Here is a 72,089-nt window from a genome sequence, read left to right on the forward strand (position 1 = left end):
TTGAAAACCTCTCGTTCAATGTTTGTACATCAAAGTGTTTACATTTAATCAAACAAGCTACAAATAGCACTAGGAGTACTCTCTCGATCTCCCTCTTGAGGTTGCATATAAGACATTATAAAGATCTTCATTGGGATAGAAATAAACTCACAAATGGGCCTTTTACCCCCCCTCTCTCCTCCTTAAAACAAGGAAAAGAGGAGAGAAGAATAGTAAAATAATCCTCCTCTCTCTCCACTTTTGCAATCTCGTTTTGCCTTTTTTATATTATCTACAAAGATATACTTAGATTCCTTCTCTCTCCTAATTCAAGAAGTATTTTTCAACCAAATTTTATATTCAAAAAGGAGTTAGTTACGGGAGTGTGATGCTTCGTTTTCAATGCAAAATGATTAGTAGATACGAGGTAATTGATTTTTTAATTGAGAACAAGGAAAATGAAATTTCGAAAGTTCCTTTTAAGATATTTTGGGGATTTTTTATATTCTAGCTTTTGGTCAAAAAATAAACCAACTGGTCAAATTTTGTGTTTTTTGGATATGTTTTTGGAGGCAAAATAGAAATATCTAAAATACAAAAAGTCTTGGACATCCCTACCCTTTGAGCTATCTCCCCCCATATCTATATTCTCTCATGGCTCTATTGTGACCTCTTCTCTGTGTTTATGCAACCTTTAATAACAAAGTGAATTACTTACACCCTCCTTTTCCTTAGCACCTTTGTGTGCCTCTCTGTGCATCTCCACTCTACCTCTTGTGACAACCAAGTAGGCTCCCTGTTTCTATCAATAGTAAAATGAATACATGAAAGAAGGAGCTGCATATTGAGGTAGAGATTGAATATGCCCCATTATTCAAAAGAACCCAGTGTACCAGTGTCAACCCTTAGGTTTTGCAGAGTTACATGCAAATGGGATTGAAACATTTGGATTTGTGGGTTGATGGGGAAATCTACCCAGTTCACCCCTCAAAAATAGACCTCTAACTTTCTCAGGAATCGCAAATTTTCTGAGGTATGTGTGTAAGGGTGAAAATGGGTTACTCAGTTATACTAGGCGGCTCAATGATCAGGCATTCAAAGTATTTACAACTTGCCAAGAAACCATAAAAAATTGCCATGATGTGATCGCTGCATATCAACTTCATATACAACAGCTCATAGGACAAGTGGTACAACTGAATGACACTATAATTCAACCAAAAAATCAAATTATTTCAATGCAGAACATTATCCATGACATTGGTATCTCATATGAGGAGGCAAAGGCACAATTGGAACTTGAGAAAGATCAACAGCAAGCTAACATAGAAGCCCAAACGAAAGAAGAAGCCAATCAATGAGTTAATTGTAAATAGCGGCCAGTGAAAGCGACATGTCAAAGCATGTAAGGTAGCTCAAAAAGAGAACCTAGGTGAGAGTGAGGTTGGATTGTGTATTAGTAGATTGCTGAAGGCAAGTACATTGGAAAATGCTTTGAGAAATCCTAAGTTTAAGGCTGTGAAGGAAAAGGTGATTGAGTGTACATTAAAATATGTGTCAAATGAGTTCTCAGCTGTGGATGAACAATCTATTTGTGATAGGGCCAGTATTAGCACAACGACTTACTCAAAGATATTCAAAGGTGTGAAGGCTAGGTTTGGTCATGTGCTGAAGAGAAATAGAATCGTGCATCTTCCTCAATCTTCAAAGTTAATAGAGGCCCGATGTAATGTCTCTTCCCCCCGCCCCCTCGGTGACCCCCGTGCTCCCCCCATAGGACTAGTTCCCCCCCTAATTTTTTTTAAAAAAATTCTTATCTCTCCCTCTCTCTCCCCCTGCTGTGGCATGGTAGGGAGAGAGAGAGAGAGAGAGAGAGGAGGTGACATGTGGGGAGCTAGGGGACATGCAGGTCGTAGGTGGCAGCGCCCCCTATAAAACCTCCCTCTCCTCCCTCGCATAGGGTAGCGTGACCACTCTCCCCCCCTTCGTTACTGAATGCACCCTCCTTTAGCGTTCACAGGCAGCGCTCTTCCCCCCCCAGCGTCAGAAATTTCTTCCCCCCACCTGGTCTTCAATAGGCGCCTTGGAAACACCCCCCCTCGTGTGCTCAGCAAGAGAGAGAAGAGGGAGAAGAAGAAGAGAAGGAGAGAAAGGTAGAGAAGAAGAGAAGGAGAGAGAGAAGAGAGAGGGAGAAGAAGAGATAGAGGAGAAGAGAAGAAGAGGAGAGAGAGAAGAGAGAGAAGAGGAAGAAGGGAGAGAGGGAAGAGAAGAAGAAGAGATAGAGGAGAGGAGAAGAAAAGGAGAACAGAGAGGGAGAAGAAGAAGAGATAGAGGAGAGGAGAAGAAGAGAAGGAGAAGAAGGGGGAAGAAGGAGAAGGAGAGAAAGGGAGAGAAGAAGAGAAGGAGAGAGAGAAGAGAGAGGGAGAAGAAGAAGAGATAGAGGAGAGGAGAAGAAGAGAAGGGGAAGAAGAGAGAGAGTGAGGAAGAAGGAGAAGAAGGAGGAGAAGAGGGAAGGGAGAGAAGAGAGAGAAAGAGGAGGAGAAAAGGGAAGAGAGAGAAGAGGGAGAGAAGAGAGAGAAGGAGAAGAAAAGAAGAAGAGGGAAGAGAGAGAAGAGGGAGAGAAGAAGAGCACAAGAATAAGAAGAAGAGGAGAACAGGTAGAGAAGGAGGAGAGGAGAAGAAGAAGGGAAAGGTGAGAGCGCAGTTTTGAGCTCGGGATGTGCCTAAAATTTGCCAAAAAATCCGGAATTTAGGGAAAAAATATTTAACATCGAAGGCGGCGGCTACAGCTAGAATGATTTTAAGCACCAAGTGAAAGACGGCTTTTAAAAGACATCCGAGTGACACTTGTGGATTTTTGATAATTTTTTTGACTATTGTATGGGATGACAGGAGCTGCTAGTCAGTGTGGGATGACGGGACGGACGCGCATGATTTTTCAGAGCTCGAATCGGAGTTCGAACGAGGAAAATACTACAAAATGGCTAAGATACAAAAAGGTGGACAACTTTGAGAACCAAAGGGGGGGTGCCCTTTGGGAATTAAAACCCCCCCCTCTAATGTTTTTGATGGAGAAGCATGAAAAAACCTGGATATGGTGGCCTGCAGTAGCGCGCGCATTTTTCGCCCTCTCCTCATGATGCATGATTGTCAGGCTATGAAGAAGCTATGCAACCGACATTGGGGCTAATCTTCTCCCTCTTGGCTGATGATATTGGCAGTGTTCACATGAGGAATGGCTGTCCGGATGAAGAGAACAGATTCTAGTCTTTCTCTCTCCTCCCTCTCTCTCTTTCCTATGTGATGTTCATGTGTTCCATCTTGAAGGAGGAACCGGGGAAGGAGAATGAAGAAAATGGTAATGGAGATTGATGGAGATGCTGAAGATTGAAGTATAACATTGGATTGAGAGCAATGGAGGCTCTGTTTGCTGGTTATGCAATCATTCAAGGCATCTCCGGTTACATAAAAACACAGTATGACCATTTTTATGAAGAAAATGAAGGATCTTTTATCGTTTATGATGATAATTATGTTCTTATCGGATGAAAGTATGTGTGAGTGCTGTTTGCATTATGAGTAATTGCTGTGTATCAAAAAATTCTGATTTTGCAATGATTTACATGCTTTTTTTAATTCTCGAAAACCTGAAATGCGGTTTTTAAGTGGCAAAATGGTAGTTTCTCCGTTTCGGGTGGGTAAAATATGTTCCCATGGGGGGAATATGGAAGATAAATTGAATGTTAGTATGCTGAAGTGATTGGAACAAGAAAAACTAGAAAATAGTATATTTTATTTCCAAATAAATTAAGAAAATAGGAAAAATCAGGAGAGAAAATAGAAATACATCTTGGAAAAATAAGAAAAAATATAATGATTGTTTGTGGATGTGTGGTAGTGGTAGAGCATGAGGTTTAGCCTCAGTTTGCCCTATCTCTTTCTCAAAGTTTGTGATTTATCACTTTTTATATATCAAAATATGACAAAATGAACCTCTACACCTACGCAACGAAAGCAATACCTAAACGTAGGGGGTTGAGATGTTTGAATGGTGTGATTTGCGTGCTTATTGTTACTGATTTTCTGATGCACATCATGGCATAGAGTCCGTAGTATGTTAATTAAGAGGATAGTAGCATGAGTGTTATCTTGGTGCTATCCTTGCATCGCTGCAATACATTAGGGAATAAGCATTTGAAAAGCCTGGTTGTGCACAGCACGTTGCGGATTTAAAATTATGTTTGAGCACTTTAGAATCATTCACTTTTGCATGTGCAAGTCGATCATGGTGTCAAAATAAGAAAGCCTGGATGCATAGCACATTTTTTCAATGATAATGACCCACGCTGAGTGTGAAAAGGCATCCTAAGCCGTAGGATAGACGTTCGGTTCTTGTGGGATTATTTAGTAAGGACACATGGTATCTCTTGGATTTGAAATGAAAGAGTGGAGTTTGTTCGTTTGTTTTATATGTTGAGCAACGCATCAAGGGGCCAATCCCTGGGATGTAAGAGAGCTACACTGGGGCCACAGTGTTTCCACCGAAAGGTTGCCTCCCATGTATGTGATTATCGTGGTATTTATGGCCAATGTGTATGGGTTCTCCCTCTGTGGAGTTTATAGAAAGGGAAACGTTCGACTACAAAACTATAAAACTATAAACGCATAGATTAGGCTTTAGGGCAGTTTGTCCTTTAGCAGAAGATAGATGCTCCTGGTCCGCGAGGCCATGAGGGTGTGTTTGTCTGTTATGAGCGTGAGGTCCGACTAGTGCCATAGCCAGTGCCAGCCCATTTGAGGTCCCATCAGTGGTGCATGTTAGATTTCATGGATACAGGAAAGAGAGCAACACGGAGTGAAGCAACATGCTTCCTCTCTCTATTCTTCTCATTATTTTTTCAGCACACTCTTAGTGCATATACAACCTAAGGTCATAAATACCATTCACACTAGAAGTAGAAACAACTTATTTAATGTACCTAACTGATCTAGCCAGACTAGGTGTGTCCAGCTCATGTCGGTCAAACACACATGAACGAGCTTGATATTCTAACACTCCCCCTCAAGCTCAAGACAACATATGTACTCCAAGCAGCTGTCTAAAACCACAGAACTTATCTTTACCTAAGGACTTGGTAAAGATATCCGCTACCTGTTCATTAGTCTTCACATGCATAAGATCAACTCGTCCTGCAAGAACCATCTCTCTGATGAAATGGTAGTGTACCTCTATGTGTTTCATCCTGGCATGATAGACTGGATTCATAGCCAGGAGTACACTACTCAGATTATCACATAGTAACTTCACTGGAGCATCTACCTGTATGTCCAAATCAGCCATAAGCTTGAGCAGCCATGAAATCTCGCATGCTGCCAATGCAGCACCCCTGTACTCTGCCTCAGTACTACTCGACAAAGCAACCGTAGGCTGCTTCTTACTACTCCAGCTAATCATGCCGCTACCAAATCCAAATGCATATCCACTTATAGATCTACGATCATATGAGCAACCTGCCCAATCTGCATCCGTGTATCCAGTCAATATCAAGGGCTTATCTCTGACATAGAACAACCCATACTCTATAGTGGACTTAACATATTTTATAATGTGTCTAACTGCATCCAAGTGCGGCTTTCTAGGCTTCTGCATAAACTGGCTTATGAGCCCTACAGCATAGCTCAAGTCAGGCCTAGTGATGGTCAAGTAAATCAAGCTGCCAACCATCTGCCTGTACATAGTCACATCCTCTAGTTCAGCCCCAGTGTTCATGTCTAGCTTGACATTCTGATCAAGAGGTGTATCGAGCGATTTACAGTCAACCATGCCATACTTCTTCAGCATCTCTATGGCATAGTGCTTCTGCATCAGCCATAACCCATTGTCAGCTGGAATTACCTCAATGCCTAAGAAATACTTCAGTTCTCCCAGGTCTTTCATGTCAAATTCAGATTTCAGCATCTTCATTACATGCTATATACCCAAGTCATCATCACCACTAATTATCAAATCATCAACATATATGACCAGCACTACTAAACCATTGTTAGTCTTCTTTGTAAATAGGCTGTGATCAGCCCTGCCAATAGCAAAACCCAATCTCTGCAAGTAGTTACTGATCCTAGCATGCCAAGCTCTCGGAGCTTGTTTCAGCCCCTACAATGCCTTTTTCAGCCTGCATACATAATGCTGAAAATCAGGGTGAACATTCCCTTCCAGCTAAATCATATAGACATCCTCTGCTAGGTCACCGTTAAGAAATGCATTCTTAACATCCATCTGCTGCAATTTCCAGCCTTTAGCAGTAGTCAAGGCAATCACAGTGCGTATGGTTTCCATCTTGGCAATAGGGCTGAATGTTTCCTCATAATCAAGTCTATACTATTGGGCATACCCCTTTGCGACCAGCCTGGCTTTGTATCTCTCCACACTGCCATTTGACTTGCATTTGATTTTGTAGACCCATTTGCAACCAATGGTCTTTTTCCCTTCAGGCAGTGGTACTAAATCCCATGTTTTATTTTCAGCCAAGGCATTCATTTCTTCATCCATGGCTACACACCAATTCTCATCTTTCACTGCTTCAGCATATGTACTTGGTTCTTTGACCTCCATCACTTTTGTCATGTACGCATAATGCTTTGCAGAGTAGCCACTGTATGTCAACCTGTCAACAGGGTATCTGACCCTCTCCGAGCGTCTAAGCTGTGGTGTACTACTCGATTCCCCTCTCTCATGAGGCGGAATATACCTGCTCTGCCTTGTGCCAGGCGTATAGACAGTCGGTATACCAAGTTTGTTGTCTAGAGTATCACCAGACTCACTAAGTGCAATGGACGTGTACTCTGTCGTACATGCCTAACAAATGGCAATCGTAATTGCTTACCGAACTGGCAAGCCTCGCATATATGACCAATATCTGAATATTGGAACTTCGGTAAACTTGTAACCAGCTGTTTCTTTTGCATAATTTGCAGCCTTTGCACATTGACATGCCCCACTCTCTTGTGCCATATTTCCAAATCCCTAACAGTGCCAGAACCATGGGCAAACATAGCTGAATTCAGCTCTGGCAAAGAAGCATCAAGAGTAAACATTTTGCCATTCCTGTGACCACGAGCTATCAACTTGCAGCCATTGCCAAACTCTTCAATAAAGCAGCCATGCTTATTGAATCTAACCTGCAAGTTCTGCTCCCTCATCTGACCAATAGATAACAAGTTCTTCGTAATTGAAGGGACATGCAATACATCATGCAAATTTTTCTTTTTGCCATTATGGCACTTTGCCTTTATGCTCAATGCTATGCTGCGTGTCATCACCTATGCATACATAGCCATGCTTTTCAGCCACCATATCCGTGAACCAATCACCGTGAGGGGTCATGTGATTTGACGCCCCCGAGTCAATGTACCACACTGCATCATCATATGATTTTTTAGCAGCCTTATCTTTGACATACTACATTGCAAACAATCTATTACCAGAGTCATTTGCCTGAGTGGATGTAGCATAATGTCCATGCTGCTTGCCCTTCTGGTTTCCCTGCTTCTTCCAGCAGTCCTTTGCAATATGCCCATACTTTCCGCAGTAGTGACAATCCTTATCTTTATTTGGATTATCTGACTGACGCTGCTGCTGCCATGAGCCTTTGCCATGGGAGTTAGATCTCCCCCTGCCTCAAAAGTTTCCACCACCTCTTGCATTTGATGACTGCTGATTGCTATTACTATAGGATGCATTCTGCTGGCCTCCTCTGCCAGATCCATAGCCTCTACCACGGTTACCACGACCACGCTGATTCGAGTAAAAAACTGCATCCTTATTCTTTGAACTGCTTGACCCTGTAGCTAAGCCAAGCTTCACCTCTTCATGAATCAATAATGCAACCAGCTCATTAAAGTCAGGCATCTCAGCCCGTACAGACACTGAAGTGTCAAAAGACTTGTACTCAGGACTCAAGCCATTTAAGGTCACTGCAACCATATCCTCATCTTCAATCTGTGAACCAAAAATGGCCAGCTGATCTGCTATGGTCTTAACCTCTGTGACATAATCTTGTATGGATCTGTTCTTCCTCTCCATGTTATTGAATTCCTGCTTCAGTTGTATCTTCCTTGCACTTGTAGTTGTGCCATAGTATTTGACCAAAATATTCCATGCATCTACTGGGGATTTACAGTTCATGATCTGCATCACCATAGCATCCGAGATACATAATGACAACCAATGTAAAACCCTACGAGCCCTTTCCGTCCAAGCTCGATGCGCTCGTCTTTGATCAGCTGTAGGATTCCTTTCTAGAACTTCAAGTTCAGCCTCAACACCTCTCACTAAGTCCCAATATCCTTTGCCTATCAGAAAGTTCTCCATGTGGAACTTCCATATTGCATAATTGTTGCTATCAAGCTTTTCTCCCACAATTTGGGTTACATTATCAGTTCTATCAGCATTTGCCATGTTGTAGACCTTGCCTGACTACCTGCAAACCAAGATCTTCTTAACAGTTCAACTTCAGCCCAGAACTGTTTATGACAATTTTCTGCAATTAATTGCAGTAAAAAACCAGGGTATTTCAGCCCACTGACAGTCCAAAGCAGCTCACACCAAGTGGCTTAACCTGTGAGTAAAGCAGTCAATGCAAATACTATGCATTCACTTTGGTTTGAACTCCTGCAACCTCACTGCCAAGGTACATATATGCAGTCTGAAAACTGTAATTCTGTGAGTGACGAGCAGTGATTTCAAGCCCCAAACTGAGTGATGTACATGTCATACATGTCTCAAACCTTCATAGACATCTGCTAGTACATGTAGCAATCCCAGCATAACCAATGGGACACAAGTCAGTGCATAGATAGTAGGTATAAGTATCAAGCCTTCTGCTTACAAATTGCAATTAGCAATTTCTCAGTAAACCAAAGTCAATCCAGCTCCAAAACAGCCTCAAATCATGTCAGACATTCACTTTGAAGTGTTAAGTTCAATACATGAGCATTCGGGTAACTATAGGCATCCTGTCTTCATGAATCCAATTCATAGATTGCATTTACTGCTTGCAACCACTAAGACAATGTCACTGCAGTAATCACTAGCCTTAGACTTCAACTTCCATGATCCCTTGATGCTCAACCCAATCCATAAACCTCTAGCATACATATCCCATGTCATACATATGATAAATCCCAGCCAAGTGTTATGTAATGCTTCAATGGAAGCTAATGCTTGCTACCCACAATTTTGAGACTGGTTTTGAGCCTGTTTACACTTCCAGATTTGAGTACTTCCTTCAACAAATTTCAGCTCAAAGGCATGAGAACTGATACATATGTCTTCCAGAGTGCTCCTTGGCTCTAATGATGTCCATAAATCATATCAGAGAGCTTCAAGCTCCAACCAAGTTCAGATACAAGCTGCCCTCTCACTGTTTATAGCTGAACTGCTATTATTTCAGATCTGTAGATCAGATCTGTAGCTCATAACTGAGCATACATCCAAGTGATAGCATGCCAAAACCTTCAACCACCTTCCAAGTGTATAGGCAAGTTGTAGATTACTTGAGGAGCTGCAAATGCCTTGTGTTGCAGGTGAATATGCCTTCAGGCACAGCAGACGCAAACACACAAACTGGCTTGATCTTTGCTACTGCATATTTTTCTTATTATTATAATGATAATGCACTCACTGATGCTCAATCAGTCCTTGGAAGACTCCTCAGCAAGCCACAGCTCCTGCTTCAAGCAATGAGAGTCCAATGCTCCACAATACATACCTCTGTGAGACCATTGATGAAAAATGACTCTCAGTCCTCTTCCTTTCCCAGTTCTTCAGGTCACTCTTCAAGTCTTCTTCTTGAGTACATTCCACCAATGAGCCCATTCATGGCTCTGATACCATGTTAGATATCATGGATGCAGGAAAGAGAGCAACACGGAGTGAAGCAACATGCTTCCTCTCTCTATTCTTCTCATTATTTTTTCAGCACACTCTTAGTGCATATACAACCTAAGGTCATAAAGACCATTCACACTAGAAGTAGAACTGACTTATTTAATGTACCTAACTGATCTAGCCAGACTAGGTGTGTCCAGCTCATGTCAGTCAAACACACATGAACGAGCTTGATATTCTAACAGTGCATCTGCCGGGAGTTGCCAACAAGTGGTGGTTCTCAAATCTAGGGTTTTTAGGGACCAAAAAGTTGGTTTATGTCCTCTAACAAGGACTATCAAGCCGAAATACAAAAAGCAGAACGTGTTGAGAGGGCTAGATGGCGGTTGGAGATTGTAAGTCGCTATTTCCTCAAAGGAGTAGCCCGATACGCATAAGAGGCAGTGGTCTTAGTAACCCAACTGCTACACATAGTCCTTTAGGTGCAGGAGGAAGCATAAGTTCTTCCTCTCTTCTACCAAGTCAACCCACTTCAAGTGGGGGTGTGATCTCGTTAGTCCAAACTCCTATTGTCAATCCGATTGTCGTTATGGCATAACCCATTGAAATTCCTGTAGGGACGTCGGATTTACTAGCTTTAGGAGTGTCTTTGTCCATTTTTAATGGGTTAGCTGAAGAAGATGCCTAATTTCACATTTGTGAACTCCAAAGATCAATGTTTAACTACTGCATCCAAGATGAGGGACATCTTAATATGTTCTTTAACATGACATTAAAAGGAAGGGCTACAATATGGTATCATAGCATAGAGACTGGAAGCATCACCACAATCGACCAATTTTATGTAGCTTTCTGAGGAGAATATGCCCCTGAAAGAGGTGGCCAATACTGGTTGTGTGTGTTGAATGTAACACGCCAAGACCCCCATGAGAATGTGAAAGCCTATGCCAAGAAGCTTAAGAAAGTGTTTTGTAAGTTACAAACTTACATTCCTATTCCACCGGCTGCCCAATTGCAATACTTCTTGCAGAGATTGGATTTCAATATTCAGGTACAATTGAGCAGTGTGGCTTTGGCTGATTTAGACACCGCCATCACGTGGGTAGAAGGAGTAGAGTCACGATTACAAACGGTCTACTCCTCTTGAATAAATCTTAATGCAGGTCTAGTACCTGGAGGCAATTTACCATTGATAAATGGAAGTCAAGGGATGCCTATGAATAACCCTAATGGGAGAGGAAGCATGGTTCAAAATATACATTTGCTGCCAGCTCCTCCCAATGTGACTATGCCTATGGCTAGTCAGTTGGTTCCACCAAATGTTGGAGGCCAAGTTTCGAACCCTAATGTTGTTCATGTGAGTCAACAACCAATGCCCAATCAAATTGTTAGGCTAATGGAACGATGGATAGATGATCAAGGCTATGAGTCGAGTGCCTCTAATGTTCTTGGCGAAGTTAAGGATATGATGAAGCACTACACTGACATGATTTCTGAACAATATCGGCAAATAGCTGTGGACTTAATTTCCTGAAGAAGTAGTAGAATCTGATAGGGAGTCGATGCCCTGAAGAGGGTGGACCCTCAAGATTTAGTTGTAAGTGGTGTGGGGGACAACATTTCCCTAGAAATTGTCCAAATGTTAAATGTGATATTTGTGGGAAGTTGGGCCACTTAGCCGCTACCTGTTGGAGTAAGATTAGTTCTCTCCAACAAGGGAGTAAACAGCCAGGTCCAGTTAATCATAGAGCGCAAGGTAATAACCTGCAGCAAAATGATGGACCCAGACAAATACTGCAAAGGGGAAAGAACACTATAGAAGAGTTGCCACAAGGTAATGGAGTCAGCCTTATTGAGGCTATACGCGTCAATGCCGCTAAAACCTCTAATCTACGAGCCGTGACAAGAGGCCAAAAGACTAAAGAGGGTGATAGAGATAATGCAAAACCGGTCGAGGAAAACCCTAAGCAAGCGGATAAGGGGACGCAAGTCCTGAATCCTGGTGTGGAAGGTGGACCTCTAAGGCCGGTTGACAAAAAATTCGATCCTAAGAAGGATGAGCAAGTGCCAAGAAAGAAGGCAAGAGCTAAAAGAGAAGCGCCAAAGTCGGTCCTGAGACCAAAAGAAAGAATGGTCCCCCTTCTATGCTAGGATTCGAGACTTGCGTCCCCTTATCCCCTTATTTAGGATTTGCCTCAATCGTTTTTTCCTTATCTTTGTCAACCTCTTTAGCCTTTTGGCCTCTTGTCACGACTCTTAAGTTAGAGGTTTCAGCATCATGGACTCATACAACCTCAATAAGGCTGACTCCATTGCCTTGTGGCATCTCTTTTATAGTTGTTTTTCCCCTCTGTAATATTTGCCTTGGTGCATCATTCTGCTGCAAGTTATTTCCTTGTACTCTATGATTCACTGGGCCCGGTTGTTTACTCCCTTGTTGGAGAGAACTAATCTTACTCCAACAGGTAGCAGCTAAATGGCCCGACTTCCCACAAATGTCACATTTCACATTTGGACAATTTTTGGGGAAGTGCTGTCCACCACACATTTACAACTGAATCTAGAGGGTCCACCCTCTTCAGGCCGTCGACTCCCTATCAAATTTTGTTGCTTCTTCAAGAAATTAACATCGACAGCTATTTTTCGATATTGTTCAGAAATCATATCGGTATAATGCTTCATCATGTCCTTAACTTTGCCAAGGACATTAGATGCACTCAACTCGTAGCCTTGATCGTCGACCTGTCATTCCATTGGCCTAACAATTTGATTTGGCATTGGCTGTTGACCCATAGGAACAACGTTAGAATTCAAAACTTGGCCTCCAACATTTGATGGAGCCAACTGACTTGCCATAGGCATAGTCACACTGGGAGGAGCCGGTAGTAAAGGTATATTTGAAACCATACTCCCTCTCCCAATAGGGTTAGTCATAGGCATCCCTTGACTTCCATTCGTCAATGATGGATTGTTGCTAGCTACTAAACCCCCATTAACATTCATTCGAGAGGAGTAGGCCGTTTGTAATCGTGCTTTCACTCCCTCTACCCACGTAATAGCGGTGTCTATATCTGCTAAGGCCACACTGCTCAATTGTATTTGGATATTAAAGTCCAACCCATGCAAAAAATATTGCAGTTGGGCAGCCGGCGGAATGGGAATATAAGTTTGTAACTTACGGAATACCTCCTTCAACTTCTTAGCATATGCTTTCACATTCTCGTAAGGATCTTGACGTGTTACATTCAAGACACGCAACCAATATTGGCCACCTCTTTCAGGGGCATACTCTGCTCGAAAAGCTGCATAGAATTAATCAATGGTGGTTATGGTTCCAGACTCTATGTTGTGATACCATACCGCAACCCTTCCTTTTAACGTCATATTGAAGAACATAATGAGATGTCCCTCGTATTGGATGAGATAATTGAACATCAATCTCTGAAATTCACAAATGTGAAATTCTGCATCCTCTTCCGCTAACCCATTAAAAATGGGCAAGGGAACCCCTAGGGCTGGTAAATCCAGCGTCCCTACAGGAATCGCAATCGGCTGTGCCATGGTGACAATCGGATTAGCAATAGGAGCTTGAACGGGTGAATTCACCCCCCCACTTGAAGTGGCTAGACTTGGTGGAGGAGAGAAAGAACTTATGCTTCCTCCTGCACCTAATGGAGTATATAGAGCAGTTGGGTTACTAAGACCACTGCTTCGTATACGTACTGGGCTACTCCTTTGAGGAGAATAACAGCTTACGATCTCTAACCGTCGCCTAGCCCTCTCAGCACATTCTGCTTTCTGGATTTTGGCTTGACGGTCCTTATCAGAGGACATAAACCAATTTCTTTTGGTCCCTAGAAACCCTAGATCCGAAAACCACCACTTATAAGTGGCTCCCGATAGACGCACCACTGATGGGACCTAAAATGGGCCGACACTGGCTATAGCACTAGTCGGACCTCATGCTCATGACACACAAACACCCTCACGGCCTCGCAGACCAAGAGCGTCAATCTAATGCTAAAGGACAAACTGTCCTAAAGCTTAATTCATGCGCTTATAGTTTATAGTCAAACATTTCCCTTAAACTCCTCAGAGGGAGATCCCAAAGTACTTAGGCTCCACCGACTAATAGTCGGAGCCCCACTGCAGCTCTCCTACATCTCAGGGATTGGCCCTTTGATGCGCTGCTAGACATATACCACAAACGAACACAAACTCCTCTCTTTTATATTTCTCGTATTTCCAGGAGATATACCATGCTTCCTCACTTCACAATCCCTTAGGAAACCGACCCTCTACCCTACGGCAAGGGATAACCTCACACTCTCAAACATGGGTCAAAGTCTTAAGAAAACAATTGCTATGCAGTCCATGAGATTTTTCCTTCGATACCATGAACCATGCATAGTGATTCATGTGAATGGTTTAGTGCACAAACAATAGAAAATCAGCATTGTGTATCGTGCCAAACCAATCTTTTCATGATTTCCATGCTAACGTTTATGTATTAAAACGAGAAGAGACACCGAGCCTTACACTCATGCTGCCTTTTCCTTTATTTTAAAACAACGTCCTATCGCCATGATGAAACATATAAATCAGGTTTAAGATTGTACTTTGACGCTCAAACTCCCCTCTCACCCTACCGTTTAATGTTTTGCAATCGTTGATAGGTGTCAGAGTCATTTTATGTGTATTTCTTTGTAGAGAAAGCAATAAATACAGACAAAAACATAGAAATGAGGGTAAACCGAGTCTAACCTCGTGCTCTACTTTCATTATACATTGTACAAACACTTATGTGATTTTCTGGAATTTTCCTTTTATCGTTTCTTAATTTTCTCCCATTTAAAACCCATTTTTCGCCATTTTTTGGTATTTTTTCTCTATTTTCTTCAATAAAACTGACTAGAAATTAAGATTAATTATGGGCTGTGGCCCTTAGGTTTCTTGACAGCAAAATTTTAGGTTTTATTGATGTTATATCTCATGTTTCCCCTTTATTTTGCAAAAAACCCCCATTTTGTCTCTTAAACGCGTGTTTTACGGGTTTTATACCATTAATTTCAGTCATAACACTTATGATTTTCTGATTTTCTGAGCATAAACTAATCAAAATCATAGCAAACAAGAACATAATGCATAATCAGCCCATGGGAACAAATATTCATGAAGCAAATTGCATAAAACATCAACCTTTGTAAAAAAAATAATATTACCGTTCTTTGCGGGTTGCGGGTTTGTATTTGCCATGTTTCGGGACTGATTTCCATCAGCCATTAATGTCCATGACAATCCAGAATCAGCAATCTACCCTCCTCTTGCATCACGGAGCAATCCCATCTCGGTTGGACAAGCATCTGTCGATCCTTCTTCTTCCCACATGAATATACCTCTAAAGGAGAGAGAGGGAGGAGAGAGAAAGACTGATTTCTATTCTCTCTCTACAGCCCGCCATTGGACGCACGATCTAGAGCGATTCGAATGCCTTGCCATCGGGATTCATCAGCCATCTTCTCCTCTTGGGTATTTGCAACAACCACACTATGCCATTTGGAGGGGGGGAGGGGGCGTCAGTTTTGCGCCACGCTGATCAGCGCGACGCCATGCCCCCCTACCTCATTAAAAAATTTAGAGGGGGGGTCCCAAAAGGCACCCCCTTTGGCCCCCCTCCTTGGCCACCCCTTCGTTTCTGGCCCTTTTCCTGGCCTTTCTCGCGTTCGATGTCCAAATCGCATTCCGAAAAATCCTGGGCATCCGCCTTGATGTCCCGCACTGGCCGGCAGCTCCACTGGCTTGCACAGGTGCACAAAAAAAATACTAAAATTTTGAAAGTGTCGCACGGGTGTCTTTGGAGCACTTGACACTTAAAATCATCCTAGGTCGAGCCGCCGCCTTCGACGTTGAATATTTTTCCCTTGATATTCGTAATTTTTAGCTATTTTTAAGCACTTCTCGGCATCAAAAATCCACTCTCATTGGCGACCACGGGATAGGGCAACTCAGCCCGTCGAATCCCACCATAGATATGCACAAAACAACCAAAGGAAGCATCAAGCTGATACAAAATAGATACATATTAAACACAACACAACACTCACCCTACCGCCTGACAAAACCAAGGCATGACATCCACAAGAAGTAGGCCTAGCATAATCTGATAGAAGGTCTGAAGCTAGTCACTAACCAACTGCTTCAACACGACCAAACTAAAAGAACTATCAAAGAGGTTGCCCTAAGTGGTGGTCTTAACTACCTACCTAACTAAGGACAACACAACCAGGAGCTCCTACTAGGCGAGGACTCCTATAGCTTGATCAAGAAGTATTTTCTTTCAGCACATTTCTTCTTTTAGGGTTTTATTTTTCCATACTTGGGTATGTAAAAAGGAGGGAGCTAAGCGTAGTGACCCAAGGAGAACAGGACACCGGCCTCAGGACCTGTCTCGGTACCCAAGAACCTACCAAGCCCTCGCTAGGCGACACTTAATCATTTTCGAACGCTCACTTTTATTTTCGCTCCAACCTTCCTTGATAGGTTAGAACCCCTTTTTACACACCTTCCTTATAGATTTTCCTTTCTTTTCGGTATAATGCTTCATCATATCCTTAACATTTTGTATCACTCTTAACCCACGGAAGTGTGTCTTTGGAGTGCCTTATGGGCTATTGCTAGGCCATGTGGTCAGTTTAGTAGGAATAGCAACTGATCTTGAAAAGATCAAGGTCATAGTTGCTATGAGTCCACCATGCACTCCGAAAGAAGTTCATAGCTTTCTGTCATCGATAGGGTACTATCGGAGGTTTATAAATGCCTTGGCAGAAAGAACGTTGCCATTAACAAATTTATTATCCTTTAGCTGTTCATTTGAGTGGAGCGACCCTTGTAAGGTAGCTTTTGAGGATGTGAAGCAGGAGCTAGTAAAAGCAGCTGTTTTAAAAGCACCTAAAAGGGGCGAGGTGTTCTACATATTTTTAGCAGCCACTATGTATAGTATAAGCTATTATTTAGCCCAAATTTGGGAGGAAAAGTGGTATCATCCGATAGCTTTCGCTAGTCGGAAATTGGGCATTTCAGAGATCAATTATACCTACATGGAGAAGTTGTGTCTTGCGATGGTCTTTGGTTCTAAGAAATTGAGGCACTACATCCTCTATGAAAAGGTAGTGTTTTATACGAAGGCGGAAGGACTTAGATTGCTTATGAACAAGCTGCAACCGCTGATCAATTGGCAAAGTGGTTAATCACTTTGCAGGAGTTCGATTATGAGATTAAGAGTAAGCCACTGAGGTTGCAGGGTATTGTGGAATGCCTTGTGGATTTCGGGGAGCCGAAAGAGACTTTAGCTAAAGGAAGTGATATTGAGGAAATGTTTAAAATTGATACAGCTTCTATTCCATCTTGGTATGCTGCTATTACACACTATCTATCAACAGGAGAAACGGGAGCTGGTTTGTCAAAGTCAGAAAAGAGAAAAATCAAATAGCAGGCATTGAAGTTTTCCGTGATCATAGGGACACTATATCGACAGGGTCTTGATGATATCTACCGCCGATGTGTGATGCCTGACGAGGTTCCTTTCATCTTGGAGGAGTGTCATGACTCTGCATGTGGAGGGCACTTCGCTGGATGGTTAATGGCACAGAAAGCGTTACGAGCTGGATATTGGTGGCCGTCCATCTTCCAAGATTCCTTTGAGTATGTAAAGAGATGTGATACCTGTCAAAGGCATGACAGTAGAGAGAATAGGAAACGTCTACTTACGCCCATCATAGCTATCCTTCCATTTGAGAAGTGCGACATTGATTTCGTGGGTCCTATCACCCCATTGTCTACTACCCAGAAGAGGTATATTATACCCACTGATTATTTTACAAAATGGTCAGAAGCACAGGTGACGAGGCACGACAATGCAAAAGAGACTGCAAGTTTCCTTTTAGAGCAGATTATTTGCCTCTTTGGTCCATCGAGGAATTAGTGTCGGACCGTGGAACTCATTTCCTAAATAAAGTGATCAAAAGCTTGACAGAAGCGTGGCAAATCAAGCATAATAAAACGACTCCTTATAATCTGCAAGCGAATGGGCAGGTGGAAAGTACTAATAAACAACTTGTGGGTATCTTGTCTAAGATAGTCTCTGAGAAGAAACGAGACTGGGACAGGAAGCTGTATGTGGCAGTATGGGCGTATAATACCACGTTCAAGCGAGCTACCGGCCATTCTCCATTTAAATTGGTTTATGGGAAAGAGTGTGTGTTACCCCTCGAGATTGAGTTGCCAACCATACGGTTTGCAATTAACCATTCTTTGGGAGATAAGGATTCCCTTTTTGAGCGTTTCACGACCTTAGCCCACCTGGATGAGCTGAAGTTGCAGAGCTTGTTACACCAGGAGGTAGCTAAGTGTCGGATGAAGTAGTTGCATGACCTTAGGGCGAAGAAATATACCTTTAAAAAAGGGCAATTAGTCCTCTATTACGATGTGTGTAGGGAGCTATTTCCAGGGAAGCTGGAACCTAAATGGGATGGGCCCTACAAGATTGTCAGGTTAGGGAAGAATAGGTCTACGACTCTATTAGCTGATCTACAGGGAGTAGAGTTTAAAAATAAGGTTAATCTTAATAAGATTAAATCTTATTATTTCTAAGTATGCTAATATAGAGAAATGCATTGCAGGTCCATGCTACGAATGATTTGAGACCTGAAAAATAGCTTAAAAGCTGGTTGATGGGTCGGTTAATTCCCTATTTGGAGCACCCATATCTGGAGCAAAGATATCATCAAGGAAAACTTATCTGGTGGAGCAAAGGATACAAAGTGATTGAGCAAGAAAACGAAACCTTTGTGTGGGAGATCAGAGTCTTCTGCCATCACTGCTTACGACTCTTGACAAGTATCCCTGTTGAGTTCAATGAAGAAGGTGGGATGGAGCCGTCAGTTCATCCTCTCAACATGCTAAACTTTGATTATCATAATTACGAATAGAGGAGTTTGCGATGGCAGGTTGTGTAAACCCATTGTGGACGTATATATTATATTTTGACGGAGCGTCCAGGGGCCCTTATAAAAAAGGGAATGTTGGAGTAGTAATCCGAGATCCCCGATGTAGAGTTACGATGAAGTTAGCTGCTTATCTCGGGGTAGGATTCACTAACAATATGGCAAAGTATAAAGCCTTGATTATGGGACTGCATATTGCCAAACAAGGTGGTATTCGTCGGTTGTTAGTAAAAGGGGATTCCTAGTTGATCATGAATCAACTAGATGGGACATACACAATGTAGAATCCCATTCTTTATATGTATCATCGGACTGCTATGACCCTACTTGAAGAGTTCGAGAGAGTGTCTTTTTAGCTGACTCCACGTTATTTGAATCAGTTTGCGGATTCACTAGCAGATCTTGCTTATGAGGAAGACCTCTTCTTTAATTATGGTCCTAGTTTGGATATTATGATCAATGATGAAACAGGACCCGGTTTCTTGTGGGGAATGTTATCAGAGCATGCAATATATGATAGATGTTGGTTGATATGGGTGATGCAAAGAGTAGTCGAGACCAATCTACCGTTGTTATCCTGGACCCATAGGTTAATTAGACAACATGTTATGCGTATGCCTCTTGCTATCTATGCAGGAGGGATGGGTCATAACCTTATGCATTTAGTTTAGGTCTACGAGCCCTGTGTTTTCCTCCTTGGAGAGGAGCTTATTATTGTATATATGTACAATTTCAGGGAGGGATGTGTAGGTTCTATTCTGTTTGATTTCATTAGGCCAAGAGGGCCGATTAAGTTTCGTAGTGAAGTGCTTTCTTTCATTAGGCCAAGAGGGCCAGTTTTCTGTTTAGTGCGGGTACGGTTAATGGTTTCTTGTTTTAGTTTTGTGCTAGACAGGTTCGTAAGAAGAGCTTGGAAGGAGCCTTTTGTTGCGCGGAAGCTTCTCGTGGCCCTATCCAGGTGATATTCCTCCTTTATGAGTACCGTGTTTTATGCTATATGTGTCTGTGTAAGTGTGGGGGTTTTTCAGTTCTTGTTGGGGATCGGCGTCCAAGGCATGAAGTCCCAGGTTTAGGTTCAGTATGTTTGAGGGAGGTCTGAGTAGTCGTTGCCTCCTGTAAAGACATTTTCCGACACCGAAAGACCTGTTTTAGAAGGGAGTCCTAGTGACCCTGTTATGCTAGCCTGCTAGGCAACCGTTCTAGGAGTTCTTGTTAGTTGTAAGGCAGTTAGAGAAGCCTCTCGAAGGAAAAATAATAATAAAGACAATAAAGAAAAAGAAACCCTGAATATCTTAAAAAACCAATAAATAAATACAAAGGTGTGTAAAAAGGGGTTCTAACCCCTTAAAAAAATAGAAAAGAAAAGAAAGGAAAATCTATAAGTAGTTGATCATTGCCTAGCAATGATCAAGGCCTGGTAGGTTCGTGGGGACGAGTCAGACTCGGGGCCGATGCCTATCAACTACTTATAGATTTTCCTTTCTTTTCTTTTCTATTTTTTTAAGGGGTTAGAACCCCTTTTTACACACCTTTGTATTTATTTATTGGTTTTTTAAGATATTCAGGGTTTCTTTTTCTTTATTGTCTTTATTATTATTTTTCCTTCGAGAGGCTTCTCTAACTGCCTTACAACTAACAAGAACTCCTAGAACGGTTGCCTAGCAGGCTAGCATAACAGGGTCACTAGGACTCCCTTCTAAAACAGGTCTTTCGGTGTCGGAAAATGTCTTTACAGGAGGCAACGACTACTCAGACCTCCCTCAAACATACTGAACCTAAACCTGGGACTTCATGCCTTGGACGCCGATCCCCAACAAGAACTGAAAAACCCCCACACTTACACAGACACATATAGCATAAAACACGGTACTCATAAAGGAGGAATATCACCTGGATAGGGCCACGAGAAGCTTCCGCGCAACAAAAGGCTCCTTCCAAGCTCTTCTTACGAACCTGTCTAGCACAAAACTAAAACAAGAAACCATTAACCGTACCCGCACTAAACAGAAAACTGGCCCTCTTGGCCTAATGAAAGAAAGCACTTCACTACGAAACTTAATCGGCCCTCTTGGCCTAATGAAATCAAACAGAATAGAACCTACACATCCCTCCCTGAAATTGTACATATATACAATAATAAGCTCCTCTCCAAGGAGGAAAACACAGGGCTCGTAGACCTAAACTAAATGCATAAGGTTATGACCCATCCCTCCTGCATAGATAGCAAGAGGCATACGCATAACATGTTGTCTAATTAACCTATGGGTCCAGGATAACAACGGTAGATTGGTCTCGACTACTCTTTGCATCACCCATATCAACCAACATCTATCATATATTGCATGCTCTGATAACATTCCCCACAAGAAACCGGGTCCTGTTTCATCATTGATCATAATATCCAAACTAGGACCATAATTAAAGAAGAGGTCTTCCTCATAAGCAAGATCTGCTAGTGAATCCGCAAACTGATTCAAATAACGTGGAGTCAGCTAAAAAGACACTCTCTCGAACTCTTCAAGTAGGGTCATAGCAGTCCGATGATACATATAAAGAATGGGATTCTACATTGTGTATGTCCCATCTAGTTGATTCATGATCAACTAGGAATCCCCTTTTACTAACAACCGACGAATACCACCTTGTTTGGCAATATGCAGTCCCATAATCAAGGCTTTATACTTTGCCATATTGTTAGTGAATCCTACCCCGAGATAAGCAGCTAACTTCATCGTAACTCTACATCGGGGATCTCGGATTACTACTCCAACATTCCCTTTTTTATAAGGGCCCCTGGACGCTCCGTCAAAATATAATATATACGTCCACAATGGGTTTACACAACCTGCCATCGCAAACTCCTCTATTCGTAATTATGATAATCAAAGTTTAGCATGTTGAGAGGATGAACTGACGGCTCCATCCCACCTTCTTCATTGAACTCAACAGGGATACTTGTCAAGAGTCGTAAGCAGTGATGGCAGAAGACTCTGATCTCCCACACAAAGGTTTCGTTTTCTTGCTCAATCACTTTGTATCCTTTGCTCCACCAGATAAGTTTTCCTTGATGATATCTTTGCTCCAGATATGGGTGCTCCAAATAGGGAATTAACCGACCCATCAACCAGCTTTTAAGCTATTTTTCAGGTCTCAAATCATTCGTAGCATGGACCTGCAATGCATTTCTCTATATTAGCATACTTAGAAATAATAAGATTTAATCTTATTAAGATTAACCTTATTTTTAAACTCTACTCCCTGTAGATCAGCTAATAGAGTCGTAGACCTATTCTTCCCTAACCTGACAATCTTGTAGGGCCCATCCCATTTAGGTTCCAGCTTCCCTGGAAATAGCTCCCTACACACATCGTAATAGAGGACTAATTGCCCTTTTTTAAAGGTATATTTCTTCGCCCTAAGGTCATGCAACTACTTCATCCGACACTTAGCTACCTCCTGGTGTAACAAGCTCTGCAACTTCAGCTCATCCAGGTGGGCTAAGGTCGTGAAACGCTCAAAAAGGGAATCCTTATCTCCCAAAGAATGGTTAATTGCAAACCGTATGGTTGGCAACTCAATCTCGAGGGGTAACACACACTCTTTCCCATAAACCAATTTAAATGGAGAATGGCCGGTAGCTCGCTTGAACGTGGTATTATACGCCCATACTGCCACATACAGCTTCCTGTCCCAGTCTCGTTTCTTCTCAGAGACTATCTTAGACAAGATACCCACAAGTTCTTTATTAGTACTTTCCACCTGCCCATTCGCTTGCAGATTATAAGGAGTCGTTTTATTATGCTTGATTTGCCACGCTTCTGTCAAGCTTTTGATCACTTTATTTAGGAAATGAGTTCCACGGTCCGACACTAATTCCTCGATGGACCAAAGAGGCAAATAATCTGCTCTAAAAGGAAACTTGCAGTCTCTTTTGCATTGTCGTGCCTCGTCACCTGTGCTTCTGACCATTTTGTAAAATAATCAGTGGGTATAATATACCTCTTCTGGGTAGTAGACAATGGGGTGATAGGACCCACGAAATCAATGTCGCACTTCTCAAATGGAAGGATAGCTATGATGGGCGTAAGTAGACGTTTCCTATTCTCTCTACTGTCATGCCTTTGACAGGTATCACATCTCTTTACATACTCAAAGGAATCTTGGAAGATGGACGGCCACCAATATCCAGCTCGTAACGCTTTCTGTGCCATTAACCATCCAGCGAAGTGCCCTCCACATGCAGAGTCATGACACTCCTCCAAGATGAAAGGAACCTCGTCAGGCATCACACATCGGCGGTAGATATCATCAAGACCCTGTCGATATAGTGTCCCTATGATCACGGAAAACTTCAATGCCTGCTATTTGATTTTTCTCTTTTCTGACTTTGACAAACCAGCTCCCGTTTCTCCTGTTGATAGATAGTGTGTAATAGCAGCATACCAAGATGGAATAGAAGCTGTATCAATTTTAAACATTTCCTCAATATCACTTCCTTTAGCTAAAGTCTCTTTCGGCTCCCCGAAATCCACAAGGCATTCCACAATACCCTGCAACCTCAGTGGCTTACTCTTAATCTCATAATCGAACTCCTGCAAAGTGATTAACCACTTTGCCAATTGATCAGCGGTTGCAGCTTGTTCATAAGCAATCTAAGTCCTTCCGCCTTCGTATAAAACACTACCTTTTCATAGAGGATGTAGTGCCTCAATTTCTTAGAACCAAAGACCATCGCAAGACACAACTTCTCCATGTAGGTATAATTGATCTCTGAAATGCCCAATTTCCAACTAGCGAAAGCTATCGGATGATACCACTTTTCCTCCCAAATTTGGGCTAAATAATAGCTTATACTATACATAGTGGCTGCTAAAAATATGTAGAACACCTCGCCCCTTTTAGGTGCTTTTAAAACAGCTGCTTTTACTAGCTCCTGCTTCACATCCTCAAAAGCTACCTTACAAGGGTCGCTCCACTCAAATGAACAGCTAAAGGATAATAAATTTGTTAATGGCAACGTTCTTTCTGCCAAGGCATTTATAAACCTTCGATAGTACCCTATCGATGACAGAAAGCTATGAACTTCTTTCGGAGTGCATGGTGGACTCATAGCAACTATGACCTTGATCTTTTCAAGATCAGTTGCTATTCCTACTAAACTGACCACATGGCCTAGCAATAGCCCATAAGGCACTCCAAAGACACACTTCCATGGGTTAAGAGTGATACAAAATTGTCTGCAACGCTGAAAGCACTTTGTTAAAATAATCAACATCCTTTCCCTTACAGTGGCTGCCCCCAGGTCATCAATAAATACTTTCAACTCACCTGGGGAGATGTCAGCAAAGGTCTTATCTGCTGTTCGTTGCCACGATCCAGGTGCATTGCATAAACCAAAGGCCATCACATGGTACGCAAAAGTACCAACGACCGTAATAAAAATTATTTTCGACTTGTCCTCTTCTGCAATTGCCATCTGGTTATATCCTGCAAAGCAATCCATGAATGAATAAATTTCCCTACCCGCTAATTAATCCAAAATCTGGTCAATAAATGGCAACGGGTAGTAATCCTTAACTATCTGCTTATTCAGCTCTCTAAAATCTACACATAAATGGATCTGGTTATTTTTCTTCTTCCTGATAACAATTGGTGAACACCATTCTGTGTGTTGTACAGGGAAGATCAAACCAGCTTTCCTCAACTTCTGCAACTCCTCCAACAGCCCGTCCCTCCATTCAAAAGGCATACGCCTTACCTTCTGACGCACAAGACGACTGCCTTCTTTTACAGGAATAGTATGAATAGCCAGGCTGGGAGGGATGCCTCTCAGCTCATCATAACTCCAAGCAAAGATATCGCGAAATTCTTGAATCAAGGACACATAGTCCTCCCTTTCTGCTGAACTAAGCATGGAACCTAATTTAATTTCCCTCGAATCATTCGACGTGCCAAGGTCTAACTCAATCACATCCGCGTCTCTTATCCTATCTTGCGGCTCTATCGGCTCATTTAGAGTTATCTGATAGATATCCTCCGTAGTGGATCCCTCCTTAGATTCATCACTAGATGATGTCTCACTACCAGATGGATCATCTGCTGTCTCTAATTCCGTAGAAGATAAAGGAGCTGTCTCACTTTGAGGAGATTGAGGATAAGCATCGACTATTACTCGATTAGCACCTCTACCTAGAACCACTTGACTAGCGGGTATATCGACTTGACAATCTGTTTGTAAGATCCAAGGTCTACCTAGAAAAACCCGATAGCTAGGACATCCTGCAAATCTTATCACCCTAAAGTCCAAGAAACATTCTACACTCACAACTGTAACATGGACCTTAGTAACGCAACCTTCTGGTTGTCTTAGACTATTATCCGCCATTCTCAGAAGGGTGGAGCTGTCTTTTTGGATGCCAAGACCCAACCTCTCCATCAATTCTGAACTCATGATATTGAGAGAGGATCCAGTGTCTACAATGGCATGTTCCACTAATATTCCATCCATATAAGCTGGAACCCTAGGACAGTTCTTTTCAGCATGGTCAAACCAATCTCCCCCTACTCGTGCTATGCCCAGGGGTTCCACAATATACCCGATACGCAGGATCTTCTTAAATTCCTTGCGTACTCCTGGAGATAATTTGATCAATTGCAAGAGGTTCACATCTGGTTTAACTTCCCAAAGAGAACTTGCTAAATCAAAGTCATGATAAGTAGCCAAAGCTCTCTTTTCTCGCCAAACCATCCTCTCTTTTGGTCTTTGGACCGGTTTTGGTGCTTCTTCCTTAGCTCTTGCCTTCTTTCTTGGCACTTCCTCATCCTTTTTAGGGTCAACTCTCTTGTCCACCGGCCTTAGCAGTCCCCCTTCTATGCTAGGATTCTAGACTTGCGTCCCCTTATCCCCTTGTTTAGGGTTTGCCTCAACCGTTTTTTCCTTATCTTTGTCAACCTCTTTAGCCTTTTGGCCTCTTGTCACGGCTCTTAAGTTAGAGGTTTCAGCATCATGGACTCGTACAGCCTCAATAAGGCTGACTCCGTTGCCTTGTGGCAACTCTTCTATAGTTGTTTTTCCCCTCTGTAATATTTGCCTTGGTGCATCATTGTGCTGCAAGTTATTTCCTTGTGCTCTATGATTCATTGGGCCCAGCTATTTACTCCCTTGTTGGAGAGAACTAATCTTACTCCAACAGGTAGCAGCTAAATGGCCCGACTTCCCATAAATGTCACATTTCACATTTGGACAATTTTTGGGGAAGTGCTGTCCACCACACCATTCACAACTGAATCTAGAGGGTCCACCCTCTTCAGGGCGTCGACTCCCTATCAAATTTTGTTGCTTCTTCAAGAAATTAACGTCGAAAGCTATTTGTCGATATTTTTCAGAAATCATATCGGTATAATGCTTCATCATGTCCTTAACTTCACCAAGGACATTAGATGCACTCAACTCGTAGCCTCGATCGTCGACCTGTCATTCCATTGGCCTAACAATCTGATTTGGCATTGGTTGTTGACCCACACAAACAATGTTAGAATTCAAAACTTGGCTTCCAACATTTGATGGAGCCAACTAACTTGCCATAGGCATAGTCACACTGGGAGGAGCCGATAGTAAAGGTATATTTGAAACCATACTCCCTCTCCCAATAGGGTTAGTCATAGGCATCCCTTCACTTCCATTCGTCAATGATGGATTGCTGCTAGCTACTAAACCCCCATTAACATTCATTCGAGAGGAGTAGGCCGTTTGTAATCGTGCTTCCACTCCCTCTGCCCACGTAATAGCGGTGTCTATATCTGCTAAGGCCACACTGCTCAATTGTACTTGGATATTAAAGTCCAACCCATGCAAAAAATATTGCAGTTGGGCAGTCGGCGGAATGGGAACGTAAGTTTGTAACTTACGTAATACCTCCTTCAACTTCTTAGCATATGCTTTCACATTCTCGTGAGGTTCTTGACATGTTACATTCAAGACCCGCAACCAATATTGGCCACCTCTTTCAGGGGCATACTCTGCTCGGAAAGCTACATAGAATTGATCAATGGTGGTTATGGTTCCAGACTCTATGCTATGATACCATACCGCAACCCTTTCTTTTAACATCATATTGAAGAACATCATGAGATGTCCCTCGTCTTGGATGCGATAATTGAACATCAATCTCTGAAATTCACAGATATAAAATTCTGCATCCTCTTCCGCTAACCCATTAAAAATGGGCAAGGGAACCCCTAAGGCTGGTAAATCCGACGTCTCTGTAGGAATCGTAATCAACTGTGCCATGGTGACAATTGGATTAGCAATAGGAGCTTGAACGAGTGAATTCACCCCCCCACTTGAAGTGGGTAGACTTGGTGGAGGAGAGGAAGAACTTATGCTTCCTTTTGCACCTAATGGAGTATGTAGAGCAGTTGGATTACTAAGACCACTACTTCGTATACGTACTGGGCTACTCCTTTGAGGAGAATAACGGCTTACGATCTCTAACCACCGCCTATCCCTCTCAGCACGTTCTTCTTTCTGGATTTCGGCTTCACGGTCCTTATCAGAGGACATAAACCAATTCCTTTTTGTCCCTAGAAACCCTAGATCCAAAAACCACCACTTAAAGCGGCTCCTGACAGACGCACCACTGATGGGACCTAAAATGGGCTGGCACTGGCTATAGCACTAGCCGGACCTCATGCTCATGACACACAAGCACCCTTACGGCCTTGCGGACCAAGAGCGTCAATCTAATGCTAAAGGACAAACTGCCCTAAACCTTAATTCATGCGCTTATAGTTTATAGTCCAACATTTCCCTTAAACTCCTCAGAGGGATATCCCACAGTACTTAGGCATAAAGCCTCGTCACACACATATAGGAGGCACTCCACCGACTAATATTCAGAGCCCCACTGCAGCTCTCCTACATCTCAGGGATTGGCCCTTTGATGCGCTGCTAGACATATACCAAAAATGAACACCAACTCCTCTCTTTTATATTTCTTGTATTTCGAGGAGATATACCATGCTTCCTCACTTCACAGTCCCTTAGGAAACCGACCCTCTACCCTACGGCAAGGGATAACCTCACACTCTCAAACATGGGTCACAGTCCTAAGAAAACAGTTGCTATGCAGTCCAGGAGATTTTTCCTTCGATACCATGAACCATGCATAGTGCATCATGTGAATGGTTTAGTGCACAAACAATAGAAAATCAGCATTGTGTATCGTGTGAAACCAATCTTTTCATGATTTCCATGCTAGCGTTTATGTATTGAAACGAGGAGAGACACCGAGCCTTACGCTCATGCTGCCTTTTCCTTTATTTTAAAACAACGTCCTATTGCCATGATGCAACACATACATCAGATTTAAGATTATACTTTGACGCTCAAACTCCCCTCTCACCCTACCGTTTAATGTTTTGCAATTGTTAATAGGTGTAAGAGTCATTTTATGTGTATTTCTTTGTAGAGAAAGCAATAAATACGGACAAAAACATAGAAATGAGGGTAAACCGAAACTAACCTCATGCTCTACCTTCATTATACATTGTACAAACACTTATGTGATTTTTTGGAATTTTCCTTTTATCGTTTTCTAATTTTCTCCCATTTAAAACCCATTTTCTACCATTTTTTGGTATTTTCCCTCTATTTTCTTCAATAAAAATGACTAGAAATTAATATTAATTATGGGTTGTGGCCCTTAGGTTTCTTGACAGCAAAATTTTAGGTTTTATTGATGTTATATCTCATGTTTCCCCTTTATTTTGCAAAAAACCCCCATTTTGCCTCTTAAACGCGTGTTTTACAGGTTTTATACCATTAATTTCAGTCATAACACTTATGATTTTCTAATTTTCTGAGCATAAACTAATCAAAATCATAGCAAACAACAACATAATGCATAATCAGCCCATGGGAACAAATATTCATAAAGCAAATTGCATAAAACATCAACCTTTGTAAAAAAAAAAATATTACCATTCTTTGCGGGTTGCGGGTTTTTATTTGCCATGTTTCGGGACTGATTTCCAGCAGCCATTAATGTCCATGACAGTCTGGAATCAACAATCTACCCTCCTCTTGCATCACCGAGCAATCCCATCCCGGTTCGACAAGCATTTGTCGATCCTTCTTCTTCCCACATGAATCTGCCTCTAAAGGAGAGAGAGGGAGGAGAGAGAAAGACTGATTTTTGTTCTCTCTCTACAACTTGCCATTGGACGCACGATCTAGAGCAATTCAAACGCCTTGCCATCGGGATTCATCATCCATCTTCTCCTCTAGTGGGTATTTGCAGCCACACTATGCCATTTGGGGAGGGGGGGCGTCAGTTTTGCGCTGCGCTGATCAGTGCGATGCCATGCGCCCCTATCTCATTAAAAAATTTAGAGGGGGGGTCCCAAAAGGCACCCCCTTTGGCCCCCCTCCTTGGCCACCCCTTCGTTTCTGGCCCTTTTCCCGGCCTTTCTCGCGTCGGATGTCCAAATTGCATTCCGAAAAATCTTGGGCGTCCACCTTGATGTCCCGCACTGGCCAACAGCTCCACTAGCTTGCACAGGTGCACAGAAAAAATACTAAAGATCCGAAAGTGTCGCACGAGCGTCTTTGGAGCATTTGACACTTAAAATGGTCCTAGGTCGAGCCGCCGCCTTCGACGTTGAATATTTTTCCCTTGATATTCGTAATTTTTAGCTATTTTTAAGCACTTCTCGACATCAAAACTCCACTCTCATAGGGTGATAAGATTTGCAGGATGTCCTAGCTATCGAGTCTTGCTAGGTAGGCCTTCGATCTTACGAGCATATTGTCAAGTCGATATACCCACCGGTCGAGTGGTTCTAGGTAAAGGTGCTAATCGAGTAATAGTCGATGCTTACCCTAAGTCTCCTCAGAGTGAAAGAGCTCGTTTATCCTCCACTGAATTAGAGACAACAGATGATCCATCTAGTAGTGAGACATCATCCAGCGATGAATCTAAAGAGGGGTCCACTACAGAGGATATTTATTAGATAACTCTAAATGAGCCAATAGAGCCACAAGATAGGATAAGGGATGCATATGTGATTGAGTTGGACCTTGGCACGCCGAATGATTCACGGCCAATTAAATTAGGGTCCATGCTCAGTTCAACAGAAAGGGAGGACTATGTGTCCTTGATTCAGGAATTCCACGATATTTTTGCTTGAAGTTATGATGAGTTGAGAGGCATTCCTCCTAGCCTAGTTGTTCATACTATTCCTGTAAAAGAAGGCAGTCATCCTGTGCATCAGAAAGTAAGGCGTATGCCTTTTGAATTGAGGGACAGGCTGTTTGAGGAGTTACAGAAGTTACGGAAAGCTGGTTTAATTTTCCCTGTACAGCACACACCAGTTGTCATCAGGAAGTAGAAAAATAACCAGATCCGACTATGTGTAGATTTTAAAGAGTTGAATAAGCAGACGGTTAAGGATTACTACCCGTTGCCATTTATTGACCAGATTTTGGATCAATTAGCGGGTAGGAAAATATATTCATTTATGGATTGCTTTGCAGGATATAACCAGATGGCAATTGCAGAAGACAAGTTGAAAACAACTTTTATTACTGTCTTTGGTACTTTTGATGGCCTTTGGTTTGTGCAATGCACCTGGATCATGGCAATGAATAGCTAACAAGACCTTTGGTGACATCTCCCCTAATGAGTTGAAAGTATTTATCGATGACCTGGGGGCAGCCACTATAAGGAAAAGGATGTTGATTATTTTAAGAAAATGCTTTGAGTACTGCAGACAATTTTGTATCGCTCTTAACCCACAGAAGTGTGTCTTTGGAGTGCCTTATGGGCTATTGCTAGGCCATGTGGTCAGTTCAATAGGGATACCAAACTGACCCTCAAAAGATCAAGGTTATAGTCGCTATGAGTCCACCACGCACTCCGAAAGGGTACATAGCTTTCTGTCATCGATAGGGTACTATCAGAGGTTTATAAATGCCTTGGCAGAAAGGATGTTGCCATTAATGAACTTATTATCCTTTAGCTATTCATTTGTGTGGAGCGACCCTTGTAAGGTAGCTTTCGAGAATGTGAAATAGGAGCTAGTAAAAGCACTAGTTTTAAAAGCACCTAAAAGAGGCGAGATATTTTACATATTTTCAGCAGCCACCATCATAGTATCAGCTGCTGTTTAGCCCAAATCTGGGAGGAAAAGTGCTATCATCCGATAGCTTTTTCTAGTGGAAAATTGGGCATATCATAAATTAACTACACCTACATGGAGAATTTGTGCCTTGCGATGGTCTTTGCGACTAAAAAATTCAGGCACTACATTCTCTATGAGAAGGTAGTTTTCTATACGAAGGCGGAAGGGCTTAGATTGCTTATGAACAAGCTGCAACCGCCTGATCATTTGGCAAAGTGGTTAATCACTTTGCAGGAGTTCGATTATGAGATTAAGAGTAAGCCATCGAGGTTGCAAGGTGTTGTGGAATGCCTTGTGGATTTCGAGGAGCCAAGAGAGACTTTGGCTGAAGGAAGTGATATCGAAGAAATGTTTAAAATTGACACAGCTTCTATCCCATCTTAGTATGCTGCTGTCACGCATTATCTATCAATAGGAGAGACTAGAGCTGGGTTATCGAAATCAGAAAAGAGGAAAATCAGACAAGAGGCTTTGAAGTTTTCCTTGATCGCAGGAACACTATATCGGCAGGGTGTTGATGATATCTACCGCCAATGTGTGATGCCTAATGAGGTTCCTTTCATCTTGAAAGAGTGCCATGACTCTGTGTGTGGAGGGCACTTCAATGGCGTAGAAAGCTTTAAGAGCTAGATATTGGTGGCCATCCATCTTCCAAGATTTCTTTGAATATGTTAAGAGATGTGATACCTGTCAAAGACGACATGACAGTAGAGAGAATAGGAAACAACGACTTATGCCTATTATGGCTATCCTTCCATTTGAGAAGTGGGGCATTGACTTTGTGGGTCCTATCACCCCGTCGTCTACTACTCAGAAGAGGTAGATTATAGTAGCAACTGATTATTTCACAAAATGGTCAGAAGCGGGGGTGATGAGGCAGGACAATGCAAAAGAGACTGTAAGTTTTCTTTTAGAGCAGATTATCTGCTGTTTCGGTCCACCAAAGGAACTAGTGTCAGACCGTGGAACCCACTTTTTGAATAAAGTAATCAAAAGCCTGACTGAAGCTTGGCAAATCAAGCACAATAAAATGACCCCCTATAATCCGCAAGTGAACGGGCAAGTCGAAAGTATAATAAGCAACTTGTGGGTATCTTGTCTAAAATAGTCTCTGAGAAGAAACGAGATTGGGATAGGAAGTTGTATGTGGCAGTATGGGCGTACAATACAACGTTCAAGTGAGCTACAACCCATGCTCCATTTAAATTAGTTTATGGGGAAGAGTGTGTGTTATCCCTCGAAATCGAGTTGCCAACCATACGGTTTGCAATTAATCACTCTTTGGGAGATGAGGATTCACTCTTTGAATGTTTCACGACCATAGCCCACCTGGATGAACTGAAGTTGCAGAGCTTATTACACCAGGAGGTAGCTCAACGTCGAATTAAAGCAAAGAAGTATACCTTTAAAAAAGGGCAATTAGTTCTGTACTACGATGTGCGTAGGGAGCTGTTTCCAGGAAAGCTGGAACCTAGATGGGATGGCCCCTACAAGATTCTAAGGATAGGAAAAAATAGGTCTACGGATCTACTAGCTGATCTGTAGGGAGTAGAATTTAAAAATAAGGTTAATCTTAATAAGATTAAACCTTATTATTTCTGAGTATGCTAATGCAGAAAAATGCATTGCAAGTCCATGCTGGGGCTGATTTGAGACCTGCAAAAGAGCTTAAAGTTGGTTGATGGGGCGGTTAATTCCTTATTTGGAGCACCCATATCTGGAGCAGAGATACCATCAGGGAAAACTTATTTGGTGGAGCAAAGGATACAAAGTGATTGAGCAAGAAGACAGAACCTTTGTGTGGGAGATCAAATTCTTCTGCCATCACTGCTCACAAATGTTGACAAGTATCCCTCTTGAGTTTAATGAAGAAGGTGGGATGGAGCCATCAGTTCATCCTCTAAACATGTTAAATTTTGACTATCATAATTACGAATAGAGGAGTTCATGATGGTAGGCTGTGTAAATCCATTGTGGACGTACACATTATATTTTGACAGAGCGTCTAGGGGCCCTAATAAAAAAGGGAGTGTTGGAGTAGTAATCCGAGATCCCCAATGTAGAGTTACGATGAAGTTAGCTGCTTATCTCTGGGTAGGATTCACTAACAATATGGTGGAGTATAAAGCCTTGATTATGGGACTGCATATTGCCAAGCAAGGTGGTATTCGGCAGTTGTTAGTAAAAGGGGATTCCCAGTTGATCTTGAATCAGCTAGATGTGATATACACAGTGCGGAATCCCATCCTTTGTATGTATCATCGAACTGCGATGACCCTACTTGAGGAGTTTGAGAGAGTGTCTCTTCAGCTGATTCCACGTTACTGGAATCAGTTTGCGGATTCACTGGCAAACCTTGCTTATGAAAAAGACATTTTCTTCAACTATGGTCCTAGTTTGGATATTGCTATCAATAATGAGACACGACCCGGTCGCTTGTGGGGAATGTTATCAGAGCATGCAATATATGGCAAGCGATGGTTGATATGGGTGATGCAAAGAGTAGCCGAGACCAATCTACCGTTGTCATCCTGGACCCATAGGCTGATTAGACAATATGTTATGCGTACGCCTCTTGCTATATATGCAGGAGGGATGGGTCATAATCTTATGCATTTAGCTTAGGGCTGTGAGCCCTATTTTTTTCCCCTTAGCATATTATTGTATATCTATATTATTTCAAGGGGGGATGCGTAGGTGCTATTCTATTTGATTTCCTTAGGCCAAGAGGGCCGATCAGTTTTTGTAGTGAAATGATTTATTTCGTTAGGCCAAGAGGGCTAGCTGTCTGTTTAGTACAGGTGCGGTTAATGATTTCTTGTTTTAGTCATGTGCTAGACAGGTTTGAAGAAGAGCTTGGAAGGAGCCTTTGTCGCGCGGGAGCTTCTCATGGCCATATCCAGGTGATATCTCCCCTTTATGAGTACTGTGTTTTTATGCTATATGTGTCTGTGTACCTATGGGGGATTTTCTTTTTTTATTGGGGACCGGAGTCCAAGGCATGAAGTCCCAGGTTTAGGTTAGGTATGTTTGAGGGAGGGCTGAGTAGTCATTGCCTCCTATAAAGACATTGCCAGGTATAGAAAGACATGTTTTTAAAAGTATTCCTAGTGACCCTGTTCTGCTAGGCGGCCGTTCTAGGAGTTCTTGTTAGTTGTGAGGCAGTTAGAGAAGCCTGCCAAAGAAAAAATGATGCTGATAGAGAGGGAGAAAAAACCCCTGAATATCTCAAAAGAAAATAAATATATACAAAGGTGTGTAAAAAGGGGTTCTAACCCCTATAAAAATAGAAAAGAAAAGAAAGGAAATTTTATAAGCAGTTGATTATCACCTTGCGAAGGCCTGGTAGGTTCCTGGGGACGAGTCAGACCCGAGGCCGATGCCTTGTCTTCCTAGGGGTGGCATTTGCTGGAAAAGAAGAAAGTAAGGAAGGTTGGAGCGAAAATAAAAGTGAGCGTCAGAAAAGGATTAAGTGTTGCCTCACGAGGGCTTGGTAGGTTCTTGGGTACCGAGACAGGACCTAAAGCTGATGCCTTGTTCTCCTTGGGTCACTACGCTCAGCTCCCTCCTTTTTACATGCCCGAGTATGGGGAAATAAAAACCCTAAAAGAAGAAATGTGCTAAAAGGAAATACTATTTGATCAGGCTATAGGAGTCCTCGCCTAGTAGTAGGAGCTCCTAGTTGCATTGTCCTTAGCTAGGTAGGTAGTTCAGACCACCACTTAGGGCGACCTCTTTGATAGTTCTTTTTAGTTTGGCTGTGTTGGAGCAATCGGTTAGTGACTAACGTCGGACCTTCTGTCAGATGATGCTAGGCCTACTCCTTGTGGATTTCATGCCTTGGTTTTGTCAGGGGGTAGGGTGAGCATTGTGCTATGTTTTAATATGTATCTATTTTTGTATCAGCTTGATGCTTTCTTTGGTTGTTTTGTGCAGATTTGTTGTGGGATTCGATGGGTTGAGTTGCCCTATCCCGTGGTCACCAATGAGAGCGGAGTTTTGAGCCCACGATGTGCCTAAAATTTTCCAAAAAATCCAGAATTTAGGGAAAAAATATTTTACATCGAAGGCGGCTGCTGCAGCTAGGATGATTTTAAGCACCAAGTGAAAGACGTCTTTTAAAAGGTGCTCGAGTGACATTTGTAGATTTTTGATAATTTTTCCAACTATCGTACGGGATGACAGGAGCTGCCAGTCAATGCGGGATGACGAGAGGGATGTGTAAGATTTTTCAGAGCTCGAATCGGAGTCCATACGAGGAAGAGGCCACAAAATGGCCAAGATACGAAAAGATGGACAACTTTGAGGACCAAAGGGGGGGTGCCCTTTGGGAATTTTAACCCCCCCTCTAATTTTTTAATGGAGAAGCATGAAAAAACGTGGATATAGTGGCTTGCAGCAGCACGCACATTTTTCGCCCTCTCCTCATGATGCATGATTGTCAGGCTGTGAAGAAGCTATGCAACCGACATTGGGGCTAATATTCTCCCTCTTGGCTTATGATATCGTTGGTCTTCACACAAGGAATGGCTATCCAGATGAAGAGAACATATTCTAGTCTTTCTCTCTCCTCCCTCTCTCTCTTCCCTATGGCCTGTTCATGTGTGCCATCTTGAAGGAGGAACCGAGGAAGGAGAATGAAGAAAATGGTGATGGAGATTGATGGAGATGCTAAAGATTAAAGTACAGCATTGGATTGAGAGCAATGGAGGCTCCATTTGCTGGTTATGCAATCATTCAAGGCGTCTCGAGTTACATAAAAACACGGTATGACCATTTTTATGAAGAAAATGAAGGATTTTTGATAGTTTATGATGATAATTATGTTCTTATTGGATGAAAATTTGTGTGAGTGCTATTTGCATTATGAGTAATTATTGTGTGTCAGAAAATTCTGATTTTGCAATGATTTACATTATTAATTTAATTCCCAAAAACCCGAAATGCGATTTTTAAGTGGCAAAATGGTAGTTTTTCCGTTTCGGGTGGGTAAAATATGTTCCCATGGGGAAAATATGGAAGATAAACTGAATGTTAGTATGCTGAAGTGATTGGAACAAGAAAAACCAAAAAATAGTATATATTATTACCAAATAAATCAAGAAAATAGAGAAAATAAGGAAAAAATAGAAATACGTCTTGGAAAAATAAGGAAAAATATAATGATTGTTTAAATACAAGGATTTGAGCTAGTAGCGACAGCGATTAGCGACGGCAGGTAGCGGCATCGCTATTTGCGTTGCAATAGCAACGCCAATAGCGACGCAAATAGCGACGCTCCACAGGGAAAAAAGCGGGCCGAAACCAAGCGCGACTTTATTTCGCATTTGCACGTTTTGTGTTTTGAGAGCGAGAGTGAGGGAGAGAGCGACCGTCGTGAGAGAAGGAGAGGAAGAAGACTTGCTGCTACCGCCGCCGCTGCCGCCACCATTATTCGCGAAGGAGAGGACGAGCCTTCATCGCAAAGAGGAGACGCCCCACACTCGCCATATCTCATCGGTGAGTCTCCCTCTCTCTTTCTCTTGCTTGTTTAAGGTTTAAATCACTTTCTCTTTTGCTTGTTTAGGAGAGGAAATGAGAGAGAAAGAGAGGGAGAGGGAGAGAGAGAGAGAGGGAGAGAAAGAAAAAGAGAGGGAGAGAGAGAGAGGGAGAGGGAGAGGGAGGGAGAGTGCATTCTCTCTCTCCCTCTCCCTTTTGCTTGTTTAAGGTTTAAATCACTTTCTTCTTTGCTTGTTTAGAAGAGGAAATGAGAGAGAAAGAGAGAAAGAGAGGGAGTAGGAGATAAAGAGAAAGAGAGGGAGAGGGAGAGGGAGAGGGAGGGGGAGAGAAAGAGAAAGAGAAAGAGAGGGAGAGGGAGAGGGAGGGAGAGTGCATTCTCTCTCTCCCTCTCCCTTTTGCTTGTTTAATGTTTAAATCACTTTCTTTTTTGCTTGTTTAGGAGAGAAAATGAGAGAGAAAGAGAGAGAGAGGGAGAGAGAGGGAGAGAAAGAGAAAGAGAGGGAGAGGGAGAGGGAGGGAGAGTGCATTCTCTCTCTCCCTCTCCCTTTTGCTTATTAAAGGTTTAAATCACTTTCTTTTTTGCTTGTTTAGGAGAGGAAATGAGAGAGAAAGAGAGAAAGAGAGGGAGAGGGAGAGGGAGAGAGAGGGAGAGAGAGAGAAAGAGAGGGAGAGGGAGAGGGAGAGGGAGAGGGAGAGAAAGAGAAAGAGAGGGAGAGGGAGAGGGAGGGAGAGTGCATTCTCTCTCTCCCTCTCCCTTTTGCTTTTGGAGAGTGTTAAGATATATTGTGAGAGGGAGAGGAAATGCGAGAGAAAGAGAGGGAGAGGGAGAGAGAGGGAGAGAAAGAGAAAGATAACATATATTGGAACGATAGCATATCCATGATTATGGTAATGATATCCACTTTTCTTTTTTTATTGGTACCATTACATCGACTCCTTAAGAGGGCTACAGATTAGTCATACACTTTATAAAGTCTAATTAGGAGATTTAAGATGCACAATAATAGACTTATCGATAATGGTATGCAATGTGCTTTGCCATGGGCCACGTACATTGGTGACTCTTTAAGATGGCTTAAAATTGGTCATATCGTTCATAATGTCCAAGTAGGGGATCTAATTGTGATATGCATAATTCATTGTTTTTGTATTAACTTTATAGGCATAACAAATTAGAAATCATGCCAACTAGTCAACGGAAGGAATAAAAGAAAATGATACCCTAGCTAATGGTCATTACGGTACTTCATCAAAATGAACCCAAAATTATTGTTATAGAAGAAGAATCCCTTAAATTGAGTATAGGATATTTTCTTCAAATGTTATGACTATGAGTAGAATTGATTGAAACAAATTTTATTACTATAGTTGATAAATTTCATAGATGGCATTAATTTTAATACGCGAATCTAGGACAAAAAACCACATTTCTAAGATGCTTTTTGTTGAGACTAATTTATTATTAGGCTAAGAGATCCTCAATGATGCTCATAAATGGATTACTTATACTCAAAGCCCTCTAGTGCAGTTGTATAAGTAATCCTAGTAGAGCCCCTCTAAGATACTCAAAGTACATAACCTAGAGACCGTAGCTAGGTATATAAGGTATAATGGTTGTACAAGAAGTCACCTCAATAATTGACTTATCACCATTAAATCCCAAAGAAGAATCGTGTTCCATCCCCTTCAACTCTATATTCACCTCGTGAAGAACTTCATTAATCATAGCATCCTTGTCACCAATCTTTTTGTTGCAATGATGAAGTAACATATTCATCACTTTTCCTTTTAGCATCTAAGCCATTATCCAATCTTTTAGTCAAGTCCAAACATTTAGTCTTCAACTCATGAACCTTATGAACTAATGCTTTTTTTTTTAACAATAACGAATAATTATCTACCGGGACAATCAAATCCTTGAGCATGGTACATGGCCGAGATATAACATCAATAAATCTCTCAACTACTATGTACAATGCATTCTTTACATTAATCAGTAAAGCATTTCTTATATCTTGAAGTTTAGATTTCAACACTATGGATGCATAAATATCAATCTCAATGTTTTACAAAATTTGCTTCTCAAGCTCTTGTAGAGGCTAAAACCTCTCAAGCAAGAGCTTATGGTCAACTTGCAACTTGACATACATCCCCATAAAGCTATCCATTTAAGCCTTGTTTGCTGTAATGTAGATAAGATGGAAAACGAAGAAGGTCTTATTGTTCAAGATCGTGAGGCGTATCTTAATTAGCGTGTCCCATGTCCTTGCTCTCAATGCAAGTTGGCAATTAGATGAAAACACCGATTGTCTATAGAACACGTAGGACGATTTGGCGAGTTTCAATCTAAGATCATTGATCAGGCGATTGTGGATTTTCAGCAAACGGTAATTTGAAGTTAATATTAATCATGCATTGTACTCGCAAGCTAATTGAAAACCATACACAATAAGATTGGGTCTTGTTGGCAAATTTTCTATCCAGGGGGGTAATGTCTCGTACCAAGGGGGAGTGAACCCTTTGCGGCCAATTAGAAGAGTTCGTGGACGTGCGATGGATGGATTGCAGGAGCCAATCCACCACTCGCAAGGCCAATCTATACCGTCAATGCTAGAGGAGACAGACAACCTTCTAGACCTACCTACAATCTTGGAGCCTGAGATGGAGGCAATGATCGATGCATTGATTCCCATGGATGTCGAGACATTTGATCCGCTTAGAGAGGAAGCATCCATACCATTATATGATGGGTGCCGAGTATCTCGGTTGAAGACATTGCTTGCACTCTTAAGTGTGCAAGCAAAATACGGGTGGAGCGATACGAGTGTGATCGAGTTATTTAGGTACCTTGCACATAGGCTTCATTGATTTTTTTTTTTGACACTATTATTACAAACATTTGTGCTTTTTTAAGGTGTTTTTTGATTTTTTGAAGGTTATTGAAATACCATATATTACCACCTGCAAATACCATGCCTGAGTCTCGTGATGATGCACGACATGTTTTACGGAAGCTTGGCATGGACTACAATAACATCCATGCATGTATCAATGATTGAATACTGTTTCAAGATGAATACGAGACTATGGAGACATGTCCAAAGTGTGGTGCTCACAGGTATCGATAGGACTTGCAAGGGCAAACCATCCCTCAAAAAGTTCTCAGACACTTTCCGCTCACCCTACATAAACCACATGTTTCGTACGTTCGGCATGGCAAGCTTGACAACGTGGCATGTGCAGAATAGGTCCACGGATGGACTTCAATGAATATCAGCGGATTCTCACGCATGGAGCCACATTGACTCTACCTTCCCAGGCTTTGCGCGAGAGCCAAGGAATCTTCGGCTCGGTCTCGCAATGGATGGTGTGAACCCATTCGGTCTGCGCTCAACTTCTTACACTGTGTGGCCTATAGTGCTTGTCAACTACAACATCCCTCCATGGCTTTCTACGAAGAAAGGACATCTCATCCTTAGCTTGCTCGTCCCAAGCCGCTACAAAGTAAAAAATATGGACATGTATCTTCGTCCATTAGTCGATGAGCTTAAGATTTTGTGGGAGGAGGGGGTCACTGTGCAAGATATGAGCACACGCGATGGTCAGCGGTCAGCCAACATTCGAGCCATTCTCATGTGGGCGATGCATGACTTTCCAGGATTGGGAGAGTGCTCAGGTGAGCAGACCTCCGTTCTCACTGGTAATATCTATATTTTATCTCATTCAATCAAGTATTCACTAGGTCGTGGCTCGCCTTATAGGTCTGGTTACCTTAGGTTATCATGCATATCCATTGTGTGGGCCATAATTAGACTCCCGAAGGTCACGAACCATGAAGAAGATGGTATATCAAGGACACGTCGCTTTCTTGCCGGAGGATCATGAACTCAGGGAAGGTTTCCTTGGACGACCTCCAACACATATGAACGCCGCAAGCTGGTACGAGCTGAAAATGGTAAACCTGGAATCACATCCAAATGGAATGCGACGGTTCTCAGTTTTCTACGAGTTGCCATATTGGACCCACTTATAGGTCAACCACTTGTTGGATCCCATGCATATTTTCAAGAATGTGGGCAGCTTGCTATGAGACCACATCACAGGAAAGAGAGACATTATAGGGGCACGAATGGATTTGAAGGAGGTAGGTAAGATGGAGGCGCTTTGGCCGCAGTCGAGTGCTGATGGTCACGTGCAGCTTCCTCGCGCTCCTTGGGTTTTGTCCACTAAAGAAGAGCGCATTGTGAAGCAAGTAATCAAGTCTATCCGCACTCCGATGGGTATGATGCGTTCTCTCAGGTCCGCATTTTCTAAGGATGACCAATTGTCGGGGCTAGAATCCCATGATTGGCATAAGATATGTGAGGTTTGTGCTATGAATGGATTGTAATTAGCGTGGGAATTTCGCAATTTGAAAAGTGGCCATTATTCATAATGCTTTCTCATTTGTGGCAGTTTGTCCTACCGATCGCGATCGTAGGATGCCTTACTCCAGAAATTCGCGGGGCCATTTACAAGTTGTCGACTTTGGTGCAATGGATCTCACAAAAAGAGATTAAGACGTCCTCTATTGAATCCATGAGGTGGGAAGTAGTGGAGATGGTCTGTCTCTTTGAGAAATACTTGCCCACTAGCATGCTCACGATACAAGTCCACCTTCTTCTGCATCTTATGGACGAAGTGGAGATTGCTGGACCTGTCCATACGCGATGGATGTTCTTCCTGGAGCACTTCATGAAAACCCCGAAAGGCTTTGTGCGACAACGAGCTTGGCCAGAAGGTAGCATAGCCGAATGTTGGTTGGTGTCAGAGGCGTTAGTGCATATCTCACAATGGCTACCAACGGTGGAACCAGACAATAAAATGCTATGGATGCTGAAGGACGATGATAGAGTGACTGGAGACGTGGTGGTTGGAAATGGGGTAGAAAAAAGAATGGATGCCTCAATGGAAGAGAAGGTGAATCGCTTTTGTATGTTGCACCATGCCTCCATGGAGACGTGGCTTGCGAAGTACCAGATTGCAAGGCAAGATCGAGAGGAAGCGCGAGCTGAATTCCGGCGTAGTACGCGTCATCGACCGATTCGATATCTCAAAGGCATGGAGGAGATGCTGCAGTTTATGTCAACACGATGGTTGCATGGAGCCTTGACCACAGCATCCAGCGATTGAAGGGACAGAGGTCTCAATGGAGGAGTGGAAATTCTCGAGGGGATGTAGTCAAAAGGTGATGAGGGGTTTAGAATCTCTCGTATCGAAATTTTATATGTGACATCTAATTTGAGTGTTTCAATGTATAGTACAAAATATATAGTGCAGCATGGTCGCGCGGACGGCATTTTCGCATGGAGTATATTGACAAAATGCACTCCACAATGGACTGTGGTGTCATGGCAAGGTTCGAGCAAGAGAGTTGACGACGAGCAACGGATCTGAACACGGTTGTGGATGAGATGGAGTATTTTGGGAACTTGCAAAGTATTATTACGGTGAATTACCGTAGCTTCTCCATGATACTATTCAATGTGCAGTGGTTCAAAGTGGTACTTGGAGGAGCTGGAGCAACAATTCGACGAGGTCCATCGGGATTTCTCGAAATAGATTCCAAAAAAAAATGGACGGATTTGCGCGACACCTTTGTGTTGTCGGCCCATTGTGAATAGGTGTATGGACTCATTTGCTTGCTAATTGTAATACGACATGGTTTATGTCACAATGGTTTGAACTCGCTTTGTACGTGTTTTTGAACAGGTAATCTTCTATCCAAGCCCCCGACAACCTCGATGGTGGTATGTTATACCTTCAACTCCCCGAAGTGCGAGAGTATATGATCAAAGTGATGTTCCGAGCATAGACGAAGATAATATGCAAATAGAGGGGTCGATATTACAAGGGGTGGAGGCCGTCGAAAGCTTGGAGCCCGCATCGGCTAACAATGATGGAAATACAGGAGTCCAAGAATTTTTTGAGAACGAGGAGGACTCATTCTTTTGTGGTGACATGTCTATCAACCTTCCAGTGTATGCGGAGTTGTGTCAGGAGATTAACATGGGACCATAGGATACTTCATACTTGGAGCATCCACTTACTCAATTCGTTGTTTAGATCTCTTATAAAGGTACATAAGATATGCATTTTAAGAGGTATTTTTTAAAAATGATTTATATTACTGTGCTTTGTATAATTTAAATTGATGTTTCTAACACCATTTTTTATCTGTGCAGGTGACATTTTCAGGATGAGTCGAGGGATGAGTGATGAGGAGTTGCAGGACATCTTCACACGCATGTCTCAAGACTAGCTCGCGAGATTCAAAGAGATGGCAGACCAGGAGCTGTCTCGTTCTTCGTCAGGGCGCTCTGCTAGATATGCTTCAGCGCGATCGGATGCTTCAGCTTCGAGCAAACGATCTCGACGCTCACGACTTGAGCTAGAGGGAGGGACTGCATCGGGATCAGGGGGATGCTGCTATGGAGACATGGATGTGGTGTCTCTGTCTCGTCATTCAGCTGGAGCTGCGTCACCTCCAGGATTTGTCACACTTGTGGGGATTTCTACTCCAGTTACTCCGGCTTTTGCGCAGCCGTTAGCAGGTGCCACCCCTTTTGGTGCCACCCCTTTGGGTGCCACTCCGAGAGAGGTTACCCCCGTCGGTACACCGGATGTAGAGGGGTCTCCTGGATATGCCCAGGATCGTGGACGGAGATGGGAGAGGACCCATCTTAGGTAGACTCCTAGGGGTTATGGATATCTGGTCGATAGTAGGTCAGGAGCCATCATCATGAATGATGAGAGGAGGAGGGTGATGGCTCGCATGAGAGAGTTGTGCCAACAAGTTTTTCGGCACAACGTCCTGGATCATTGGAAGAACATACCAGAGGGGAGCAATGACTACATAGTAGCATCCTTGTACGAGGAGTTTCCGGTGCGAGCCGCAGTAGATAGATTCTCTACGGGCTGGATGATGGATTGCGTGCGTGCATACATGTCACATAGACGATCCGACGCACGCAAGGCAATCAAGAGTGGGGCTACAAAGTCCAAGTGGTTAGATGTAGACAACTGGCGCCGACTGAGGGAGGAGGCTACAGATTCTCCAGGACATTGGAATCAGTAGTGTGAGGCGGCGAGGGCACGACTCGAGGCCGGAGTAGTCCATCATCTTGGGAGTGGCGGCCACAGGACATATTTGGAGGACTTTGTAAGTTTCTCTTTTGTTTTGCTTGTTTATTTTTTTGAAATATTCTTTGTACTGAAAATCATGTTTCTAACAGCTAGCATTTTGTTTTCTTTGTAGCACTCCATTACAAATCATGATCCGCAAGGCCTTGAGATTCGATATGCAGAGAGGCATGGTCTCAATGCATTGATCGACCGATTGTACAGACGCAGCGGCCCTGTAGGTCACTCATCTTTCTTGTCCGTAGTTACCATGAGATATTTGAATGCATTATTGTATGGTGGATTGATGTGTTGTTTCTTTTTCTGAAGAATCCGTTCGATGCTCCTTTGTGGCGGGACGAGCTTTCGGGGGACGAGGATTTGTAGCTTACCCTTGGATCCTTGGAGCTCACACACCTTTATTTTTTAGTCGCCTGATCTATGTAGACATTTTCTATGTATTAGTGATATCCTGTCATGATTGTACCAATCGCTTTTTATGCGATCATGTATTTATTTCATGTATCAGTTTTATGAATTCAGTATACATTCTTTTTGTTTGCAAGCGCTTTGTATACAGTAGTGAAACTATTTTGTATGGCTCTCATACAGCACACAATGCTATAGCTGCCCTACCACAAATTTTTTTTATCCTTGTTACCGTCGCTATTGGCGTCGCAAATTTACTACTCGCGTCGCTATTAGCATGGCAAATTTAGTGGTTGTGTCGCTATTGGTGTCGCTATATGCGTCGCTATTTGCTGCGACGCAAATAGCGACGCCAATAGCGACGACAATAGCGATGCCAATAGCAACGTTTCTATGGCGTCGTCAATAACAACGCTTTTTGCAACGACGGGGGTAAATTTTATTGTTTTTATTTTCGTCGCTTTAAACGTCGGTATAAGGTCTATATCTTGAAGTGTTTGTGGATGTGTGGTAGTGGCAGAGCATGAGGTTTATCCTTAGTTTTCCCTATCTCTTTCTCAAAGTTTGTGATTTATCGCTTTTTATATATCAAAATATGAAAAAATGAACCTCTACACCTATGCAACGAAAGCAATACCTAAACGTAGGGGGTTGGGATGTTCGAATGGTTTGATTTGCATGTTGATTGTTGTTGATTTTCTGATGCACATCATGGCATAGAGTCCATGATATGTTAATTAAGAGGATAGTAGCACGAGTGTTATCTCGGTGCTATCCTTGCATTGCTACAATGCGTTAGGGAATAAGCATTTGAAAACCCTGGTTGTGCATAGCATGTTGGTGATTTAAAATTATGTTTGAGCACTTTAGAGTCATTCACTTTTGCATGTGCAAGTCGATCATGGTGTCAGAATAAGAAAGACTGGATGCATAGCACCTGTTTTCAATGACAATGACCCACGCTGAGTGTGAAAAGGCATCCTAAGCCGTAGGATAGATGTTCGGTTCTTGTGGGATTATTTAGTAAGGACACATGGTATCTCCTGGATTCGGAATAAAAGAGTGGAGTTTGTTCATTTGTTTTATATGTGGAGCAGCGCATCAAGGGGCCAATCCCTGCGATGTAGGAGAGTTGCAGTGGGGCCGCGGTGTTTCCACCGAGAGGTTTCCTCCCATGTATGTGATTATTGTGGTATTTATGGCCAATGTGTATGGGTTCTCCCTCTATGGAGTTTATAGAAAGGGAAACGTTGGACTACAAAACTATAAAACTATAAACGCATCGATTAGGCTTTAGGGTAGTTTGTCCTTTAGCAAAAGATAGACGCTCCCGGTCTGCGAGGCCGTGAGGGTGTGTTTGTCTATTATGAGCGTGAGGTCCGGCTAGTGCCATAGCCAGTGCCAGCCCATTTGAGGTCCCATCAAAAGGAGAGAGGTAGAGGAAGAAGTAGAAGAGGTAGAGGGAGAGAGGAGGGAAGTAGTAGAAGAAGCAAAAGAGGAAGGAGCAGAAGGAGAAAGAAGTGGGAGAAGGGGAAGAAGAGAAGAGAGAGAGGGAGAGTAGAGGAATAAGAGAGAAGTAGGAGAAGAGAAGGAGAAGGAGAGAGAGTAGGAGGGTAAGAAAAACAAAGAATAAGAAGAGAGAGAGAGAGAAAGGAGGAGAGGAGAAAAAGAAGAAGAAGAGTGTGAGAAGAGAGTAACCGCCACAAGTCACCCAAACCACTCTCTCAGCAAAAACGAATCCCATCAAGTGGTCTTTCCCAACCGAACGTATCAAACCAAAACCACTAAGGTCCAAACTACCCAATCTCTACGAGGCGAATGGCTCCTAAGAAGAAAGTCGTGGGAAGCGTAGGCGTCCAAGCCACCGGTAATGCCGGAGGGGTGAGCGGAACGACCAACGCAGCACACACGAATCAAGCCCATATTCTAAGCATTCAAAATTAATTTAGGAGTTATTTCTCAGGGAAGGGATGAAAGGATTGATGTCGTGCATAGGGTTTCATTTACTCTAGGAACTAAGTTGCATGCGTGAAACGGCAGAGTTAGGAATTTGCACAATAGTTTATATGCATGAAATGATAGCTTTTACATACATGAAATGATAAGGTTTTTGCATTATTTCACATAAAATAATAGCTTTTAAACCATTTCAGTGCATGAATAGTCATTTAGAATTCATGCTTCGCGATCATTACTAAAAGAAACACATGAAATGATAGTCTGATGGATAGAAACCTAGATCTTCATGAGATCCGGTGTATTAGGAATAAGTATAATTACTTGCAAATTGTTTTATCGATCTTGTCATGGACTATCGCAGATGGATATGCTCCTAGCCTAATTGAAGCTAGTGACCTAACCCTAAATGGATTGTTGACCCAAGTTATGCTTGGTTGTTTGAAAAGGTTATAAATCCCTTGAGCAAGTGTTTTGATACATCCAAGTTAAATTTTGACTGTGCATGCAATGGGATTGTGATGCCTTGAAGCAAGAGGTTGTGGATTTAACTATTTGTTAATGTGGTTTTGGATGTTAAGCCAAATGGGGTGTGTTTGATGATTGCATGGCCGAGTCTGAGATAACTAACTTCCATGGAAACAAAAGGAATGTTTTCCCTAGTGATTGTTTGTAAGCTGGGTGCTTCAGTTGTGGTTGATTTCCTAAAGGAATAATTAAAGAAGGATGGCGCTAGCTACCCCCCGCAAACCGCCAAACCGTAACGAAGGGGGTTGCGAATGGGCGCCGGGAATGTGGACCGAACCCATCGCGAAAGGTCTCTCCGTGGAAATCACTTGGCGTAGGAGGACGCTTGGGTGCCAGTGGGGGCTCTGACCGTAATTCCCAATGCCTCCAGGCCCTACACAAGTGTTTTACGTGACTCGAGATGGGATCTCAATGTAACGTGTCCACCTGTTTCCTTGCAGGACACGTCTCAGCAGCCCATCGAAAAGAGGGTCTAGAAAGCTCCGCCCGGCACTCCCATGGAATATTACGAGGTTTGCGATCTAGGTCTTTCCGAGTCTCCTACGTAGCAAAATTATTCCGAACGTTCCCACTTAGGCGCGACCTGAATCAAGGTTTTCCTAGTGGTCAAACTCCTAGAACGGTAGCTAGCATCGAACCCCAGGCGAACTACTTTACGCAGAAACGTCATGGTCAAAGCGGACTCATGCTGCACTTGGTTCAAGGAGAATGGGAAACGAGAGGGATGCAAAGCTCAACCTCTCTACCGTAAGGCATAATCCCATTCCGTTCCCCTAAAACCACATAAATCGGGATTCTAGTAACCTAAACTCTAGGTCAGCGTTGCTTGCTGTTCATTCCCTTCAAGAAAAGTTTCTTGCTGTCCATTTCGCTTAAGAAAAGTTCCTTGCTGTCCATTTCGCTTGAGAAAAGTTCCCAGCCAATCAGGACCACCCATGCGTAGGACGGACCCATGGCCACATCCATCACACTTTCCTCAAGGTTGCTTTAGTTGTCTAATTACCTACCTCATTTAGTTGGACATGCATAAAACAGCTTCCTTAATTAGCCAGTTAGTCACCCGTTCCTTCACGTAACCTTGGCAGTTGACATAGAAAAACAGTGTCAAACAAGTTCCTTTTCAACAGGTTATCTTACTTATCTTTGGAATACATCCAAAAAATCTAGCCCGTAGGCTAATCCATAATCCACCTGAAGGCTATCCAGCAATCCATAGGGATTACTAATCCAAGATTCTGCCCGTAGACTAGTATACGGGTCTCGAGATCCAATCTCAAGTCACGTTGGCCTCTTGTGCAAGGCCCGGAAGGCAAGAGATTTAGGGCCAGAGTCCCCCCCTTGGCACCCAAGCGTCCTCCTACTCCAAGTAGTGCCCAAAGGAGAGACCTCTTACGGCGAGTTCGGTTTACGTTCCCGGTGCAGCTAACAACCCCCTTAGTTAGGGTCAGGTAGATAGTCGGGGGTAACTAATGCTGCCTCTCCCTTTAGGCCTTTAACCTGAAGCATTAGTTATATTTCCATCTTTAGTTCCTTGAGTAAACAATGCAAACAATGCTTCTAAACTATTACAAGCACAATCAATCCAGTGGTCGTTTATTTGGCCAACTGCTAAGGAGTGAATCCTTCTCTCCAAATGCATCCAGTATTCAATTCGGGATCAATTGTGACTTGGCAAGATCCCCAAGGATTTTTTTGTTCACCCTTTTGTCCTTGGGTTAGGGTCATACCCTGTCAACCCAACTTAACCAACACCTTAGGTTTCATAAATTAACAGTAAATCCTGGTGACTATGTGGCTCTAGCTTGATTGATCCTTTGCTTCCAAGCAATGCTTCCAAGAAAATATCTAACTTTCCTTAACTTGGCAAATCAGCCCAAGAAAGGTAATGTAGCAGGATGACTACTCATCCTCTTGCAAGTTAGACTTACATTAGAACCTGCCAACCTCATTACAAGGAGTGGAAAATCTCTCTTGTGATTAAACCACAAAGCCGTGCGATGTTGCAACTTGTTGCACAAGTGTCACACTTAACTCATGGGATCATTTCACCCATTGAACGGCATTTCCTAGTCAAGGAATTATGTTTAGACAAGACGCAGGGTGTGGGGTGTCTTCTTACCAACCCAACCCTATTTGTACTAGGCCGACAACGTTCGGCCCTAGGGTTTTCAAACTCAATCCGAGTTTTAGCATTAGGTGGATGAGAGCAGAGTTTAGGTACCGAGAAGTGCTTAAAAATAGCTAAAAATTATGAATATCAAGGGAAAAATATTCACCGTCAAAGGCGGCGGCTCGATCTAGGACGATTTTAAGCGTCAAAGTGCTTTAAAGGTGCCCGAGCGACACTTGTTGATTTTTCATAATTTTTCAGACAGTCGTGGGGGTTGACACGAGCTACTGGCCAATGCGTGATGCCAAGCTAGATGCCTAGGATTTTTCAGAGGTCAATTCCGAGTCCGAACGGGGAAATGGCCAAGAATTGGTCAAGATTTGAAAGGGTGGCCACAACATGGACCAAAGGGGGGGTGCCCTTTGGGGGAATTTTAACCCCCCAAACAAAAGGCATGCATTTTGAAGGAGAGAGAATCGTGAAGAAAACGTATGCAGACATGGCGCCGTTTTTTTCGCTAGGATGGAGAGAGGGCATCATGCCTGTTCAAAGCAACCACCATAACTGATCATTGCCCTTGCTTCCCTCCTGGATGCTGACTCTATCGCCACCTCTCGCTCATCAAATGATTCTCTCTTTGAAGGTCTCCGATTTCAGTCTTTCTCTCTCCTCCCTCTCTCTCTTCTAAAGGCAAGTTCATGTGGGAAGAAGAAGGAAGAAGAAAGAATGATGGAGGATTGTCCGGCATGGATCGGATTGCTCCACGGGCTGGAAATGGTGATTTGTGATCGTGCTGAGCATGAAGTGCTGCTGATTTTCAAATTTACAGCCATGGACATGAAACCCGAAACACGCAAATAAGCGGTAATTCAATTTTTCCAAAGGAAATTTGAGATTTTATGGCTTTTGATTGATAAAATGTTGTTCATGTGGGCTAAAAATTGTATATGTTGCTGTTTTCCATGAGTAATTGCTGATCATAATCAGAAAATTAGAAAAATATGCATCTTGTGACTCAAAATAATACACTAAAACACGTAAAATATGGAAAATCAAGGGAAAATGATGTTTTTTGGGCATAAAAATGGAAAAATGAATAGGAACACCAACTAAATTTTCATTTTTGCTGTAAGAACAAACTAAGGGCCACAACCCATAACCTGTTTTGAATTTTCAGTAATTAAATAATGCAAAAAATAAGAGAAAATACAAGGAAAATAGAGGAAAATCACAAAAAATATGGGAAAATGCATTTTGGGTGTGGGAAATTAATGAGAATTAAGAACAATGTTTGTGAATGTTGGTGGGGATCGAAACATGAGGATTTGCCTCAGTTCAACCCCACCTTCTTGTTCTAGTGCGTCTTTTTCCGGTTTTTTTCACATAAAATGATGGTAAAATGCCTCATAAATCTATGCAACGATGCAATATTTAAACGGAGAAGGGTAGAGAAGTTGAAATATGTCTAAATGCCGCGTGAGATGATGGAAAAGTTGTTGATTTCCATGCATAGCATTTAGGATGGATGATAATTAAAATTAAGAGCTTAGTAGCACGAGGATCACCTCGGTGCTAGGCCCAGGCAACGAAGCACGAACGGTAGTTGGAAACCATTAAAAGAATGTTTTTGCACTTGTGCACGATATTGTTTTGCTAAACGTTTGAGCATAGGCATCCACTAAATGCATAGAGCATAAAAAGAATTTAAAAAGGATCAGTGACCAGCTCTTGGACATGCATTGCAATTGGTTTATTAGAACATGACCTACGATGAGAGGCAGTGAGGTACCCATGCTGTAGGTAGACGCGGGTCCCAAAGGGGAAAGCAAGTGAGGAGGAAATGGTACATGGTACACTCCTGGACACGCTTATTTGGTACCTTGAGCGACTTTTGTGCGAAATGTTTATATGTTGAGCGACGCATCGAGGGGCCAATCCCCAAGGTGTAGGAGAGTCGCAGAGGGTTGACGGCATTCAGCCGTAGGAGGAACCCTATGTGTATGTGATTCGAGCCTTTTGGCTATGTGAAAGGGACTCCCTCTGAGGAGTAATATTGGGTTAGGATCAGTTGGACTACAATGTATTACAAACACAATGTTTAGGAAGGCAGAGATTTTGATAGACGCTCCTGGCCGCGAGGCCGAGGGGTTGTCTTGTGCGTAGTGACGAGGCCCGGCTAGTGCATGAGCCAGTGCCGGCCCGTTTTTAGGTCCATCAGTGGTGCGTCTGCCGGGAGCCGCTTAAAAGTGGCGGTCCTCGAATCTTGGTTGTTTAGGGACCAACTAGCAGTTTATGCCAAAGGATATTGAGATTGATCCGTTATTTATTGATAAGCATCGTCTAGCAGAAATACAAAAGCAAGAAAGAGACGAAAGAGCTAGGCGATGTGCTGAAATTTTTAGGAGATATTCCCCTAAGCGTAGCGGTGCTGAACCCTTACGAGGGAGTGGATCTAGTGGTCTTGGGGCCTCAAGCAGTAAGTTAGGAGAAGGTGGAAGCTCTAGTGCTCCCCTTCCTTCTATAAGCCAGTCCACGTCAAGTGCGGGAGGTGTAACCCCACCGTCCCTTATTCCTAGTGCAAATCCAATCCTCGTCATGGCGCAGCCTATTCCAATTCCAGCAGGAACGACGGATTTGCCGGCTCTAGGTTACCCGCTACCCATTTTTAATGGGCTAGTTGAGGAATATGCGGAACTCCACATTAGGGAGTTTCAAAAGCTGATGTTTAACTGTCGCATTCAAGAAGAAGGACATTTAATGATGTTCTTTAACATGACTCTCAAAGGAAGAGCCGCTATATGGTATCATGGTTTAGAAGCCGGAACCATATTGAATATTGATTCATTTTATGGAGCTTTTCGAAGGGAGTTTGCCCCTGAAAGGGGTGGGCAATATTGGTTGCGTGTACTCAATGTGACCCACCAAGAACCACACGAGGATATTCGTGCTTATGCAAAGAAAATAAAAGAGGTTTTCCGTAAGTTGGACACCTCTATTCCTATCCCCGCAGCTGCCCAATTGCAATATTTCCTGCATGGTTTGGACTTTAATATCCAATTGCAGTTGAGTAGTGTCCCCTTGGGGGATATAGATACTGCCATTACACGAGCACAAGAGGTGGAATCCCGACTAGAAGCAGCCTATGCCTCTCGAGGCAATTCGAACATGGGTTTAGTATTGGGAAATAATGTGGCAATGGCCAATGGCAGTAGTGGCCAAGGGATAGCAATGGCTAACCCTAATGGGAGAGGGAACATGATACAGAATGTGCCTTTATTACCAGCTCCCCCTAGCATGTCGATGCCTACGGGCAGTCAAATGGCTCCAAGTGGTGGAGGCCAGGCGGTCAATTCTAACACCATGCCTGTGGTTCAACAACCTGTGCCTAATCGAATTGTTAGGCCGATGGAACGACATGGTAATGACCAAGGCTATGAGTCGAGTTCTTCCAACGTTCTTGGCGAGGTTAAGGACATGATGAAGCATTATACCGACATGATTACGGAGCAGTATCGACAAATAGCCGTTGATGTCAACTTCCATAAAAAACAACAAAATTTGATAGGAAGTAGATACCCAGAGGAGGGTGCACCGTTGAGGTTTAGTTGCAAATGGTGTGGTGAGCAACACTATCCAAGAAATTTCCCAAATGTTAAGTGCGACATTTGTGGAAAATCCGGCCATTTAAAAGCTACTTGCTGGAGTAAGATCAGTTCCCTCCAGTGAGGAAGTCGGCAACCAGGGCCTGTTAATCATCATGTGCAAGGAAATGATTCCCAGCGAGAAGATGGGCCTAAACAAATACTCCAATGACCAAAGACTACAGTGGAGGAGCTACCCAGTGGGAGTGGGGTTAGTTTGATTGAGGCTATACGTGTTAATGATGCTGAAACCTCTAATCTGCGAGCTGTCCTTACAAGAGGTCAAAAGGGTAGAGAAGCCGACAAGGATAAGCCAGTCGACGGAAACCCTAAACAAGGCGACAAAGGAACGCAAGTTTTGGATCCTGCCATGGAAGGGGGACCTTTGAAGCCCGTAGAAAGTAAAGCTGATAAGGAACCACCAAAGAAGAAGGTGAAAGTTAAGAAAGAGGCAATAAAGCCGGTTCAGCGACCTAAAGAGTAGATGGTTTGGCGTGAAAAGCGAGCTCTATCGAACTATCATGAATTCGATTTGGCGAGCTCTCTTTGCGAAGTCAAGCCGGATGTGAATCTCTTACAGCTTATTAAGCTTTCCCCAGGAGTACGCAAGGAATTTAGAAAGATCCTACGTACTGGGTATATCGTAGAACCTTTGGGTATTGCACGAGTTGGGGATGACTGGTTCGAGCATGCTAAGAAGCATTGCCCAAGGGTTGCAGCCTATGTCGATGGGATATTAGTAGATTATGCCATTGTTGACACGGGATCATCTGTTAACATTATGAGTTCTGAACTGATGGAAAGGTTGGGTCTTGCGATCCAGAAAGATACCTCCACAATTCTCAGAATGGCAGATGATAGTTTGAGACAGCCGGAAGGCTGCATTACTAAGGTCCATGTCACTGTTGTAAATGTAGAATGCCTGTTGGACTTTAGGGTGATTCGTTTTGCAGGCTGTCCAAGTTATCAAGTATTACTCGGATGACCTTGGATCTTGCAAGCGGACTGCCAAGTGGATATACCCGCCGGTCGGCTAATATTCGGCAGAGGTACCCAGCGTGTGGTGGTTGATGCTTATCCTGAGTCCCCGCAGAGTGAGAGAGCTTCTCTATCTTCTACAGAATTGGAGACACTAGAAGATTTATCTGCCAGTGAGACATCATCGAGTGATGAGTCCAAAGAGGGATCCACCACGGAGGACATCTATCAGATCACTTTGAACGAGCCGATAGAGGCCCAAGATCGTATAAGAGATGCAGATGTTATCGAGCTAGACCTTGGTACGCCTGATGATTCGCGGCCAATCAAATTAGGTTCTATGCTCAGCACAGCAGAAAGGGAGGATTATGTGGCCTTGATTCAGGAATTCCTCGATATCTTTGCCTGGAGTTATGATGAGTTAAGAGGCATTCCTCCTAGTCTTGCTGTTCATACAATTCCATTGAAAGAGGGCAGTCATCTTGTACGGCAGAAAGTAAGGCGTATGCCTTTCGAACTAAGGGACGGGCTGTTTGAAGAGTTACAGAAGCTTCGAAAAGCGGGTTTGATTTTTCCTGTGCAACATAGGGAATGGTGTTTGCCAGTTGTGATTAGAAAGAAGAAAAATAATCAAATTCGATTATGTGTAGACTTTAGAGAGCTGAATAAGCAGACAGTTAAGGACTACTACCCGTTGCCATTTATTGACCAGATTTTGGATCAATTGGCAGGTAGGGAGATATATTCGTTTATGGATTGCTTTGCACGATACAAGCAAATGACAATTGCAGAAGAGGACAAGTTGAAAACAACTTTTATCACTGTATTTGGTACTTTTGCGTACCATGTGATGGCCTTTGGTTTATGCAATGCGCTTGGTTCGTGGCAACGAACAACAGATAAGACATTCGGTGACATATCCCCTAAAGAGTTGAAGGTGTTTATTGATGACTTAGGGGCCGCCACCATGAGAGGAAGGCAGTTGATCATTTTAAGAAAATGCTTCGAGCGCTGTAGACAATTCTGCATCGCCCTAAACCCACGGAAGTGTGTTTTTGGAGTGCCTTATGGGCTGTTGCTGGGTCATGTGGTCACTTCGGTAGGAATTGCGACAGACCCCGAGAAGGTTAAAGTTATAGTTGCCATGGGTCCACCACGCACTCCGAAAGAGGTTCATAGCTTTCTGTCTTCGGTTGGTTACTACCGTAGATTCATCAACGCCTTAGCAGAAAGAACATTGCCGCTTACAAATTTATTGTCCTTTAGCTGTTCGTTTGTATGGGGTGACCCTTGTAAGATAGCATTCGAGGATGTGAAACAAGAGCTAGCAAGAGCGCCCGTTTTAAAAGCACCTAAAAGAGGTGAGGTGTTCTATATATTCTCAGCAGCCACCATGTATAGTATCAGCTGCTGTTTAGCCCAAATTTGGGAAGAAAAGTGGTACCACCCGATTGCTTTTGCTAGCCGGAAGCTGGGGGTATCCAAAATCAATTATACTTACACAGAGAAGTTGTGTCTAGCGATGGTCTTTGGGACCAAGAAATTCAGGCATTATATTCTCTATGAGAAAGTAGTGCTTTATATGAAGGTGGAGGGGCTTCGATTATTGATGAATAAGCTACAGCCGCCTGATTGTCTAACGAAGTGGTTGATTACTTTGCAGGAATTTGATTATGAAATCAGGAGTAAGACACCAAGGTTGAAAGGCATCATGGAATGTCTAGTGGACTTTGGGGAGCCGAAAGAATCTGTGGCTGAAGGTAGTGACATGGAGTTGTTATTTAAAATAGATATGGCATCTATTCCCTCCTGGTATGCTGCAATAACGCATTATTTATCAACGGGAGAGGCGGGATCTGAATTATCTAAAGTTGAGAGAAGGAAAATTAAGCAGCAAGCGTTAAAGTTTGCTTTGATCACAGGTACATTATATCGGCAAGGGGTTGATGACATCTATCACCGATGTGTGATGCCTGACGAGGTGCCATTCATTTTGGAAGAGTGCCATGATTCTGCTTGCGGCGGCCATTTTGCTGGACGGCTTACAGCACAAAAGGCTTTAAGAGCAGGTTATTGGTGGCCTGCCATCTTCCAAGATGCGTTTGCGTATGTTAAGAGATGCGATATTTGTCAATGACATGATAGTCGAGAGAATAGGAAACGACCACTCACCCCTATTATGGCGATCCTTCCATTTGAGAAGTGGGGAATAGACTTTGTGGGTCCTATTACTCCGTCATCGACTACACAAAAGAGGTACATCATTGTAGCAACTGACTACTTCACAAAGTGGTCAGAAGCACGTGCAACAAGGAAAGATGATGCTAAGGAAACTCCTAGTTTCCTTTTAGAGCAGATAATATGCCGTTTTGGTCCACCGAAAGAATTAGTGTCGGACCGCGGAACCCATTTCATGAATAAGGTGATCAAAGGTTTGACAGAGATGTGGCAAATCAAGCATAACAAGACAACCCCATATAACCCGCAAGCCAATGGGCAAGTTGAAAGCACCAACAAGCAGCTTGTGGGCATCCTGTCCAAAATTGTATCGGAAAAGAAACGGGATTGGGATAAAAAGTTATACGTGGCAGTATGGGCCTACAATACGACTTTCAAACGAGCCACTGGCCATACCCCGTTCAAGTTAGTATATGGGGAGGAGTGTGTCTTGCCTTTAGAAATTGAGCTACCGACTATTCGGTTTGCCATCAATCATTCTTTGAGCGATGAAGATGCACTTTTTGAGCGCTTGACGACACTGGCACATTTAGATGAGCTTAAGCTGCAGAGCTTATTGCACCAAGAAGCGCCGAATGAAGCAGCTACACGACCTCAAAGCCAAGAAATACACCTTCAAGAAAGGACAACTTGTTCTGTATTATGATGCACGACATGAATTATTTCCAGGCAAGCTAGAGCCCAAATGGGACGGGCCCTATCGGATCCTTCGAATAGGAAAGAATAAATCCACAGTCCTGTTAGCTGACCTTGAGGGGATAGAATTTAAAAATAAGGTTAATCTTAATAATATTAAACCTTATTATTTCTGATTGCACTAATGCTATGACTGCCTTGCAGGTCTAGGCGAGATCGATCAAACATCTGCAAGGAAATCGTGATAGAGGTTGATGGGTCGTCTGATCCCTTATTTAGAACACCCATATTTGGAACAGAGGTATCATCAGGGAAAGCTCATTTGGTGGAGCAAAGGATACAAGGTGATTGAGCAAGAAGGCGGGATATTTATTTGGGAAATCAAGGTCTTCTGCCATCACTGCCTACAAATTTTGACGAGCATCCCTGTTGAATTCAATGATGATGGAGGGATGGAGCCTACAGTCCACCCGTTGAATATGCTGAATTTCAATTACCATAATTACGAGTAGAGTTTCAGATGGCGGGATATATAAACCCTTTATGGACGTACACCTTGTACTTTGATGGGGCGTCCAAGGGTGCATGCAAAAAAGGAAGTGTAGGAGTTGTCATCCGAGACCCCCGACGACGCATTGTCATGAAGTTAGCTGCTTATCTCGGGGCGAATTTTACCAATAATATGGCAGAATACAAAGCCCTGATTATGGGCTTGAATATTGCAAAGAAGGGTGGTATCCGCCAGTTGTTGGTGAAAGGGGACTCTCAGTTGGTTTTAAATCAACTCAATGGGACATACATGGTACGAAACCCCATCCTTTGTATGTACCATCATACTGCCATAGCCCTACTAGATGAATTCGATAGAGTGTCTTTTCAGCTGATTCCACGGAATTGGAATCAGTTTGCCGATTCTTTGGCTAATTTTGCATATGAAGAAGACCTCTTCTTTAATTGTGGCCCTTGTCCCGATATATCTATTGATGCTGAGGCAGGACCTGGTCGTTTGTGGGGTATGCTTTCTGAACATGCCCTCTTTGGCAGACGATGGTTGATTTGGGTGATGCAGAGGGTAAGCGAGACTCATCTGCCTTTATTATCTTGGACCCATAGACTGATTAGACGACATGTGATGCGAACACCTCTTGCAATATACGCAGGAGGGATAGGTCATAATCTAATGCACCTAGTTTAGGGCTACGAGCCTCTGTTCCCCTGGGAATAGTATGCTTTGCTGTCTATCATAGTTGTTTCCAGGAGGATGTTATGCATAGTCATGTTTTGTTTCATTAGGCCAAGAGGGCCAATTCAGTTTTGTAGCAAAGTCATGTTTGATTTCATTAGGCCAAGAGGGCCTTTTCCCTGTCTAGTGCGGGTGCGTTTAATCGGGTTTTTGTTTTAAGTGTTGTGCTGGACAGGTTTCATGGTTCGTGGAATTTGGTGAAGCCTGGAGGAGCCTTTGCTGCAATGGAAGCTTCTTGTGGCCAATCCAGGTGATACCTCTCCTTTACGAGTACCTTTCTTTCCTGTTATATGTGTATTTGTACTTGTTGAGGGGATATATTTTTGTTGGGGACCGGCAACCAAGGTATGAAGTCCCAGGTTTAGGCTTAGTATGTTTGAGGGAGGTCGGAGTAGTCATTGCCTCCTGTAAAGACATTGTCAGGCATCGAAAGATCTGTTTTAGAAGGACATCCTAGTGGCCCTGTTCTGCTAGCCTGCTAGGCAGCCATTCTAGGAGTTCTTGTTAGTGGTGAGGCAGTCAGAGAAGCCTGCCAGAAGATAATAATGATGATGCCCTGAAACTCTGTACATCCTAAAAGATGAATATAAATACGAAGGTGTGTAAAAAGGGGTTCTAACCCCTATCCCAAGAAAAGAAAAGAAATGAACATGTATACGCAGTTGATCATTACCTTGCGAAGGCCTGGTAGGTTCCTGGGGACGAATCGGACCCGGGGCCGATACCTTGTCTTCCTAGGGGTGGCTTATTGCTGGAATAAAAAATGACAAAACAAGGAAGGTTGGAGCGAAAATAAAAGTGAACATTAGAAAAGGATTAAGTGTCGCCTTGTGAGGGCTTGGTAGGTTCTTGGGTGCCGAGGCAGGTCCTGAGGCCGATGCCCTGTTCTCCTTGGGTCACTACGCTCAGCTCCCTTCTTTTTACATGCCCAAGTATGTTACTAAAATAAAAAACCCTAAAAGAAGACATGTACTGAAAGAAAATACTCTTTGATTAGGCTATAGGAGTCCTCACCTTGTAGGAGCTCCTCGTTGTGTTGTCTTTAGTTGGTAAGTAGTGCAGACTACCACTTAGGGCAACCTCTTTGGTAGGGTTTTCCGTTTGGCTGTGTTGGAGCAGTGGGTTAGTAACTCACTTCGGATCTTCTATTAGATGATGCTAGGCCTACTCCTTGTGGATGGCATGCCTTGGTTCTGTCAGGGGGTAGGGTGAGCATTGTGCTGAATTTTAATAAATGTTTGTTTTGTATCAGTTTGATGCTTCTTTGGTTGTTTATGTGCAGATATGTTCGTGGATTCGACGGGCTGAGTCGCCCTATCCCGTGGTTGCCAATGAGAGCGGAGTTTAGGTTCTAGGAAGTGCTTAAAAATAGCTAAAAATTATGAATATCAAGGGAAAAATATTCACTGTCAAAGGCGGCGGCTCGATCTAGGACGATTTTAAGCGTCAAAGTGCTTTAAAGGTGCCCGAGCGACACTTGTTGATTTTTCATAATTTTTCAGACAGTCGTGCGGGTTGACACAAGCTACTGGCCAATGCGTGATGCCAAGCCGGACACCTAGGATTTTTCAGAGGTCAATTCCGAGTCCGGACGGGGAAATGGCCAAGAATTGGTCAAGATTTGAAAGGGTGGCCACAACATGGACCAAAGGGGGGGTGCCCTTTGGGGGAATCTTAACCCCCCAACCAAAAGGCATGCATTTTGAAGGAGAGAGAATCGTGAAGAAAATGTATGCAGACATGGCACCGTTTTTTTCGCTAGGATGGAGAGAGGGCATCATGCCTGTTCAAAGCAACCACCATAACTAATCATTGCCCTTGCTTCCCTCCTGGATGCTGACTCTATCGCCACCTCTCGCTCGTCAAATGATGCTCTCTTTGAAGGTCTCCGATTTCAATCTTTCTCTCTCCTCCCTCTCTCTCTTCTAAAGGCAAGTTCATGTGGGAAGAAGAAGGAAGAAGAAAGAATGATAGAGGATTGTCCGGCATGGATCGGATTGCTCCACGGGCTGGAAATGGTGATTTGTGATCGTGCTGAGCATGAAGTGCTGCTGATCTTTAAATTTACAGCCATGGACATGAAACCCGAAACACGCAAATAAGCTGTAATTCAATTTTTCCAAGGGAAATTTGAGATTTTATGGCTTTTGATTGATAAAATGTTGTTCACGTGGGCTAAAATTTGTATATGTTGCTGTTTTCCATGAGTACTTGCTGATCATAATCAGAAAATTAGAAAAATATGCATCTTGTGACTCAAAATAATACACTAAAACACGTAAAATATGGAAAATCAAGGGAAAATGATGTTTTTTGGGCATAAAAATGGGAAAATGAATAGGAACACCAACTAAATTTTCATTTTTGCTGCAAGAAGGAACTAAGGGCCACAGCCCATAACCTGTTTTGAATTTTCAGTAATTAAATAATGCAAAAAATAAGGGAAAATACAAGGAAAATAGAGGAAAATCACAAAAAAATAGGGGGAAATGCATTTTGAGTGCGGGAAATTAATGAGAATTAAGAACAATGTTTGTGAATGTTGGTGGGGATTGAAGCATGAGGATTTGCCTCAGTTCAACCCCACCTTCTTGTTCTAGTGAGTCTTTTTTCGATTTTTTTTTCACATAAAATGATGGTAAAATGCCTCATAAATCTATGCAACGATGCAATATTTAAACGGGGAAGGGTAGAGAAGTTGAAATATGTCTAAATGCCGCGTGAGATGATGGAAAAGTTGCTGATTTCCATGCATAGCATTTAGGACGGATGATAATTAAAATTAAGAGCTTAGTAGCACGAGGATCACCTCGGTGCTCGGCCCAGGCAACGAAGCACGAACGGTAGTTGGAAACCATTAAAAGAATGTTTTTGCACTTGTGCACGATATTGTTTTGCTGAACGTTTGAGCACTAGGCATCCACTAAATGCATAGAGCATGAAAAGAATTTAAAAAGGATCAGTGACTAGCTCCTGGACATGCATTGCAATTGGTTTATTAGAACATGACCTACGATGAGAGGCAATGAGGTACCCATGCTGTAGGTAGACGCGGGTCCCAAAGGGGAAAGCAAGTGAGGAGGAAATGGTACATGGCACACTCCTGGACACGCTTATTTGGTACCTTGAGCGACTTTTGTGCGAAATGTTTATATGTTGAGCGACGCATCGAGGGGCCAATCCCCAAGGTGTAGGAGAGTCGCAGAGGGTTGACGGCATTCAGCCGTAGGAGGAACCCTATGTGTATGTGATTCGAGCCTTTTGGCTATGTGAAAGGGACTCCCTCTGAGGAGTAATATTGGGTTAGGATCAGTTGGACTACAACATATTACAAACGCAATGTTTAGGAAGGCAGAGATTTTGATAGACGCTCCTGGCTGCGAGGCCGAGGGGTTGTCTTGTGCGTAGTGACGAGGCCCGGCTAGTGCATGAGCCAGTGCCGGCCCGTTTTTAGGTCCATCAGTGGAAAATCCTTAGGGTAGAAACCCTAGATCGTTGTTTGCATGAGTGTCCAATTGACCCAACATTCGGTAAATGTGGGTAGGACCTTTGGGTTTGAGGGCTTTGACGTGGCGTCCAAGTACAATACTTGGCTGCATTTCTGGCATGCCAAGCCCTAGCTAGTACTTGAGGTATTTATCGTGTCGACTAGTTATGCCTATATGAATCCCTTACGCTTATATTATTACAAGTGATTTGGGTAAACTATTCTACTTGTCTTGTGACCAGAACGACCCTTTCCTAGAGATGATAAACTTGATCTAAAGGAGAAAAATAGTTGCAAAATGTCACAATACATGTAAACATGCGATTCATTGCTTCTACAATTAATATATTTCCCCTTCAAAAAGGGTGTTTCCCCACGGCTTTTACAGTCTTCAACCCCAACCTTGATTTCACAATGCGAAGGCCTCATTTTTGCTCGTGCGGGGTACGGATTAACCTGCCGATAATTACGATGTGGGAGATAACCTTGCACAAGTTTTACGCGTCGTGCAGGTAGTCAAGTTCAACAATATTTTTGAGCAGAAATATTGCATTCTCTCCCCCTTAGAGGAATCAAGATGTCCTCATCTCAAGAAGAACTAGGGGTATTGTTGAGAGTGCTTTCATCTGTCCAAGTGGCATCCTCCTTGGGATAATCTTTCCACTGGACAAGGCATTCTCTCAAGGTTGTGGATCTCAATTGTCTCTCCCTAACATCTAAGATCCTGTCAAGCCGTAGCTCAAGGACTCCTTGGCTAGGCATTACAACTTGTTGATCATCAAGTACATGGCTAGGATTTGGTACATACTTCTTCAGTAGGCTGATATGAAATACATTATGAACCTTTAGGTTCTCCGGGAGTTGTAGTCTATAAGCATTGGGTCCTACACATTTGAGAATCTTCTAGGGTCCACAATACCTTGGACTTAGCTTCTTGCATTCTCCTAAGGATAGGGAACTCTTCTTTGAGTATACGCGAATGAAGACCATGTCTCCTTCCTTGAAGGTTGACGTTTCAAATCCGCGTATGCCTTCTGTCTATCCTTGGTGGATTGGATGTCCTATCTTATTGACTTCATTTGGTCATCCATATCTTCCAACATCTGCCTTGAAGCTTCAACTCTTAGGGTTGGGTTTGAGAAGTTTAAAGGACTTCGACAGTCATGCCCATACAATGCTTGAAAAGGGGTCATCTCGATGCTTTGTTGATAAGAAACATTGTAGGCAAACTCAACTAGTGGCAAGTATTGAATCCACCTTTTTGGTTCATGGTAGTAGTATGCCCTTAGCATATCCTCAATGACTTGGTTGACTCACTCCGTTTGACCATCGGTTTGGGGATGGTAGCTGTACTAAAACAGATTTGAGTCCCAATGGCTTCAAAGATAGCTCTCCAGAAGTGTGATGTGAAGAGAGAATCACGATCACTAATGATTCTTCTGGGCAACCCATGCAGTTTGAATATCTCCTTGATAAATAACCTCACAATGTTAGAGGCTTTATAGTTTGTCTTAACAAGAATAAGGTGTGCAACCTTGGTGAGCATATCTACCACAATCATAATGGAGTTGTATCCTCCCTGAACTTGGGGTAGGCCAACAACAAAGTCCATATTGATGAATTTCCATTTTATTTGGGGAATGTCAAGTGGTTACAACTTTCCTGGCATTTTGACATGTTCGGAATGTGCTGAAAAAGGGGAATCATGAGCTTCCCAAAGTATCCTTTTCTTGAGTGACTGGCTTGCCAGTATACATAATCTCACTCTATAGTAGACAAGTCCACTATTGATAGACAATTCGTGATACTTAGCATGTAGCTTCAGGTCTTGATCCTTGATAGGGATCTCCCTTAGCATCTTCTAATAGGTTGGATCATGGCATGCTTCTTCTCTAGCTAGCTCAAGTATTGGGTTGTTTGGTATAGATACCTTTGTGGTTAGAGATCTAGTTGTTGATGGATCCTGCAAGATTAGAGAATTAAGGAATGCCTTGCGACTAAGAGCATGGGCAACTACATTCTCCTTTCCAGGCTGGTATTTTATTTCAAAATCATACTCCTCCAGCACTTCAATCCATCGACATTGCTTCATGTTGAGTTCGTTTTGGGTAAAGATCCATTTGAGATTTTTATGATCCGTCACTAGGGTAAACTTTCCACCCAGTAGGTGGTGTCTCCAAAGCTTGAGGACATGGATAACAGCTAACTCTAGATCATGGGTAGCATAATTCTTCTCATACCTCTTTAGTTTTCTTGAAGAGTATGCTACACGATGACCTTCTTGCATAAGCACACATCCTAGGGCAAGTGTGCTAGCATCAGTTACTACTTCGAACTCCTTAGAAGGTATACAGAACCAATCAGAACCTCAATACAACCTACCAGAACATCACAGAGCTTCATATCTCCACTAAAAATCATCATGAACCTCCAAAACATAAACAATATCATCCAAAACACTCTCAAATATTTCCATTAACAACCATACATCACTCTAAATCCATCAAAAATCAATCATTCAGACCTCAAAAACAATAAAAATCAGACAAAATTTGAGTCTTTTTCCACTCTCAACATATCCCCACACTTAGAAAGGAAGCGTCCTCGCGATCTAAGGAAAAGAAGAATATAAGTTCACTAAAGAGCTCTATTTTATCTTTCGTAGGATCTTCAATAATCTCTCCAAAACATGACCCCAACTTATCACCTGTATCGGATAGAAAAATACTACTAAAGGAAAACTTCCATTATTCATTAACTCATCGTATTAATCATTTAAAAGCCATAACAAAGTTGTAAAGGATATAAGAGGTTCTCTTCAGCTTTCCCCCATAGGCTTTCCATCCACCATCAATCGGTTGAAAAGAGCTCTCGAATAAGTTATTCTCAATCAGCACGAACTCATCACATACAATTATTATAACACATACACAAACACTAACACAACCATCTGAATGACACCTCCAAAAAGAGATATATATCATTAAGAATCATCCAAAATAAATTTCAAAGGCATCAATGAAGATGATCCCTTTTGAAGGCTTGGTGGTTTCAAAAACGATCCATGGAGAAGGATTCATCTACAAATGTCTTTGGAGGATTTTGAAAGAACTGCAGGCAGCACATCCTTTCTAACAACACAAGGTATCTGCTAGGGAGACATAGGGCATGAATATACAGGACATCCAACTGGTGGGAGTCAATGTTCACATTGACATTCATACAAAGCTTTGGAATGGCCTTTTGATCATTATGGGAATGCCTATGCATGTATGCTAGATACCAAGCAAAATGAGCTGTCAATCTCATCGAAGGATCTAGAGATTGTAAAATTGGTGAGCAAAATGAAGGTAGTTCTCGTATGCTTGACTGGCAGTTGTCCAATCTCTTGGAATTATTGACCAGTTAATCTGAGGTCCCGTAAGAGAATCAGTCGAGCTCCATCCTCTTCTTCTAGGAGTCTGCTGATCAAACCCTTCATATTCACTAACCAACTGAGCGGGTTGAGAAATAGAAGTGGTAGGAGATGGAAGTGGAATAAGTAAAAGTGGATGAAGAGATGGGTAGGCAAAATCATAAAAGGAGGAATAAGTTAAAGAAGGAGTGGCTGAAAATTTTAGGGAATCAGTTAGGAAGGCTGTCAATTGATAAATAGGAAAGGTAGAAGGTACTTGGATAGATGAAGAAGGGCATGGTGGAGAAGGGGAAAATACTCTATCTTCGATAAAAGAGCAATAGGTAAATGTGGGAATTTGAGGAAAAGATTGAGGTTGGAAAAGAAGGGGTAAGATTGCAGTTGAATTAGTTTGATAAAGGGAAAGATAGGTATCATAATGGTGAGCCATTTGTTGGTAGTATAGTAGGCTAGGAACAGAGGGACCTAAGATAGATCTTCTATGATAGATCTGACATTGATTCAAGACCACCGAATCAATCATTGAGTGCCAAGAATTGTCAGGGCAAGTAGCCACTTTTGAAGAGTAACTCTGGAACATGTCATCTATTCGCAACTCCAAATAGTTGACATACAAAACAGCTTGTAAAACCACGTCTCCCACATACTAGGCCATATCTACTTCATCTGGAATCAACAGATCTCCCCGTAGATATATATAGGACAATAACATGGTATCCGTCGTCACAGAATCTTCAAACACCATACAGACTACTTATGTCAGCAACTCAGGAGACCAAGCCCCACTCCAACCATCCTCTAGAAGAGAAAGATCCATCGTTGAAAGCTTCATGTAAAAGGCCAACTTCTGCAATCAATAATGGACAAAGAAAGAATGGTGGTCCGGAGGAACATATTCTTAGAAATGCTCAAATGTAGACCATAACAGATCCATCCTGGACTGCAATCTTTCCACTTTATCTTGGAATAAAGGACACAATGTGGCCTGTCTCTAGAGAACTGCCAAGTCCTGCTTTGAGATAGAAGAAATTAGTGGAACATTAGGGCTTGGAGGAACAGACCGTGACTGTGCCAGTTGGTCTTGCAACTGCTTGATTTGGGAAGCTTGTGATTCCACTGTGTCATGAGCAGTCTGTAAGGCTGAAAGTTTTGCATCTAAAAGAGTCTGAAACTCTTGCACTTCTTTGGATATCCTCTCCTTTTCCTTGGAGATTTTAGTGACCTCTGATTGAGCTTTTGTTAACTGAATCTTCAAAGAAGATATCTCTTCTCTTTGAGTCTCAATCATTTGGGTTTATTGCTCCATCTGCCTAAACAGATCTGCCAGTGTGTCTGTGGCAGAGGCTAACTATGATGTTGCCTTATATGCAACTGATCTTTAGACTACATCAGTTCTTCATAAAAGGAAGCATACAGCTGTTGAACATAGGCTGTCACTGAAAGTTCAATCGAACTCTGGATGTCTTTACAGAGGAATGGAATGGCATCTATCGATACTAGACTGTTCAATGAAGGGATTGATATGTCCAAGGAACCTTCTCTATGTGCCCTGAACAGGTTGTTATATGTAAGGTAAGCAGGGAGGTCACTGCCAGATGTAGCAGAAATTGTAATTGAAGGAAGAACTGAAGGAGCTTTATCTGCCACCTGCTTCAAGCATTTTCGCTGAATGACCAGGGGAGGAGGAGAATCCAGATCCTCTATATCAATAGGGTCTGACTCTTCTGAAGGTGGTGGAGGAGGTAGTGTATCAGATGGAGTGTTGAGATTCAGCAATCACACTCACTAACAACCTCTTTGTATGGAGCTTCAGGGCCAAGGACATGTAGGCTTACCTATCCCATATGCACAGTGGTGCCTACTGCAGTTTCCTACTTTCCTATAAAGCATTGTACTTGCTTTCTTTTCTTAATGCAATGATAGTACTCTTTTCTTATCACTAAAGTGTCAGTGTCATTGTCCGCATACACAAGATTGTGTTTATGAGTCCAAGTCTCAATCTTGGAACCTAATTCACTTGTGTAACAAAGAGTGTCTTTGTCTCCTCCATCATGAGTTTACTCTTCTTCTTTCATCCACCATAACTAACTGATGTGTCCTAGATCGTGCTCATTCTGACATGGTATCAGAGCCCAGACGGGCATGACACTACTCTCTCAGCTCATCTCCACCTCAATCTAACTCAATGTCAGCTCATGACTCCATTTTCAACTTGACCTTCATCTTGAACTGTTGTCTGCCATAGCTAGGACTGCACCCTGCCTCCTTGGAGGTTCTTGATCTCCTTCCACAGTCAATAACTTAACCCGCTTTCTTCTGGAGATATCTTGCCTAGGTCAGGGCACAACCTCCTATTACATCACAGCTCAACATTGCACACATCAGAAGGCAGCATTCAAAAATTCGACCTCGTTGTAATCTCTGCACCTGTTTTCAGTCCGTACATTGATTCTCTCTCCACGCTGCATGATTTACTCTATGACCATAGGGCTTTGTAAGCCCATATCCTAAGCTACCTCCAGCTCGAGTTTGACGCTGGATGATCATGTTTGCGGGTTGCTATAGCAGAAAACTCAGTCAGGCTGAAAACCCTAATTGTGGGACACCATAGCCACAAGTTTAAAAGCTTAATCTTTTACTTCATTTTCACACTCCTGCCACTAAACCGAGCTAAAGCCTACTAAATCTGAAGTTCCTAGCATCAAATCAAGGAGGGGAAGATTTGGATTTTGAAGATCTTGAAGATTTTTGCAGATTTGGAAGACTCAAGGAAGAAGATACAAACATAGTGTCCATTGACACTCATCTAGTGCTCTTAGCACTTGTGACTTGTGACACAACCAACTCTTCTGCTGTTGAAATCTGAGAAATCGCTGTTGATTTGCTACTACTTCAACCATCCAACATGGGAAAAGACTCTCCAAATGCTCGGTTCAAGGGAGTCGGGTTTCACACCTGGCAAACCCGCATCAAGCTCATTTTGATGAAGAAGGGTCTTTGGGCCATTACCAATGGCAAAGAGAAGAAACATCGGGATGTGGACCTTGCAATTACTTGGCAGAAGAATGATGACAAGGCATAAGCCATCATTAAACTGGAATTGGATGACAGCTACATCCATCATGTGGATGCTTGTGACACGTCCCATGACACTTGGGACAAATTGGATACCTTATTTGGTGCATAGTCAAAGTCATCTAAGTATGGTCTATTGATTGAATTTTTTCGACTTGATATGAAGCCTCATACATCCCTGGCATCCCATCTGAACTACATGGAAATCCTGCTTACTTAACTTGCAGGGATAAAGCTAAAAATGGATGAAGATATTTGTATTGGTGTCTTGTTAAAAAGTCTGCCTCCTGCCTATGATAATGTATCAACCACTCTAACCAATATGCATGATCCTCAACTTGTTGATATTAAAGCCTCTCTGCTAGAGGAAGAAAAGAAACTTAACAGCAAAGAAGAGCCTAGAACTTTAAAGGATGAACAAATGTTATATGTAAACAACAGATACAAAGGCAAAAAGGAACCCCTCTTCTGTGACTTCTGCAAAAGGACCGGACACACTGAGAAGTTTAGTCATGCTAGGAAGAGGTCCCAAAAGGCCTATCTTGCTATGAAAGAAGAAGAAGACCATAGACCAAAAGATGAAGATGAAGATGAAGATGAAGACCACCAGGATCGGAAGGACAAGTCTCATCAGTCCTTCTACTCTCATTACTCTGATAGACTGTTTTAAAAGCCTTGTATTTCCTTGCCCTAATGCTTCCTGCCATAATCTTTGTAAACTCCTCATGTAACTTGGCATTACAGTCCCTGTACACTTTGTGAGGCTCCTATTATAGCCTCTGGATGTCCATCATGACTATTCATGCACTGAAATGGTTTAAAAGCTATTATTTTATGTGAAATAATGCAAAAACCTTATCATTTCATGTATGTACAAGCTATCATTTCATGCATATAAACTATTGTGCAAATTCCAAACTCTACCGTTTCACGCATGCAACTTAGTTCCTAGAGTAAACGAAATCCTATGCACGACATCAATCCTTTCATCCCTTCCCTGAGAAATAATTTCTAAATTAATTTTGAACGCTTAGAATCTGGGCTTGATTCGTGTGTGCTGCGTTGGTCGTTCCGCTCACCCCTCCGGCATTACCGGTGGCTTGGACACCTACGCATCCCGCGACTTTTTTCTTAGGAGCATTACAGAAGCAGACCAAGGAAATTCTGGATGTCAAAAGAGTGATCAACACTTTAGGAGTCTCTTTTTCCATGATCACTGATCCTGTGTGGAAGTTGGTTTGCGAGCTCCTCCAAGACAGGTTTACGCCTGCCAAAACACCATCCCATTACTTGTCCAAAGAGCTCTTTACAGCTTCCAAGATGGTGTTAAAAGGAGTGGCTATTGATCGGAGCACTTACCTCCTTGCAAAGATGGATCAACATTTTGTCAAAGTAACCAGGGGAAATGTCACAAATGTTACCTATGGATCCTACATGTATGCTTTCTTGACATACTCACGCTTAAAGAAGGGTGTGCTACCACCTCCTCCATGTCAGAATGAGCAGGATCTAGGACATGGCAGTTAGTTATGGTGGATGAAAGGAGAAGAGTAAACTCATGATGGAGGAGACAAAGACACTATTTGTTACACAAGTGAATTAGGTTCCAAGATTGAGACTTGGACTCATAAACACAATCTTGTGTATGTGGACAATGACACTGACACTTTAGTGATAAGAAAAGAGTACTACCATTGCATTAAGAAAAGAAAGCAAGCACAATGCTTTATAGGAAAGTAGGAAACTGCAGTAGGCACCACTGTGCATATGAGATAGGTAAGCCTACATGTCCTTGGCCCTGAAGCTCCATACAAAGAGGCTGTTAGTGAGTGTGATTGCTGAATCTCAACACCCCTCCTCAATCACAACTAGAAAGGCACAAAGTGCCACCACAAACACGGTAGACACCAGAGGCTCCTAAAGTGCCTACTGCAGTTTCCTACTTTCCTATAAAGCATTGTGCTTGCTTTCTTTTCTTAATGCAATGGTAGTACTCTTTTCTTATCACTAAAGTGTCAGTGTCATTGTCCACATACACAAGATTGTGTTTATGAGTCCAAGTCTCAATCTTGGAACCTAATTCACTTGTGTAACAAATAGTGTCTTTGTCTCCTCCATCATGAGTTTACTCTTCTCCTTTCATCCACCATAACTAACTGCCATGTCCTAGATCCTGCTCATTCTGACATGGAGGAGGTGGTAGCACACCCTACTTTAAGCGTGAGTATGTCAAGAAAGCATACATGTAGGATCCATAGGTAACATTTGTGACATTTCCCCTGGTTACTTTGACAAAATGTTGATCCATCTTTGCAAGGAGGTAAGTGCTCCAATCAATAGCCACTCCTTTTAACACCATCTTGGAAGCTGTAAAGAGCTCTTTGGACAAGTAATGGGATGGTGTTTTGGCAGGCGTAAACCTGTCTTGGAGGAGCTCGCAAACCAACTTCCACACAGGATCAGTGATCATGGAAAAAGAGACTCCTAAAGTGTTGATCACTCTTTTGACATCCAGAATTTCCTTGGTCTGCTTCTGTAATGCTCCTAAGAAAAAAGTCGCGGGATGCGTAGGTGTCCAAGCCACCGGTAATGCCGGAGGGGTGAGCGGAACGACCAACGCAGCACACACGAATCAAGCCCAGATTCTAAGCGTTCAAAATTAATTTAGAAATTATTTCTCAAGGAAGGGATGAAAGGATTGATGTCGTGCATAGGGTTTCGTTTACTCTAGGAACTAAGTTGCATGCGTGAAACGGTAGAGTTTGGAATTTGCACAATAGTTTATATGCATGAAATGATAGCTTTTACATACATGAAATGATAAGGTTTTTGCATTATTTCACATAAAATAATAGCTTTTAAACCATTTCAGTGCATGAATAGTCATTTAGAATTCATGCTTCGCGATCATTACTAAAAGAAACACATGAAATGATAAATCGATGGATAGAAACCTAGATCTTCATGAGATCCGGTGTATTAGGAATAAGTATAATTACCTGCAAATTCTTTTATCGATCTTGTCATGGACTATCGCAGATGGATATGCTCCTAGCCCAATTGAAGCTGGTGACCTAACCCTAAATGGATTGTTGACCCAACTTATGCTTGGTTGTTTGAAAAGGTTGTAAATCCCTTGAGCAAGTGTTTTGATACATCCAAGTTAAATTCTAACTGTTCATGCAATGGGATTGCGATGCCTTGAAGCAAGAGGTTGTGCATTTAACTATTTGTTAATGTGGTTTTGGATGTTAACCCAAATGGGGTGTGTTTGATGATTGCATGGCTGGGTCTGAGATGATTGATTGCCATGGAAAAAAAATGAAATTTTTCGCTAGTGATTGTTTGTAAGCTGGGTGCTTCAACTGTGGTTGATTTCCCAAAGGAATAATTAAGGAAGGATGGCGCTAGCTACCCCCCCGCGAACTGCCAAACCCTAGCCAAGGGGGTTGTGAATCCGTAACGGGAATGTGGACCGAACCCACTATGAGAGGTCTCTCCGTGGAAATCACTTGGTGTAGGAGGATGCTTGGGTGCCAGTGGGGGCTCTGGCTATAAATCCCAATGCCTTCGGGCCCTACACAAGCGTTTTACATGACTCGAGATGGGATCTTGAGGTCTTGATACTAGTTACAAGGCAGAATCTTGGAAGGATAAACCTTCGGGTTTTATTGCCGAGAGACGGAAGGATTTTTCTACGGAGGCAGAAAGGAACAGTTAATTCTCCTGTATGGACGGGAGACAAACACTAATCCGAAGATAAGTTAAGGAAGTGTTTGATCTTGTTTTATTTTGTCTTCGTGTCTGTGGCCTAAATTACGTAAAGGAACCTGTGACTAACGGGTTAATTAAGGAAGCTATTTTTATGTGTCAAGCATAACATGGTAGGTAATTAGATAACTAAAACAACCCTCAAGGGAAGCGTGGTGGATGTGACCAATGGGTCTATCCTACGGAAGGGTGGTCTCAGTTAGCTGAGAGCTTTCCTCAAAGGAGATGTTAACAGGAAGTGTTAGGAAAAATTAGGTCTATGACCTTAGACAATGTTGACTAGGAACCCGGACTTCAGGTTGATCCTAGTGGGAATGGTCGGATAAGTTCCGTTGCGGGGCAGACTCGAGAGACCCTAGTTGGCAAACCCCGTGTCATTCCTTGGGAGTGCCGGGCGGCGTCTTCTAGGTATATCTCTTGATGGACTGCTAAGACATGTCCCGCGATTTGAGGAGCGGGCATGTTACACCGAGGGAAACTTAATACAAAGGTTTTGTAGCTGATAGGAGATTCCATGCATGTTCAATGTGTAGGAACACTAAAGGTTGGGACCAAAAATGCATATGAGGTGAAGTTCACCGGACTCAATAATTACTATTTAGATTTGAACAAGGTGTAGTAGGCAATGGTAATGTACTACAATATGTCTATTGAGGAATGTAATGGTAAATTGCAATTTGTTATAAAAGTTAATTGAAAGTGAGGTTGTTAAAGGAGTAAAGCTTGAAAGAGTTAGTGTGACTCTGATGAATAGAGATTTACAATTCGAGAAGAACAACCCATGGAACTTTAGTGTTCAATCTGAGTGCCATGTGTGGTGGCTCGCTACATTTGAAGTTCCTAAGGAAATATTTGAGGTGCTGCAGCCG

The sequence above is a fragment of the Lygodium microphyllum genome, chromosome 4, assembly GCF_053477565.2.
Source record: "Lygodium microphyllum isolate KBCC chromosome 4, Lygodium_microphyllum_v1.1.10, whole genome shotgun sequence".
Taxonomy (NCBI): Eukaryota; Viridiplantae; Streptophyta; class Polypodiopsida; order Schizaeales; family Lygodiaceae; genus Lygodium; species Lygodium microphyllum.